This window comes from Homarus americanus, unplaced genomic scaffold (genome assembly GCF_018991925.1).
Source record: "Homarus americanus isolate GMGI-L3 unplaced genomic scaffold, GMGI_Hamer_2.0 scaffold24260, whole genome shotgun sequence".
In the NCBI taxonomy this organism is placed as follows: domain Eukaryota; kingdom Metazoa; phylum Arthropoda; class Malacostraca; order Decapoda; family Nephropidae; genus Homarus; species Homarus americanus.
Genome location: NW_024721079.1, coordinates 7460986 through 7521933, shown reverse-complemented (window position 1 = coordinate 7521933; position 60948 = coordinate 7460986). Strand labels below are relative to the sequence as shown.

At 38.9% G+C, this 60948-nt stretch overlaps 1 protein-coding gene across 1 annotated transcript; it reads left to right on the top strand.

Annotated features, from left to right (window-relative positions):
- The first annotated feature begins 732 nt into the window (after positions 1-732).
- Positions 733-45783, top strand: LOC121861514 (solute carrier family 25 member 36-like). The gene is made up of 8 exons (XM_042359324.1): positions 733-853; positions 2818-3105; positions 12031-12212; positions 36099-36223; positions 38351-38460; positions 38594-38694; positions 43048-43237; positions 43564-45783. Exons 1-8 carry the CDS (start codon positions 810-812, stop codon positions 43640-43642), a joined length of 1119 nt encoding a protein of 372 aa, XP_042215258.1. The 5' UTR covers positions 733-809; the 3' UTR covers positions 43643-45783.
- Positions 45784-60948: the final 15165 nt, after the last annotated feature.

Here is a 60948-nt window from a genome sequence, read left to right as displayed (position 1 = left end):
ACAAAAAAAATATATTTGGATTATCGTTTTGTACCATACTTACAGTATGTACAAGGAAAAGATGAATATCCTGCCGGCAAGGAGGACCTCTGCTGTTTATAGTAGCAGATGCTAGCTAACCCGATAATATAATCATGGTGGGTTAAGCGTTACGTAACTTGCAGTAACGTGTACCAAGTGCAGCAGAACTTGTCACTGCTCCCGAAATACATACAATATTGTTTTATTTACTGTATATACCAAGAATAGCTTTTAACCCTAGTCTTTCATTTATTCTCGTCAGACCAACCAACATTTAGCATCGAGCCCAGTAGAGATCGTACTGCACCTTCTGGACCACTAGCACCTTCTAAACACTCCCCGAGAATCGAGTTCTCCCACAGGCCACAACACAACGGGTCATGGGGTAAATAGCTCTTGTGTAGACATATAGCGGTTCTTGGCATCTATCAGGTGGACTTGTATTAATATGAGCTCCTGGCCTTCCGACAACTTCTGCGTGTTATTCATAAGTATTTCGATTTTCAGACTTACTATCATCTACATTCATTTTCTTCATCAAGATTAAGTTCAAGTTTGTTACGTCGAGGTTGCAAGGAAGATGTAAACAATATCACATGTACACTTGGACCGAACCCAGCACGGCGACCAATCACAACCTTCTGGCTGCTGCTGCTGGCCAATAAGCGCCAAGTGATCACGTGATGGAAACCAACTCAAAACATCGCTTGGTAGCAGACGATCAGTAATGTCTGAACCAGTGCACAGAAGAGGTGTTCGCTGCGTATTACGAATAATTTTATCTCAAAATGAGTCTTAATAAGGATACATTAATCCATCTATTTGCCGGCGGGTGAGTTATTTTTTCTGCATCCATGTACATAAAATTTGTTAATAGTGGACCTACATAAGAATTTCTCTTGGGGGACACAGACGGCCTTGGTTACTTTTTTTTTTCTCTGACCAGCATGTTTACGGCGTAAAACGTTTAAATGAATACTACTGACATTCATAAGCTTTTGAACCCTAAGACTTGTTGTATTTACCTCAGTTAGATACTCAATTACTGTCGAGATGGTATAATTATCGAATAGCAACCTATATGAACGTGCAGGTGAAAAACAGGTCTAGAAGCCAAGCTGTGAGTGTTACCCGGCCGGTAGTGTCTCCCAGCAAGTGTGTGTGGGGCCTGGGTGTTGTGTAATGCTACATACGAAAATCGACGTCTGGAATTTAGCTGATTCAGTAAAATATCACGACAAATTTAGAATTTAAATATTAGGATCATATTTGTGACGCAACTAAAATCTTATGTGGTGCCAACTGTACCAATGAAACCTGTGGATAGGAACATGTTACTTCATGTGTGTTATACATACTCCAAAATTAACACCGTACAAGATATGATACAAATATATATACAAACATATAAGGTGATTTATGTTTCTTAATGTACATAATTGTAACACATTTTCAAAAGTGTAGTTGTAGTATGTCTGTAATCACTTGCTTTAGAGGGTTTGAATATACAGTACGTATATGATATAAAACAAGGAGTGGGTCGCCACTGTAATGTATGTTAAGTTATGATGGGATCGTAGTAGCAATGTTTGTTTTAGTGTTGAATGAAAACCTGTGGATGAGAAAGGTTTGAACCATTGAAACTAATTAGGTAATACAGTAGTATAGGTACCATATTTAATGATTTTAATATTTTTTCACATGATCACAAATATCGCACATTGGTTTAAACTACGGTAGTGAATTAATTTACAAACACTGAAACAGAGCAAGGAAAAACTTTTTTAAATTCATGAAAATGTGGTGAAATTTTGTATAGAAAGTGTGGCAGTCTTGTTACTAAAGCTGAGTAGTTGTGGCTTTAGGCTAAAATCATCAATGATACATGAAAATAAATCAACCAATCCTGATTATCATTTTTAAATAGGTGTAGGTACCACTCTTAGCATTGTTTATATAACCACTGTGTTGTAAATAGAGTTTAACTTACATTAAATTACATATATGATTCTAATTGTTGCTCCCCCCTTTTTTTTTGCAATTTATTTGTTATTGTAAGTCATAGTGTACCTTGCCTTACAATATTACGGTCTTGTAAAGAATGCTTCTTTGGGGAGGCGCTGACCTACACCCAAAATGACAGCAGACAACATGAACTAACCAGTGTAACCTAAGATTCGTTAATTAGGCTTTGTTGATTCTTGTCGTCTGCTTTCATTTATGGTTGACCCTCACTGCCTTTGTCAAGATGCAATACTAGAAATATTACAGTAGTCTCATTGGTTCATACTAGTATTTTCCTTTCTCCTCCACTTGATTTTCATTTTGTGCATTAAGATGAGTGTAACAGTAAAACGTCCTTTCACAAAATAACAAGGAATAAAGTGGCGACACCCCTTATTCATCTTTGGCAAGAAGAGTAGTGAGAGAAGCTAAAAAATTTTTAACTCTGTAAGTGAAGGATATGTTTGGTGCAAAATCAATTTGTACATATATCCAATTTATTTAGAAATTTTTAATTGAAATGACCTAAATTGATGAATTTACCTGTACCTGATTGCACATTTTACCATAACAATACTAACTAACAGTAATGTGCATCAAGTGTCCAGAAGTAAACATGAAAAAAGGGTAATTGATATGAATGTAGTACTATAAATTGATCTACAGTTTATTATGTGAATGTTATGTTTACATTTCCCTCTAGTAGCTTAACTTCAAATCCACATCCGTGTTCAGTTATTCGTTGCTACAATTATACCACTAATGCAGTTTATCACACGTTTTTGGTGATAGGTGTGGTGGAACAATGGGTGCAGTGGTCACATGCCCTCTGGAGGTAGTCAAGACACGACTACAGTCCTCTACATATGGGTATATGAGTGGCTCTCTGCCCCCACCTGCAGCAAGACAAGGTGGCTCCACCACATGCCCCACTATGCCCCATCTCAAGCATCGTGGAGGTAGTGCTCGGAGACTTTGCACAAGTGCTCTGAGGTCTGGCACTCAAGTTGTGCATCTCTCACAGCAACTTCCAAACCCTCAAGGACAGCGTCACACTGTATCAATTTTGCATTGCCTCAAGTAAGTTTTTCCGTTGTTATTGCTTGGTGTTCATTAGTTTTAGAGCCCTTCTAACACTAACAGGGGCACAAGCTGACAGATCTTTCCATCAGGAGTCTCTGTCAAACAAGAAAATCAATTTTCTTTAGAAATCCATAGAGAGGTAGGGAGTGAAAAGTTTTGCTGATGAATTTTTAGGGTTAAGGTTTACGAAACTGTTATCACCCAAAGGAAATGTGCGATTTGGTTTAAATTTTTTTGTACACACTATTGGCATGGTATTAAACACAGAAATGGAAATGACAATGTGTAGAACCTGACCTAACAACCCAGGGTTTGTTAGGTCAGGATCTATTAGGTTCTATGCATTGTCATTTCCATTTCTGTGTTTAATATAATGCTAATAGAAAATCGTTAACAACTTACCTTAATACTGTATTGAGTTAATTAAACCATGGTCACAAATAAGAGCTAACAAACGAGAATCATCAAGAACTAGGCCTGATAATTCGCATTAAGAATAATCACAACAATGCAGGTCAAACATGATGTTAGCAAGATGCTCTAACACGTAATCGTCATGTGATGTACAGACTGTAGATGATGTAAAGAGAATAGAAAATGCTTTTAATAAATAAACAAAAGAAGAATAAAGTGGTGTATACATAATTCTAAACTTAATAAAGATGCGTAATTATTTTATTAAAAGGATCAGGAATAATGGAACAATTTATACAATTGGAGAGGAAGGAATGGCGGCGGTAGGGAATTAGGTGACTTAAGGTAAGAAAATGATTGTGGCATTTGAAATACACCTAGAGATGTAATTTTAATGCAATAACATCAGTGTTTGCCGTGTTTTTACCCCTTAATTTCCCTCATCTTTCATGCCCTGCCCACTAACAAGCATTTAAGATCTAGGATAGAATAATGGAAAGAAATTCTAAAAAATAAAGAAAAATATAATAGAAAGTTGTCATTTCTTTTAATATACTTAAAATCGTCAAAACAATAAGTACAGCAAAAATAAAGAAAATCAACAAACAACTTCTAATGATAACAGTTTTGTAAACATTTACCATAGTTAGTCTGTAGATTAATTATTACAAGGTTGAAAAACTATGGCATTACTCAGGTAACCTGAGGTCAAGAGAGTGAATGAGAGAGGTATAATGGATGCACTGCAGCTCACATACTTGCCTGGATGATGTGAAATGAGATGAATGGGTTTGTTGTTTATAAAGTTTGGTTTTCTGTTTTATTTCAGCATGCTGGTACTGGGAAATAGTTGATAAATAAGGTAGAACTGTGGATATGAATGAGTAATCACCAGTTGTTAATGAAAGCAAAGAAAAAGCTCCACATTAATGTCACTCATAATACAGTATCTGTGAATAAGGTACCGGTACAGTATGGTACTGTTCAAAGACTATTGTTTATATATACGGTATTTAGTATAAGTGACACTTCAGCAGCCTAAGGATTGGTTCATATCCTGTTATCAGCTTTTCTGAATGAAGTAGAGAACTGTGAAGTAATTTTTATTTAGGAACTACTGTATTGTAGTTACAGTATCAAATGTTTTTACCCAACTAGCCAGGTCCATGAGATGTTGGGGATACAGCCTGCTATTCCTTTATTATAATCATGTTGAGATGTGCAGGCAACACATCACTCTTCAGTGCCTTGTTATGCCTGATGTATAATACTGTATATGAAATAAATATGGTATACATTATAACTTTTATCTCATCAACCAAATCCTAAGGAAATTATGTTCAGTTATTCACTTATGTCCCTGACTTTATTAATGTTGAGCTAATGAAGTGTACGTACCATGAGTGAGTTTTTCATGTACAGTAGTTGAATACTCCTTACTCACTCAAAGGTATGTAGTCTTTGTGAGCTGAAAATGGCTTCATAGAATAAAGTTCTTACAGTTGTTTGACCCTTATGGAGAATTATATTGTCTTGTAACTGGGATGTGAAATATACACCGCTAATCAAATCCTTTAATTGGAAATTAGTATACAATATTGTAATAACTAGCGAATATATGTTGCTTTGTTATATTAAGCAGTAAATGTATAAGACTCGTCCCATTTAAATTATATACAGTACTGTACATTCTTTCCTTATGGGTATGTTTAGAGAAAGATAATAAATGTTGTTGTGATGAAGAAATACAGTTATGAACTGTATTATATAAAAGGTTTTCTATCAACTTGATTCATGGCATTATGTTCAGTGTATCTTTTTGTTGGATGCTGCATTTAACACTGATGCTGCATGAATTGTCTTCCTTCACCACTGCTTTAATTTCCATTGCAGTTAGCACCTCTCTCTTGGTTGTTTAAGTTGGCATCATGAAAAGATCACTGTGTGGCATAGCTTAATATGCACATTATAAAATACTTTACTTCATATCGAGTCACATTCTATTCCCAACTAACAGATAGAACAGAATCACCAAATGTCACAGAAATTGGAAAGACATGAACTTTGTACAGTATATCTTTTAGACACATTTTTGCCGTTCTAATTGAAGGATATGTGCTTGGGTTGAAGGACTGTTTTACAGCTCCAACTTTATGGGTTGGTTGGCCTGATCATGGGTTTAGTGAAGAAAAATACGTACCTGTATAGACCAATTGGTTTTGTCTTTTTTCAGCAAGAAAATAATTCTTCCTTGATTCATTTTATCTGCTATATGTCTTCTTGACTTAAGACCAATGTTTAACTAGTCTTCAGCAAAATCTGATCTTTCGAGATTGATGATAGATCAAGTGAGGCGCTCCGCTCCGCATTAGAAGGGGGTGAAGATCCAAATTTAAAAAGCAGAGAAAAGGCGTTTAAAGTTTTTCGAAGTTCAAACAACCATAACTTTGTTGTTTTTAAGCTACAGGGTTAATTTTATTTTATCGTGCAGCTCAATCCCTCCCCTAGCAAACTGTGAAAACTGGAGTTAGTACTATGAATATTTATTATTTTATCGTGAGTTGAATGAGAATAACTACCCGTCATGTACAGTTGTTTGATCTCCAAACCAACAATAATTGCGTTTTTTCTGCTAAATTTTCTTATTATTGTGGGCTAATACTGTAAAACAAGTTAATGATCACCAGAAAAGCACTTGTCCCACACCACTCCCCCATAAACCCCTGAAACCCCCCCAAAATGAAATAATAATAAAAAACTCATTTGCTTATCAGTATTTATATTTCCGTCCCTATTATTAGCCAAAGATTTATAATATTAAGTATAATAGTGTGTAATAATAAGGAAACCTCGCTACACTCATCCCCCCCTCCACCATTAACCTCTTCCCTCCCCAATGTAATTAACATACGAATACAAAAGCGGAGAAAGTTTGTATAATCTTTGGTAAAAACAGCATTATGATAATAGTACTGTATTACAATCTTACTTTGTTTAGTTCCTTCGTTTTATTATCCCTGAAGATCGTAGTAACTTGAAGTTATGTAAATCCTGAGGAGTGCGTATAACTTCAATGGCCTCACCATACTCAATCACGTACTGATCAAAGTTTTTTCTGCCCCCTCTAAAAATCGCCACACAGATTACTCATCAACTAAATCATTGAGTATTGATGCCAGTAACAGTTCAGGTTCATAATAAGACCTAGTTATGTGCTCACTTTCACTAGCATTCGCTGGGTCAGGCTCACTTTCATCACTATCAAAGTCAATGCATGTCTGGTCACTGTCCACTTCTACCTCCTCACAGTTTGTATGTTCTTGTTGTGATACATTAGTGTCACTGTTTGTGTTACCATTAGACTCACTTTCATCGTCATTATTGCCGTCAGTGCACGTCACGTAACTCTGTACCGGAACACAGTCTGCCAAAAGGTTTTGTGATGCATAGCAGTCACCCAGTATATACTAAATCACTATCGCCAAGCATTCCTGGGGTGTCCACGTGAGCACTGTCTTCACTAAACACACGCTCAGGAATAATGGGCTCCTGAACCCACACCACGAGGTCTGGCCTCACTCGAGTCTTGCTCTAATATCAGGCAGATACTGCACAGCACTTCTCACACCCGTGGGACACGAAAAACTTCAATGTTAAGCCGAAAAGTTATCAAAAATAGCAGTAGAAAGTACACTGAACCTCCTTATGCTATACAACATACCAAAACTACAAGGAGGCAGCAGATTGGCCAAGGAGCTGTGATTGGCTGCCTCAGGGGGTATGGTCCGAGGGAGGCGCGCTGTCATTGGCTCGTGCTCCTCTCACTCTGAACGGGATGTAGCCACCTTCATTGACTGAGCGCACAGCTTATTTTTGAAGGATATCATATTTTTATTCTAGCTAGAGGGTTACATCCAACGCCAACATGTAGAGGAAAGTTGAAAATAGTGATATCCATCAAAAAATGCATTTTGCCTGGGGTGGCACTTCACCCCCTTCTAATGCTGAGCGCCTCAAGTGAACTGACAGGAAGATCCTATCTACTTGCTGGTCTTCACCTTATCCATTCTCTGACTTGGTGTTTGACAAAATAATTGGACAAGGTAAAGATCGAAATCTTATATATGGGCATGACCCTTTTGGAGAATGATTCTGGTAGATTTACTTCTTGTATTGGCCTCAGGAAAGATAATACAGGCTGTCCCTGACTTAAAACAGTGTAAAGTTCTGGACCCTGATTGTAAGTCGATTTGTTAGTAAGTCTGAACAGTGTTAATTCCAACACTAATATCCCATACTGACTTACGACCTACTTGGCTTACTACCACCCGCACTTACGACCTGCCTCAGTCGTACCAAAATTTTGTCAAATTACATCTTTTCGAGTCCCAACGTCAGTACAGTACACAGATAAAATTTTCGTTTGTAATTCACTTTAAAATGGCTGGCAAGCTTAAAATTGAGAGTTGTGGCGCTGAGAAGAAAAAGAGACGCCCATCTTAGATTTTCTATGTATTATTTAAGCATTTTCAACTTGTACAATTTCGATTTCCTACCTGGATTTGGGTCCCTAACCCCGTCGTAAGTCGGGGAGGATCTGTACATAACAAATAATGTAAATATTGTAAATAAAGTGAAGTTAAACAATATGGAGTAATGAAACTGCTGTACTGTAATGTAAAAAATGTGATTTTAATTAAAAATTTTTGCGATGTATGTACTCTATTGGGATCTCATTCATAAATGCGAATGATCGTAAGTTTGACGGTCGTAACTCGGGACCGCCTGTATAGAGCTACACTTACAGAGGCATGGCTCTGGATTCATTTCCAGTCTATGTAATTAATGTTTAAATAGGGTTAATCGAACTGGATTAGTCCTAACCACTAATGCTTAGGGGTCCCCTGTGTTTTAGATATTGAGAGTAAAGGCAGTGGCACACTGGGCACATTCCTCCAAACATGTTTGGCAAATACGATCTGGCCAGCAAAACAAATATGTTTTTTTGGCCCGTCTATGCAACGAAAACAACAACACTGCATATAGACGAGGTTCGCCATGGATCCCGTTACTATACACCTAGACCCCGACTTACGACTACGTGGACTTACGACCGTCGGGACTTACGACCGCCTCAGATATAGATAAAAAAAAAATTTTTTTTTTTTAAATGACACGCATTTTCTATACCGAAACGTTTCCAGTTAATGTAGTTTCCATGTATAATTAGAAAATTATGGGGGCCCCATGTGCATTCAGCTGACTACATTAAAGGTTAAGTGCTCAGTCACACTGTATCCATTCCTTATTATTTATTACTTTCACTGTACTGTATCCATTCATCATTATTCATTACTTTTACTGTACTGTATTTCATTGTAGATTTTTTACTAAAAAAAAAAAAAAATTATTATTATTATTTTTTTTTATCTATGTCGGACTTACGACCATGTCGGACTTACGACCTGGATTTGGGTCCCTAACCCCGTCGTAAGTCGGGGTCTAGGTGTACTGGTAGTTGAGGCCCTGCAGGATTGTGTTATAGTTCTTCAATTGCTGAAGCAAGTGAGGTGTCTGCAAAAGCTAAAGTAAAGACAATGGGTGCGTCGTGAAGTTTCTTTTAAAAGTTGCGGTGGCTGGCTGTTCAAAGAATACCCTTAATACAATAATGATTTAATATATAAAGAAGTTTTAAAGTGATGAATAAATAGAAATATGTCGCTGTTTGTGTTATATTTTAAATTATTATTGTTTCATGATTTATTTCAATTTTTACTTGAAATTATGTAAAGCTAATGAGAACACTAATCCGACCAGCAAAGATCCCTGTCAAACCATTGTCCATTTCTAGCAACAGTTGAAATCCTTCTGCTTGCTGGCAGGGTTGGCAGATTTTTTTCCATAAAAAAATTAACAAAAAAGAAATTTGTATGTTTATAAAAGAAAATTCTTGTATAACTTTGTGCAGGGATGTAAAGTCATGTCATAATAATATCAGTTTATTATGACTTCTGTGTAATATATTAAGCTTTGGAATATGCTATCTTTAGGAACACTGGCAACTCATTCTGGAGTCTGGACCACCATTGGACAGAGAGGACATGAACAGGAATATATCTGGGCTGTGGTTCTTAGCCTGAACGAACAGTGGACAGACATGACATGAACAGTATTCAGTATATATTCAGTATACTGTACTAGAAAACTAATGACAAAAATATATAAATAAAACAATCGATTTAATAAAAAAATATATGATTTTTTTTTATTAAAAAAAAAGAGCACCAACCCTGCTTGCTGGGCTTTTAGGCCAACGGCCAGCAAAACGGCCAATGATGTTTGGAGGAAAGTGCCCATTGTGCCACCACCTTAACCCACAAGCTTAGTCAGGAACACTCGTGATACGTATGTAATTTTAAAATTAACCATTGTTTATTGTACAGGTAATTAAAATTTTGTTAAGGTAAATAGAGCAACATTACTGTACAGTACAGGGTATATAATTTTGCTGTATGTCCTGGCGATTTGTACTCATAAACAAAAAGAAAATAATTAACAAATGGTCAGAAAACATATTTTGATTATTGATCCGTATCCACCCAAAACATGCTGAAAAAAAGTCTTCATTCCTGCCAACTCTTTGTTTTTTATATCACACTGAACTCTCTGGTAATTGTCAGTTCTAAGTTGTTATACATAGATATTTATATTATCGAATAAAGAAACTAACACCGATGGCTATTCTATTATGAGGATCCTTCAAAATAGGTTATCAATCACCTGGGAAGAATGTGAACATGATATAACTTTTAATTAGTACTTCACAGGGAGACCATTATAGCTGTTTTTTGTACCAAGTGGTAGTATTGGCTCTTTTTATCAGTAGACCACAAAGATTGGCTCTTTGTATCAGCTGTCCACAAAAGTTATTTGATCTTTGGTCCCGGAGGCCAGTTATCATAGGATTGTTTACAGTTTATGTAGAGATATGGAAGATGTTATTTTACATTCATGATCCCTTACTGGATATTGGTAAAGCTGATATATTTATAGATATACAGTACAGTATATAACGTTGATACTCATTGACAACTTGTACTGTACTTTTATTGTTTTAATGCCAAGCTTCATTTAGTTTAGGTGTAGTAGGACCAGTACTTACATATAAAATAAAACAACTTTGTCTTGAGATATATTTTGAGACTGGTTTACTGACATGATTAAACAGTCAAGATTGTATGAAGAAAATATATCCAAAATTGGTTAGTTGAGAATTTATTCATGATTTTGAAAGGAAATTGTCTCATTGAGTATGAAGAAATTTATTCATTATGTTACTGTATATGACACCCTGAACATCATTTCACAATTGGCTGTACAAAGTGAGGAGGCTCTATCTTGGCTGTTTTCATTGGTTGTTGCCCAAATTCTTTGAGTGATGGGCATGTACTCATATTTTACATGCATATGTATGAAATGTTGATACCGGGTATACCATAAAATCTCACTAACTTGAACTACAGTATATGGCAATAAGGGCGAGTCTAATTATTGTACAATTTGAAGTACTACAGGTGTACAATTTACATGGGTTTGAGCAGTTAGATGAGTATAGTTCACACATTTTGAGGATAAGTAGCAGAAATTAAACTGTAGTATAGTATACAGAGCATTACCAAGACTCACAAATGCAGATTATCTTATTTAACACAGAACTCTTTGTACTGTACTGTTGCTTTCGTTAAGAACAACAGTAATAATACACCAGAGATTTTTTTTTCTCCCCACGGAGACTAGCCTACCCGGGCACAGGTTACTAACCCACATCGGGCCTGGGAGGCAAGAAAAAAAATTGAACCGTAAGTAAATACAGAAATTTAAAAAAAATCAATAGTTAGAAACGATATAACGTACAGTATATATGTGTTGTCAAAGTAAGAGAAACAATTTAATGAGACCCTGGACTTGTGTCACAATTTTTGTGATGCCACATAGCAGCAGGGACTGCCAATATTATTAGTCAACACATTGTGCTTCAATACAGTATCTTCCCAGGCAGTAGTACTTCCCTGTTTGATAGCTGCCTACTACCAAAAATATCTGTTTAGTATGGATTTGTGACCATACAGTACTGTACTGTATCATAATTTGCAAGTAATTTGCTTTTGGTGACGTTCTTCAGAGTGTTTTATATTCTTTCTTTTTTGTGTTCCCTTGAGGTGTGTTTGTGTTTAGATAAAAATGAAAGTTGTGTAGTTTGATTAATTGTGACTTTTGGATGTTCAATGTGGAAGGACTGTATTTCTGGGTGCTGTCGGAGAAACTCACAATTCAGAAAGAATGTTTATAAAAAAAAAATATATATATATATATATATATATATATATATATATATATATATATATATATATATAATTTTTTTTATTGCTTAAAAATAATAATGATAGTAGTGATGGGTTTTCATACTAGTACTGCTCAGTTACAGTATCTTCTTTTCTTCCCACGCAGATACATAATTGAGGTTGAAGGCCCACGGGCATTATTCCGGGGTCTTGGTCCTAACCTTGTTGGGGTTGCTCCCTCCCGAGCTATCTACTTCTGCTCCTACTCCCAGATGAAGAAAGTCCTCAACTCTAACCTCAGCTGTCCTGATTCTCCTGTTGTGCATATATTGTCGGCATCTTGGGCTGGTGAGTACCATTTGTTGATAAGGTTGCCAGGTTGCGCAACTAATTGGAGTGCACATGTTCCCTAGCTGTGATTGTAACACAGTTACAGCACTCCCCCCTCCCCCACCAATCCTTTGTGTATTCCGGGCAGTGACGTGTGGGCATGTTCGGTGATTCAGAGTAGTTAATTTTATTGTTATTTTTATGGACTAGTTCATCAGAAAGTTTGCCCCAACAAGGAATTAAAGTACTGTACTGTACTTGGTAAACCTTGTAACTGGGCAGCAAATTGTGTTTTATTTTGTTCGTAAAGTCAGTGTCATATAATGAAAACTTGACAGCTGTATTGCTTCAGTGTAATATTTGCCTACACATGTTGAATGGTCTGTAGGAACAAGCATTTGCAGATTGTGGCAAAACATATTCTTTGAAGAATAATCTCCACCCAGCATACTTCACCGAAAGATTAGACACCCTAACACTATTTGGGGGGGGGGGTGAGGTTACGTTATGCTTGGTTAGTCTCGGAATACAGTACATTCATTAAGCTGCTTCATTGTTCCTGGCCATAATCGCTTCATAGTATTTGTGTTGTTGGTAGAATAAGCCAGTGTTTTAGCATGGATTTTTTTATGTGAAATAACTACGAGATATTCATATTTTGTTTCATCAGTCAAAAAAAACTAGTACAGTAGTTTTGTGTGACTAGGAAACACCTGAAAGCTATTTTTTTTTATTAGCTGTGCAATAGTTGTTATTAGAGCCGACGGTGATTGTAACTTGGTTATACGTCAATTTCATGCAACTGGAATACATATAATATACACACAACACTTCATAACCAGTATGGTCTGTGCGTGTGAGAGCGAACTGACGTAGATCAAACACGAGTCTGCATGAAGTTTCGTGTCCTTGAAACTAGCAAACAATTTCAGCTATTACACTGTCAATTGACTGACGCTAACGGTGGTTAAAGCACAACAAATGTATTTGGACAAAATAAGATGTCACTAATGATTCTAGACTAATTAATTAATTCTCATCACGGAGAACAATAAACAATAAATGATGCACAACATTCCTTTTGTACAGTACTGTGCAATAATTTAAGAAGAATGAAATAAGTACTGAATTAATGTTAATGAGAAGTTTTCTGATTGACGATGTATTCGATGGTTACTAAAGACAAGCCTGCCTGGCTAATAATTGAAAACTTTTGAAGCTGGTCTTGGATGAAATTCGTAGCTGTAATGTGACGATTTGGCAACTACGCCACCCAAGAGATGTAACATGTATGGACCCGGCGACTCGATACTGTCCATAAACCACTTTCCATCTATTGACTTACGCAAAGTAAGTATCCCAAGAGTGTTAAGGCGGCACCAAATGAACACTTATTACGCTAATTTAAATGTGTAAAGGTAACTACAAACAAAATCGATGCAAAAAAATAGAGGTATGAACAGGCTTATAGTAACTTTTTTTTTTTAGTTGACACACCGGCGATATTGGACAATCACAAGTTTTGTGCCATCGCAGACGAGAAGTTTATCTTTACCATAGTAAAACAAACGTGTGTGTGTGTCGAGTAAAGCAATAATACTAGTAGATTACTTCCTGGAGATACATATTGCGTGGAGGCACCTGCAGTAAACAGGAATGTGGGAGCCGAACTCGAATAAACATTAGGGATCACCCAAAGATTCGCCCTCACCTTAATTATTCACCTCAAGATTATCCGTCGAGTTTGGCACCCCAACTCCCTTTTACTGCGCATGCCTCCAGGAAATATGTATCTCCCGGAAGTAAACCACCGGTATTACTGTTATTCTATACACACAAAATGAAACACGGCACCACGGGTGCTGAGGCTGAATAAAAAAAGATGCGTTTTCCGTTACTTGGCGGACTGATGTTACATACTTTGTGCCGCTAAGTGCAAGAAAAAGTACAAAGTTGGTATCTGATGGTCCAACAGCAGCTGATGTGGTTAACCATAAAAAAAACCAGTGTAACATTTTTAGAGTTTTTCTTTGATCTTGGCGTACCATGTGATCACCCTTAATTTTTTTGCCTCTTAAGTTAGCGACGGCAGAATCATGACTAAACAGGGCACGTTTCTAGTACTGTGCGTATCTACGAAATCGCCGTAATTAATCCATGCAATTTTGATGAGTGTAGATTTATGCCCGACCACAATCTGTTTCCAATACGGCTTGGAAATTTTTCTTTTATATTTTATAGATAACAGCGAAATATGTTCAGCTTTATCAGGTGGAACTGTGACCAAGTTATTTTTTAGGTTGTAATTCCCGTGTATGTCAGGTTAATCGGATTTTAAAAGAAGTTTCAACAGAAAATCAAGACGAAGATTGATTGGCTGATCTGTAATGGGTAGCGTGCAGCAACAACAACAGATGGGCCAGTAACATGGGTCTGGGTTCGCAGTTGGGGGACTTGCTTCTAAATGTGGAAGACGTAGTCAGGATTAGATGCAACAAAGGATAATTGTCAGTGTCATTACTTTAACCAATATAACCAATATTTATAGGGTTAGGATTCAGGGCCAAATGCAAGAACTGCCGTCGAGTACACGACGGAAGTTCATGCATTTGGCCCTCACGTTCTCAACTAGCAGCAAGGTTGATATTATGATTTTGTACTTGCATTTTGTTCTATACCAAGAATAAACTATAGCATTACCAGCGCGTGTGAAAATGTCTGAATTATATTTTAGATATGCTTACCGAACCTCTGACATGGTTTATCGCTTTGCACGTTAAACCGGGGAGTACAGTATATTCTTGAAGCTACTGATTTTTATAAATAAGAAAGTATTATATTGTACCTGTACTTAGATCATGGCTCTTGAATACGTTCATAACTGTAGCGTTCTTGCTTAATCCCTCATGTGGATCTACCAGTCATACTGCCTTTGCCTGAAGATGGCGAAGATGCAATGGAGGGGAACGACCAAAACAGTTTTTCCGTATGCTAATAGAGTGAAACCTCTATTTAGCGACTGTGGAGAGGAAACTCCGTTATTTCGAGGGTCTATTAGATGTGACACCACTCCACTCTAACTGTAGATATGGATGTCCGTTATATCGAGTATCCGTAAGATGTGAAACCCCACAGCTTACGAGATATATGGAGAGCATTCAGTTACTGTATATGGAGGTTTCACTGTATTTGACATTTGGAGCAAAGAAGTGAAAATTCCACCTCGATATTGGGAATATTCTCAGTTGATTTCCATTTACTCAATACTTTTATCTGGCGCAGTGGAGCAAGGTTGTTTCGACATGTGATCTTGCACCAATTAAATAAATTTATTTTGGATGGAAAGACGATTCATTGAGGATTTTGATTTCCTCCAGTACAATGAAGGTTCTGTGGGCGTGTGAAGATCTGTGTACGTCATGGTGGGTGGGTACTTGGCTAGTGCCAACTTAGACTGACCTTGAGGTTTGGCACAGCTCTCGCGGTGTGTGTGTGTGTGCCGCCACCACTGGGGGTGAGTCCGGGCAAAGCATCGGCTAAAACCTATTTCTATGGCCATTTTGCAAACACCTGTTGTACATCACGGTAAATAGTGAGCCAGAGTGTTGGTGGCTCCGCAACATATTATAGGGCTCATCGTATAAATGTTATGGAAGTCTTTTGTCGAGGAAGTTCTAATTAAGTTTAATACGATGCTGTTATGGAAAGGCTGGAATTTTGTTTGTTAGATATTGGTATTCCCGGTGGGGGTAGAAATAGGATCGCTCCTTGCCAGGTGAGAGTGGTTGTTGTTCACGTGTAGGTATCTTGGCAGCGGCTGTGCCCAACACGGTGTCCTCAAGAGTCTCGGCCAAACGGAGCGAATTATTGCTTCTTGGGCTAGATATCACCTCATTTGTAGATTCAGAGATCAAGATAAACACTGTAGTTACTTTGCGAGAAAGGATTTTTGCATGTCTTAGGCTCGTAAGCGTCGGGTTGTTATTGTTCTGGGAAATATGAGCAGCATTGACTTCTTTCTGACGTGTAGTTAGTTCAATGCTAACCAATAGGTAATTGTAATAATTGCAATAAGTCAACACGAGGAGTGGATTTCTGGTCAATGATGTTAGAATGATACAGAACAAAGGCCTTGTTAATGATAAACTTAAAATGGTTGAGCGTTTTCTTAACTTCCTGGACTTTTCAGGCGTCTTGTTTACATCTACCAAATATGCAGTTGGCAGATGTGAGCCAAGTGGAAATTTCCTTGGGGTGGCGCGTATTATGGTACCATTGTGGGCAAGTAGAGGTGGAGGGAGGTGAAGGGTGCCAAGAATGTGGTTGTTGGCACTTGGGTGACTGTTGACACTACGCACAGCTACCACACTCCTGACACATCGGGGAAGCTGAGCCTGCCACACATCAGGCTTAATGTATTACCCCTGTCTCTGAATATTGGTGTTTGGGAGGAAGGTTGAATGTATACATCGTAGTACAGTACGTAGATATATCATGATTATTTGTCTAATGATCACAGTCGCTCTTATGTTGTGTCGTTGGTTATTTCTTTTTGTTTCTAAAGGTGTCTGAGCTAATTGTGAAAGGTGAAAATGAGGCGTGTTTTGTTTTAGGTCCGTGTCTTGATATTTAGGCCGAGGCACGACCTTCCATGTTTATAAACAGGTAGAAGATATTAAGCATGTTGTTTTCTTGAGTAAATAATTTGAATGTGGGGAGGCGACTGAAAATCATAACACTAGTAAATGACAGCTAGAATACCTTCGGTTTCCTGCGGTATTAGTCCTCGAGGTGCAATAGAAAGGATACAGACCTGTAAAAGTTGTCTCCTACGTCGTTGATTTATAGGATGCGACAGTTAATGTATTATTTGTTTTTTATTTGTTTACCAAGGCTTGGGTTACTTTTTGACAAGAGGATCACGTGTTGAGAACGTGGGTCCTGGTGGGCGTCACCAAGCAAGAGAAACGTGTCCGCCAACGTGACCCCACACCGCTGCCAGACGACTGATTATGCTGCATCATTATTGCCGCCAGACTCCCTCCACTAGCGCGTCCTTGTCTCTCCCCCACACACTCTCCCAGCTGCTCCCCCACACACCCTCAGGCACAGTATCCCACCTCCCGCTTTTGCACCGAGGTTGTTTGTGTCTGTAGATAAACCTGGCCCTGACTTAATGTGTATTTTTGTTATGACCAGCCAAACTTTCCGATTCGTTTGTAAAGTTGATTTAGGCTGAAGATTTATCTGGTCAGTCTTTTAAAATGTTAAAGATGTATTTGTTGTTCCTTATATCGCTGTAATCTGATAACGGGGATATTTATTTTATATCTGCCCGTGATCCTAAATGGTTATTATTCTACATTCGTCCTCCATTTTGGATAGCCAGGTTCGTTCCAGGGAGTTTGTTCCCTGGCAAGCTGTGTTGGTTGTGGCTGCCTGTATGGTGATGTGCTTACAAGTGAAGAAATTAATAAGCGTGGGGTGGAAAGTCTAATGTTAATAAGGGGGAGAGGTAGTGCCAGAAACGGAAATCTTGTTAAAATTGATTGGCAAGATTTCCAGTAAATTAAAAATCTATAAAAACATTAAAAGCTGATGTAAAAATGTTACTTTTGTACATTTTACCATTTTTTTTTACAAATTAACAGAGCGGGATGTGTTTTGATAATTCGTTTAGATTATGGGAGAAGCATGTTACCCAGAGGTGGCAGGTGACTTAACGGGAGGGTTGCGAGCAGTTTTTCAATTGCCCAACTCTACCCATTTCTCCCTTTCCGGGGACAGCCACGGGTGTTTCTTAGCCGGTCACACACAAACTTGTCTATAGGCTATCCTTGTATGGCTGTAGATAAGCGGCAGCAACTGGCGCGCTCTTCATTTATCAATTATTGCCGTGCTGAAATAATTCTGGGGTAGAAAGTCTGTCGCGACGAATATATGTACAGTGCAGTATATGCTACATGTACAATACGTGCTTAGTTTTATATGAATTTTTTCCAGTAGTTCCAGACTGGGAAAGTCGAACAGTGTTAAAAGTGGATGAAACCTCAATTCCGTAAATGACTCCGGTCACGTGTGTGAGGGCGGGCAGGTCACGCGTGTAAAAAGGCTGGCAGGTCACGTAGGTATAAGACATGAATTTGTCTCAACCTCGTCGTGGTGCCATGGGGGTGAGGTGATGTCTAGGCTAGTTAGTTGTTGGTTAAGTGTAACCAGTTTAAATGTACCGTCCTCCACCTCATGCTTGGGTCACGTGATTAGTAGGCAGTTGTAACCACCGTCGTGTCCTCGGGTATAATAGTCATACTGCGACCAAAGCTGCAGCCAAGAAGAGCCTTTGATCAGAGTTCAGCCGGTGGGGGATTGACTAAACTGTAACGACCCGATAGTCTTAGATGTAGAATATGTATTATTTTATATTGAATACAGCATTGTTTAACATGAAGTACTTCTTAAAGCAATGTTTAATTTATTGAACAGAATTCCAGTATGACATTTTATATCACTTTACTGTATATTTAACGACTCGTGAAATGTTCTTCGTGTCGACATGAAACTTCATTTTACGATCAGACAACTATTCGTGTCTACACCGCGGATTGGATGCATTACTAAGTATCAGTCATGTTTAGATAGCCGAGTAGGGTAACAACCTCCAGTACCCCTCATACTTTACACTTCTACGGTAAATAAACAAAATCTTGAATGAATTAATTCTACAGCCCCCACTACCACTGTGGATAGTTTTTGTTAGGGTGGGTTGGATATGCTTATACTCTTATTGGAGAAAAGTGAATCTAGTGTTTGTTTTGGTTGTACAGTACAGAACGGTAAATAGTTTTAGGTTTCGATGTGTAATTTATCGTTTTATTACTTAGTGTCATCGATCATTTATATCTTTCTTCGTATTTTTATTATTAGTGGCTTGAAGTATAGTACAGGTTAATGTCTGTTTTTTTGTGGGTAAATCGGGAGTAGTGAGAGTGGATTGCTACTTGTGCCTGGTTTGAATAGGGGTATACTGTATGTCTATATTATATACTGGACTGTACCGTACTGTATTACGTAGCCATGTCAGTCACATCCAGGCGTGGCTCTAGAGGTAAACTTTAAGGGAGACTCATCATCACATACATTTAGGAGTTATCTGGATATGTGGTAGCGTTACAAGGTATTTTTCAAAACCACATTTCAATAAACAACCAGAGAAGATTCACCAGGTCAGTATTCACCTAAAGAGACCCCAAGTTCAAGGAAAATGAGACAAAATGTCGACTCTCAAGGTTGAGGTGAATACTGCTAAATTATGGGGAATAATAAAAATAGCAGTCGGGGTTTACGCCAAGGCAGGGAGGCAATAGTCGCCAGCTATATACGAGGTCACCGCTCACCATCTTACACGTTGGAAGGAATCAAGTGTATGATGGATCTTACTGAATTATAAAGCGTTGTAATTGTATATACGTGGACTATACATGACGTCTTACCAAAGCGACGGTTCTGGTAGGTAATCCGGACAAGAGCGTGATGGCGGGCGGTTGGTGGTAACAGTGTGCAATGGAGGCGGTGGTGTCGGATGTACTGTTTGTTTTGCGGTTAGTCTAGCAGAAAAGAAAATGTCAAGAAAAAATCCACAAACATGTATTATATTCTTCTTAGCAATTATTACGATATCTTATATATTTCTTACAAATTATCTGGAGCGGTGTTCATTTTAGTGTATATAGTGAGTATCCCTGTTTTCTTTTGTCGAGACCTCCAAGATGTGCCAAGGACACTCAGTCAGAGAGAGAGAGAGAGAGAGTTGCAGCTCGACTCCCCAAACTTAGGTTATTCTGTACCTCATGCTATGAAATCTTGGCTGATAACTTAACTGGGGTAGGGAGGGACTCGTGGACGAATAAATGCATGTCGTTGTAACTCATTAGCTTGGTGCTGCAATGGTTGTTGCTGAACCATCTGTTGCTCTCTCAACCCTGAAATAAAAAGAAAGACTGATATGGGATATAAACTAACACGGAATATTCATTTTACATATACTTGAATTACCAGGATACAAGATTACGGTGCCACTGACTTACTATATATTATTTATTTGTCAGCTAGAGAAAAACTGCTGCACAACATACAGCCATTGTTATTGTGGCAGGAAGACCTGGCTGGGCCTACTGGATCAATCCCTGAACCTGACACTCCCCTCTTGCAAACAACATAATTTGCATTAAAAAACAAAGGACACGTAATCTGAAGTAATTGTCCAGTGTATATTTAGCAGGACTACTATTTTTTCGTCATCCGCGCACGATTGTGTGTGCGCGCGCGCCCTCCCAGTTACGGCGATAATCCCGTATACATAAACAGGAATGGTTACTAGCTCAATACAATAGTTATGCATTGTACAGCAATAGTCGTATTAACCATGTAGAGCAACAACGTATTAACCGTGTACAGCAATAACGTATTAACCTTGTACAGCAATAACGTTAACCATGTAAAACAATACCTTATTAACCTTGTGCAGCAATAACGTGTTAACCGTGTATAGCAATAACATATTAACCATATACAAGAAAAACACGAAACCGTTTTTGTCGGGCCATATATGTACCCATTCACCTCCGTCGCTCGCCTATCAGCCCTCCATCCATCTGTGTGTGTTCTCGCGGTAAGTCCAGCCGTTTACGGAAGAATCTGTTGCAGTATTTTGTCTTATCTGAGGCCGCCGGAGGTGTGCTGTGTTGCAATCAAATCAGAAACTTGAATTAAAAGTGGCTGGAGAGAGGCGGAAGGGGTAGGGACGAGGGTGTGAACTGTGTGGTGTTGTGTTTGTACATGGGGAACACTTTCACCGGGTCATCGTACTGGACCAAGGACGTGTTTGTGCCGTACGTGATATTTGAGGATGTTCCCCAACCCAGTAACTTACCCTAACACCGTGTACATGTAACTTTACCGAGCCGTTATGCACAGTAAACTAGTAACTACAGCATTTTTTAAAAAGATTTGTAGGAATGTTACCTACGCGGACCTTAAGCTAAAATGTAACTACAGTAGTTAATTGTATCGCATTGAAACGAAACTCGATCAATCTCAACTCACCTAGATTATAGAACGCCCCCCACATCTGTTCTACATCTAGGTATTTACACCGTACTATGATTCCGTTCCTATGTTATGTTGAGTTTTGTGTCCAGTTATGCATTAAAACCATCATATTTTAATGTATGTTTCTGTTACCACTCGGTAAACACAGTCATGTGTGTGTTGTTATGGCAGGCGGTGCTGCTGCTGAGGAAACGCATCCTGAGGAAGCATTGCGTCATGTGTTTATCATTAGACACTGAAGTTGTTATTGAAGTGTTTTTGTGTTACTGTAAGTAAAGCTTCTAGGGATATATCTATGTCTCGACACGAAAGAAATGCAGTGATTTGCTTATGAAGTCTGGACATCACCTCAGTTCATCGTCCCTGACATTTTGATAAGTAGACTTAACGTTGTTGGAGTTAGGCTAGTGTTGCTCTTATAAAACTTACTCCGTGTTTGTAAAATCCGGAAGCAATTGATTATGACTTTAACATAAGATGGACAGACTCCGCTCTTATAAAATATAAAATTAATTAATAAATTGTATTGAGAGGATCACGTGGGGGTGTGGCGTGTGTACAGCCCGTGGTATCGTAGTAGCAGCCTAATGTGTCTGCGGTGTGGACTCGGGAGGTGTGTGAGGCCACGTGAGGGGTGGGTGCGAGATAAGGCTCGCTTCACAATCAGGGCAACCACTCTTGTGTCCGGCGAGACACCTCCAGGTCCGTGTTGGTAGATAACTTAGATTAAGTCTATATTTTCTGACAGTACTGCGACTGACAGCATTCTGTGAATATCAGTTATTTGAATAAACTCTACGAGAGAAATGTTAGTGCCAGATATATATTGGTTGGTGGAGTATTAATTAGGTCGTTATTTATTTCCAACATTTTGTTATCTAAAGAAAATATATCTTACGGTGAGGACATATCCAGCTGAAATCTGAAAGTGATTTGATTTTTCAAGTGGCGACGGAGACAATGTCACGTACTCCTAACACTTATCATTCCCGATTGATACCCATCAGATACCCACCACTGCGCAGCACGATTCACTTCCCACATCGGCTTTTTAATCCACGTTGAAGCAATAAAACAAAGTAAAATACCCATTGAACAAGTACATCAACAGTTTAATTACGGTATAGTTTTAGTTATAGGTTAGCTGAATATTAGCTGACCAGAAGTATTGGGTGTTAAACAGGAAGAATGTTTAAGGCGCCACGCGTGCACTTATGTTACCGAGCCCATTGTTAATACATCTCTCTGGGAACTTTAATAAAAAATAGAGTTGAAGCTTCTGTGTTCATAGTCTGCTCATTGTTATTTTTCTGGAGGATGAACTGGGTATGACGTTTTGGTGTCAGACGTGATTAAGTGCGTTTGCTGTATGGTGTGTTGTGGAGGTGGGTTTGTATACGTGTGGGTTTGTGTTTGTGAGAGAGTATACATGCGTTGGTGTTTCAGGTTTCCTAGCAGGTGTTCTGTGGGTGGAAAATGGGAGGTTGGTGTTTGCTTGTTCCCCCTGAGTGCTGTAGTTAAGAATAAATATATTGTATTAAAATTCTATATACCTGTATTTGAATAAACTCTACTTATTGGATGACATGGGACGTAGTGGATATTGCTGATAATGTTGCTAAAGTAGAATTTTGTTAAAGAAACATGTTGGCAAAACTATTATTGGGAATCCCTTGGTGATTGTAGACTCGCAACGTGATTTATAATTTTAGACAGCGATTGTTTCTGTGTGATATAGCAACAAATACTTAGGACACTTGCTTTGAAATGAAGGCTCTTGTTATAGCTTCATGTAGAGGTAGGGACACCAGTTTCATGCTGTGTGCTGGCCAGAGCTGAGGTAATGTTGGTCCTTGGTTGTTACTCTGGACTCTTATTTTCGTCTGTTGATAAATTATCTTCGTGTAAGGGATGATTTTCAGTGGACGAAATCTCGAAAACAATACTTGTTTAAGATGTGGGACGTGAGTCTTACTACGGGTAGATGTACTGTCGGGGTTAAAAGTTCTCTCCCTCCCAAAATGAAGCAGCATCGACCCCAAACGAGACACAACAGTAAGGGTAAGCCAGTTCGGAGACTCATTCCCGTGATTCTGTTTCACTGCGGGAAGCAGACTTTGTCCACGACTGTACACCCACTAAAAAAAAATATTCGACACCCGTGTCATTGTCTCACGCCGTAAGGGTGCCGAATAATTTTTTATTGGATGTGCAGTAATGTTTGGTGTACAACATTACTGTACATAATACTTCAAAATTAATGTACACCCAATAAAAAAATATTCGGCACCCTTACGGCGTGAGACAATGACACGGGTGTCGAATATTTTTTTAGTGGGTGTACATTCCAGGTATAGCAGTCGTTTGGTAAATATGAACGAGAGTACTTTTAATGGGGATAACCCTGCCTCTAGTGCTAGCAGAATATCTTCCCTGGTTTTGTTCACCCTAAGATGGTGCAGTACCTTTGCCTCAGACTTCATCTTCAGCATGAGTGTGCGATACCTGTGGTCTTTGTCATCGCTTCAGATTTCACAGTGGTGGGCACTCAGTTGAGAAATACACACACACACACACACACACACGCACAGTGCCAGGGGCGTGGGTAGCTGTATCAGGGCTTGAGGATAGTCATCATGGGGGAGGGTAGTTGTGTGGGCACTTCGATCTTACTAAGAGAACCAGTTTTAGACAAGTTTTTGTGTCCTTCGCCGGCCGGGAGTTTTTCGACTCATAGTTGTTGCCAGTTGTCTTGTGGCAACAGAACCTCGGGACAGTAGCCCAGACTACGCATTAAGTTACAAAACCGGGTCACCATTCACCCCTATCGAGGTCGACCCCCTGAAACATCTAGTTATACGTAGATATGATGAGTCCTGCTGGCTGTGTTGGTGAATAACAAGGAACAGCATTTACACCATGACTCTAGTGTGGCGAAGTATAATCTCCTCGGTAAACATTCAGCATTTTCATTTATTTCTGGTGCTCCAAGTTCACCTTTATCTTTTTTAATGACTCGGATTTTGTGAGATGTTACAGTAGATTCACCTTTTGTGTTGTGAGTAACGTGGAGGTAAAGTAATGATGTTCTGGAGGTGGGAGGCCGTGTAGCAGTGAGTGGTGGTGGGAGACCGTGTAGCAGTGAGTGGTGGTGGGAGACCGTATAGCAGTGAGTGGTGGTGGGAGGCCGTGTAGCAGTGAGTGGTGGTGGGAGACCGTGTAGCAGTGAGTGGTGGTGGGAGACCGTATAGCAGTGAGTGGTGGTGGGAGGCCGTGTAGCAGTGAGTGGTGGTGGGAGGCCGTGTAGCAGTGAGTGGTGGTGGGAGGCCAGTGAGCCGTGTAGCAGTGAGTGGTGGTGGGAGAGCAGTGAGTGAGGCCGTGTAGCAGTGAGTGGTGGTGGGAGGTAGCAGTGGTGGTGGGAGGTCAGCAGTGAGTGGTGGTGGGAGGCCGTGTAGCAGTGAGTGGCGGTGGGAGGCCGTGTAGCAGTGAGTGGTGGTGGGAGGCCGTGTAGCAGTGAGTGGTGGTGGAAGGTGGTGCGACAGTGAGTGGTGGTGGACAGTGTTAAGGTCTCACACCCACCCGGAAAGTTAGGTGTAAATTATTTTGTATTTCGCTGAAGATGCCACTATCGTAATACTTATAACTTGTTGGGGGCACTGTATGTATACCGTGGGATTGAAGCTCATATATTTAAACAATTTCTTAATATAAATTTCACTTTGGGTCGCATTTTTGTACTCTGCATCAAACTACTGTACTCTAGACATAGTAGTATACTGTACTTCTGTATACATATAATAAGTTTTATCGGCATGTGTATAATTGCATTATGTTGTGCTAGTTTCTTACTCATTTGATGCACAGTTCGCGGAGTAAGGTTATGCGGGTGTTGGTGAGGAGGGGGGCAGGGATTGTAGTCAATATCTTTGGGAAGTTGAGGAGAGAGACAGAAGAAACTCTTGAGACCTTCCGTGCGTCAATACCACCTGCTGAGATAGTACTGTACGTTTTTTCTCAGCTGAGAAAAAACGCACTATAGTACCGGCGCTGCCACGGCCCTTACACCACTTTACGGCTGGTTGTACTCTTTATCTCAACAGTAGCTTTAGTATTATGAAAATGGACATTAATTATCATATTCTGAAGGTGACTGTAAACCCCGACTTAGGCGAAAACAATTAAGAACATTAGAAAATAAGGAGTCTGCAATAGGCCGGTTAGCCTGTGCATGGCAGCTCCTGTCGAGAGTTCCAACCATTATCGTCCATGGATCTATCTAGCCTCCTTTTAAAATTTCCCAGTGTCCCAGCACTTACTACAAAGTTGCTAAGCTTGTTCCACTGGTCTACCACCCTACTTTTGAACCAGTTCCTTCCTATCTCCCTCTTAAACCTAAACTTACCCAACTTAAATCCGTTGCTGCGAGTCCTATCCTGCTCGGATATTATAAGAACTTTATCTATATCTCCTTTATTGATTCCTTTCACCCACTAATACTTCTATCATATCTCCCCGCACTCTTCGTCTTTCTAGGTAATGCAAGTTTAGCTTCTTTAATCTATCTTGACGTGGAGGGTTTCTAAGTCCCGGAATAATTTTCGTCATTTTTTGCTGCACCGACTCCAGTGAATTGCTATCCATTCTATAATAAGGGCACCAGAACTGAACAGCAAAATCGAGGTGCGGCCTGACAAGCGCAAGATATAATTGCAATATGACCTCCACACTCTTATTACTTACACTTCTAGATATAAAACCTAATACTCTGTTTGCTTTATTTCGAACACAAACGCACAGTTTTCTAGGCAGAAGGTCCGGGCTTACAAGTACCCCTAAGTCTCTCTCGCAAGTCAACTTCTCTAGGTTAATGTTGTTAAGGCTGTATACATTGACAGTATTTGTTCTTCCAATACTAAGTACGCTGCGCTTGCTGGTGTTGAATATCATTTGCCATTTTTCTGAACACTCCTGCAGTTTATTTAAATCCTTCTGTGGTGCACTTGCATCCTGCCCTGTATTAATCTGCCTCTCTATTTTGGTGTCATCCACAAACTTGCTCATGTCACTGCTGATCCCAGTATCTAGATTGTTTATGTACATTATGAACAAGAGTGGGCCCAGTACTGACTCTGGGGAACCCCACTAGTTACACAGCCCCACTCACATTTAAAACCATCTTTGCTGACCCTCTGTGTTCTATCGGTGAGCCATGATTTTATCCAATTTAAAACTTATCCCTCGATACTATGAGCCTAACTTTTCTCAGAAGCCTCTGATGCGGTACTCTGTCAAACGCTTTGCCAAAGTCTTAGTAAATAACATCGTAATTTTCGTCATTATCTACTACCTCATAAGAACATAGGAAAATAAGGAGTCTGCAATAGGCCGGTTGGCCTGTGCATGGCAGCTCCTGTCGAGAGTTACTACCACTCTCTATCATCCATGAATCTATCTAGCCTCCTTTTAAAACTTTCCAGAGTTCCCGCACTTACTACAAAGTTGCTAAGCTTGTTCCACTCGTCCACCACCCTATTTGTGAATCAGTTTCTTCCCATCTCCACTTTCCTAAAGAACGTCAGCAGATTTGTTAGACAAGATTTTCCCTTTGTACAGTAAATCCATGTTGAGAGTCGTAGATTATTTTTTTTCTCAAAATGCGATCGAATGCTACTTGCTATATTGTAATTGATTTAAGAAATTTCCCCACTACTGACGTCAAACTAATCGGCAGGTAATCCTCTTTTCTGATGTTGATATCTTTTAGTTTCTCTTCCTCGTATCCCCTAAATATCAGTTCCACCTCTGGCGTTGTTTTGTGGACGTTCTATTCCTTTCCTTCGGCCACGAGTCCAGACCATTCACCTGCAAGGATGTAACAGGCAAATGTTATGCAAACTTGTGTATTGGTTCCCAGGAACTATTTACAACTTCTGGGGGAGCTCCAGGGAGTGGCATTTGGTGCTTATATGAGGACTTGTTGTGTATGGGGTGTGTGTATAAGTGTAAAGTAGATAGTAAGTGTATTGAGGTGTATGATAGTATAGGGAGTTATATGGGAATGTTATGTGGAGAGAGCGTAGGGACTTGCGGAAGGTTGGTGGAGGGCGTGGCAGCGGGCAGCTCGGTCACCAGCCATGGAAATTTCCACCACCCGGTGGTACCGTGATTGCTACCACCGTTGCGACGAACCCTGCCTACAACCCTTCCTCCTCCCACTACGCTCAGGCTATCAACACGCACTTTGTCCCTTCACTTCAGTGTTGGGAGATTGGATAATATTGCACCCAATCACAAGTTCGTTCACATTTCTTCAGGGTGTTTGCATAATTATGTTAGTAGGTAACCCCGGGATATTGGTTAATACTCATTTTATTAGTGTTGCATAATTACCGTGCGTTAATTTTTTTTGTTTTATAACATTTGTAAGTTACACATTCTTGTTCGTCTACCCCACCTGGCTCTATGTGTTCAGGGTCACCGGTGTCCTTGCACACCTCATCTCGGATCTTGTTGACGTGTATGTAGTGGCTCACATTGTAGGAGACTTACTCTCACTTTTATGTTTGTTATGTTATATCCTGTACAGTCAGTTTTTTTTTTAAATTTCTACCGATCCATTAAAGTCGGGCACTTATGTATTGTATAGGGGTTGAAGGCGATGGTGTCTGAGTCAGTGTGTTTGTTTGGACGTACACACTACAGTAATTTACTTGCTCATTATTGCGGAAGTAGTTGCATTGTTAAATTTTTTTTAATCAACTTCATTACAGTTGCTTCCAGGAAGGTTGTAACCACTACCTCGCCCCCCCTGCTCGATCATCAGTACTCAGTTGTATTTACCCCCCTCATCTCCCACCCGCCCCTACCCCTGCGTGCCAAGCCGGCTTGGCTCAGGACGAGTTTGTTGCTGGTGTGGTTATGTCCAGTTACTTCTGGTTCTCTATAAGTGATTCTGAATTTTGTGCATCATAAGGTGAGAGCAGGAGTGTGGGTGTGTAGGGTAGGTAGCTTGTTTATATGCTGTATAATTATATATACTTACACGTACTGTACATATTGACCGGCTGGCCGGTTTGCTTCATAACGTGGCGGGAGGGTTGAGGTGAACGAGAAAGTATTGTAATAAATTTGATGGCAAGTGAAGATAATTAAGGTGTTTAACTTGAGATAAATATAGATTTAATTACAGTCATGGAACAGGTTGACCTGGGATGGGGGACAATGTTTTCTTTTGGCTTATCTTTTTTTCTTGCTGGAGTGGAGGATGTAGCGGTGTGTGTGATGAGTTTGTAGAAAGGGTGTTGTGCATAATTATACCATGATGATTCGACTCAATGTTTGTTATAAGGTGCGCCATGTCTGCAAAATAATGACGTAATAGTGTTTATTGCCTCAATACTTGACAGTACTGGTCAACTATATATATATATATATACTGAGAGAGGCTTTTGTACACACCAATCCACACACCACCACCACCGCAAACATAGTTGCCCCTGAAGATGTCTTGAAAAGAGACGAAAGCTAAGGTGCTCCATTGTTTCCCTTTTCCCTGTGTGATTTTATCGAGATTTATCTTATCCGATTTATCTTATCCACGTTTCCACGTAGGAAATATCAGATTAAAAATAACAAAACCGTGAATTTTGATTGGGTGCAAGAAAACTCTTTCAGTATTATATCATTTGGGGAAATTGGTCAGTTGTTTTCAGACTTCTGGCTTCACTTGACATCCCAGAGAACAGGGGTCTCTCTCTCTCTAACCGATAAAATCAACTTAGGCTAGTCGAGTCCAATGTGGAGGGAGAGTGGCGTTAATCCTCGGTGTTCAAGGTTTAGTTTAGACAGCCTATACGTCCACTTACTCAACTATGTGATGCACATGTCCTTGCCTCTCGATTTGGCCTTAAGGTCAAGAAAAAAGTTGGATGGAGTGAGTCTTTTTTTTCTATACATATTGAATTGAACAATAGACCAACCAGCTCGTTGGGTAGACCAGTAGTTAGATCAATGCAGGTAACCCCCACTTCAATAAAAAGGTACAGCATTAAGGTATGAACTGTACGGTCTAGGGAATTTTTGTTCTGCTTCAAGAAAGTCGTTAGGTGTCCAGCGCAGTTTGAGCCAGTAGACGAGAGATTGGACAAGCATTGGGCAGACTCAAATATAATTCTGTGTAAACAGTGAGGTAAACACAAATTAGTCTTTGATTTGTGTTGCTGGATGAAAATATAAATACTGAAGAAAAGTGTTTGGCAAGTGATTTTCCTCCCAGTAAATCTTTCTTGCATTAATTTTTAAAATAGTATGATGAGGTGAAGCCTCACACTTCAACTACAGTATATTTGGGTAAAAACAATGCGTTGTTAAGTTTTAAGATTTTGGGCAAGTTCGTGGACTCGATGTGCCAGTCACCATGACACGTCCCATTTATATATTGGGTTCTGAATTTTTTTCTTGCGATCGCATGCACGTGTTATGCCTCTTATTACTGGTGAATCATGCAGGTGGTGTTGTGGTGTGCAGTCAACCATGGATCAAATTATACCCAAGACTTTGGAGGACTAAGACAGACTGACTTCCTACTTCTAAGATGAGCTGATAAGGTTGAAGCAAAACAAAGGTACAGTTTCACTTCTTAAAATACATCATTTACCTTTGTATGCAAGGAAGCATAACATTGCATCAGAACCATTACATATTACAGTCAGTATACATTGCGCAGTCACGTGTACTTCATGTCTGCTCCTGTGACGCATAAGATGCTTGATCTCAACCACTGGTGTTGCTGTGTGAATCACTCAGTGCTAAATATAGCGACACGTGGAGCTGCTTTTGTTTGTACCGTGTTATGGTCTTCGGACCCACTTTTTCGTGTGATATTATTGTGTTGGTAAAATGTATTTTTTTTATAAATTGAAGAGAGTATTTGAGAAAAAACTATTGGAAGGCGTTTAAAAGGAAGAAATAACCAAAATGTGTACAAAGAGGGCATGGTAACGTCCCGTGTAGAGCCAGTGGGTGGAAGTTGTGTTCGTGCCCAAATTGTTTATTATTATTTATGTTTCATTTACTTGTCGTTCAAGGATTTGTTTTGTGTTTTTTGGTGTTATTGAGAGTACATGCCCAGAGTTTTAAAAGAGTGTAGTAGATGTCGTGTATAGGGAACGATAATTAGATCTTAAGATACGTGTTTCATTGATTGATCGATTAGTTGGTTGGTTAATTGATCGAGACAGTCTATTTTACCGTAAAAATAAAGACCTAAGGGGAAAAAGATCATCATCAGTAACGTAATTGGCCGTAGACGTTTTTCCCCATCACCAGAAGAGGAATTCTTAAAAAGGTTAGGACAGGCTTCGGTTTGCACAATTGATGGATTTTCAACATTCGAGTTATTAGTGAATTGTAAAGTAAGATAATCAAAAGATGATCGCTGGTAAGTTGAGTAGATGGCCAACACACTCAAGGTGGTTCTTGTGAACCAGGCAGTCAGGGACACCCACGCCATAACCATATCATTGACACTATTTGAGCAGTGCCATGTGTGAGGACGACGCTTGCCATCCCTAGTTCCTGTTGGGGAAGACAAGCTTGCCGTCCCTAGTTCCTGTTGGAGAAGACAAGCTTGCCATCCCTAGTTCCTGTTGGGGAAGACAAGCTTGCCGTCCCTAGTTCCTGTTGGGGAAGACAAGCTTGCCATCCCTAGTTCCTGTTGGAGAAGACACGCCAACATACTCTAGCTGTGCCTCTGCTCAAAGTTTGTTTACATTGTCAACCTTCCGAACCATTGAACCGGATTTTAACCTCACCACGTCCAAACAACTTGACCTACTGGGGAATACATTGGCCCATGCTGTCAACACTTGGATGCTGCCGTGTGTTTTCACGAACGGGCAACAAGCCAGGTGGTCATTAACCTCCCTTGTCAACATAAGACCTATTTGTCAGTGTTGATGTGACCTACTTCTGTGCGTCACTACCAGCTGTGAGCTCACTTGCAGTGGGAGAGTTAATATTTAGAATACCTTTTTCTTCTCAGCGGATGTAGAAGAGGTATTTTGACGACCCAGTGTTTAGGGGTAATTAATTTATTTGTTCCACCCAGACGTCATCATCTGATCTCATGTCATAAGGCCTTATACATAAATACTCCCTGTAGCAAAATGGAAACAATTTGTGTGTAGTACCAGGTAGAGGAGTCAGTCAAATTAAACCGTTGTTGCCGCACTGCGCTCTGAATCAAGTCCGTCGTCAGAAAGGGTGGCCAGCACTAAGGGCTATGGCGTTAGTAGGGGTGGTCAGCACTGAGGGCTATGACATATTAAGGCGGGTGATGGCAGGCAGTGCAGGGAGTAGAGCGAACTCTGCCCTTCTCACTGGGGTACCCTGCTTGTATTGATCGCTTTCTACTCTACGTCGTGGACGTAGCGCCGTCCCTTCACGTCCTCTATGACCCCGCTTCCTCCCTCCTGCATCCGCTGCTCACTCACTACACCGTGTCCACACAATTTACATTACTCTGAGATCCACCTGAAGATTGGTACACCTTCCCTCAGCTTATTTCAGCTTGAGATAACTATCACTAACCTAACCATCCAATTAGCGTTAGGATGGTTATCTTAAGACAAAGTTACGTAATAATTTTAGGGTTCGAAATTATTTACTGATATACTCTTTGTAAAATGTGCGTGGATAGAAAGAAATCTCCCCATTCTTCCTTGATTAAGCATACTTACCGATTGCCCTATATACTAGAAATATTGTTTATTTTGAAAATGGAATCGGGATAATGATTGGAGTGTTGAACGTTGCTCGTGAATCAGCAAGGAGAATTACTTAGAGGTAAATGTAGGAGTCGTATTTGAATAAAAATTTCTTAGTACCGTAGTGGGTCTCCGGTGTATGAGACGACGTGTGCGTCAAATCTTGTTGTTAGCGGCAAGACGCTGCCAGGCACCACTCTTTTCCAAGTTAATGTTATGTGAAGGTCACCCAGCTCCGCTTTGCCTGGAGTGTTGCGTCTGTTGGTAATGGAAATTTTCTTGAGTGTTTGATAATGTTTGTAGAGATACGAACTTCTGCTTGGGCAAAAACAAAATATGAGCTCGGCAACAGCTGGGAATTGTTATAATAATAAAAACAAACAAACACTGATCAGACTTAAACGCACAAAAGTTAATGTTTGTGAATGTAAGTAAAGCTCACGTGATGTACTTTGAGCTTAAGTTGAATGTTATTTTAAGTATGTGTAGAGATGACATAACCGCTCGAGGGAAGTCCGAATAGCGACTGGCTACAAAGCCTACAAGGGACCAGTGACCGGGCGCCCCCACCTCCTAACTTTCACCATGTACCGGTAGTGTAAATAGTAATTTGATATAATGAATTACGGGCAACCTGAACATATTGTACCCAGCGTTAAGCCATTTTCTTAGATGTTCTGTGACGTAAAGAATAAAAATAAAGGTGGTTAATAATGAATCTGTCAGTCGAAGCTTGTTTATATGCCATTTTCTGTTTGAGCCGGTACCTGATGGGACTGAACAAGCACTGGGCAGACAAAAATATAATGAAATCCACGCGCAGCAGTCCGTGACCCTTGCTTCGAAGGAGTAAAACAAATTAAATTGTTTTGCTGGGTTAATTCGTAGACCGGAATGTGATAATTGAGGTGTATTGTGGACTGTTTCAGTGGTTATTGGTAGTCTTTTTGTGTCATAATCTTGGTTTAGAAACAGTGCATAATCTGCTTCAAGGGTGGAAAGGTGAATTTACCTTTCTCGGGGGCTTCCGTTTACCTTCGCCCAGGCTGTGTAGAAGTGTCAGAGGTTTTTGAGTAGTAAACTCGTCTCTCCATAACTGTACCCATTCTACCCTTCAACCTGCCTCTATAGAGAACTTCACCTCTTATCGATGTTTGAAAATCCACTTGATCGACCTTGCTCTTCTTGCTTGTTGTTAGGACAGTACTACACACACTGAAACTAGCAAACATGTTATTTGAGATGTAAACAGATTCGTACTAACATGGAGCTTGAGACAACCCTGCCCCCCCCCCCCTCCCCATTTTACTGGAGATGAGACTACTTTTAACGAGCTCACCAAGGTGCGACGCAAAAGTTTACTGGCTAAATGAGTTTAAAATACACAGACTAGGTGTATTCTTGCATATTCAGGGGAAATGCTGTGACTGAACTAACACTGAAACCTGACTGTACCAGGTGCTTTTTTATATGCCTAGGTTGGGGAAATGCTATGAATGAACGAACCTTTCGAAGTTGGAATTTAAACTTGCTACGCACTTGCCTCCGAGGCTCCTCCCACATTATTGACATCCGTTGTTGCGTCACTACACGGTCGCTGGCACTGTGATCTCTGCGCGTGTCACTGTTCCGTACCAAGTTTATATTTCGCAAAATGTGCCCACAATGTTATAAGTCGGCTGTATCGGCTGTTGAATTTATGTTCAGGCCTTCGTCATTCTGGTTTCCGTGTGATAACTGCAGTTGTATCACGGAGTCGCACTTTAGAGAAAGTGTTATTGATGCCATAAGTTAGTTGACATTATGTGTTCAGTTTTAGGTTATATTTTGAAATGTCGGTAAATTTCAAGAGATGAAGCATCTTTTCCTCATGTGGGCTGTTGTGTGAAGACAAGAATTACATGTACTGCAAAGAGCGATACAGTAGTAGACATGGTCTGTATTTGTCTTGTTTTTTTTGTTGGGTACTGGTGTTGCCCAGGTAACCAAGTTTTTCTTCTCACACGTCATAGTTTTTTTTTTTTTTACGGTGCTTGGAATCCTGCCATATCTATTAGAGGTACGATGTCAAGCAGACCGCCCTTCTTATTTATTATGAGTTATTTATTATTTGTCTGAACCAGCGTGTATATATATATATATATATATATATATATATATATATATATATATATATATATATATATATATATATATATATATATCTTTTTCCTGTAATGTGCGGTAATATGAGAGTATTGGGAGCCTTACACTGATGAAAATATAAGGTGGATATAGGGACACTTCTTGTGGATGTAGTTCAAGGACAATCATGAGTAACTTATCACATCCCACTGTTGTCATGACCTAAGATATATACACTTATACAGTATATGACAGTGTAAATAATGCGTCCATCTCCACGACCCCCTGACGGAGACACGATGATCCTCCCCATACTGGCCAGATATTTTGTAAATAATATTGATTATGTGTTGAAGGAATATCCTTCCTTCCTTAGGCTTTAGTAAGCCCCTTTAAAATATTTATACTGTATATACTTGTCACACTTGCCAGATGCTTCTGGTGTCATTGTACAGGGGTACCTAGTGACAGCACTAGGATCCCTCTTCCTTTATCAAGGAATAAACAATTGAAATTGAATTGAATTGCGTCCATCTACTGCTGCCATATGTAATCACTCCTTGGTACTCCCATTAAAACAACATTTATAAGCTCGTAGCCGAATTCATACTTTTCCATTGTTTTTGGTTTATACAATAAATATATCCATATTCAGAGAATGGGAGAACGATCATGATGTCTTACACACTAGTACTGTAACGTGTAGTTTGGATCTGCATTCAATTATTTTTTCTTAGATATTATTATCAACTATTCACCCATTGGTCATAAGGTCCAATACTCCTTTTTCCTATTTCTGAGTTGCTCCGCGGCAAGCTAGGTGCACATGCACTTGGAGATTACAGTATGTTTGCACCATATTGTATTGGACAAGAAGTGTTCATACAGTCACTATTTTCTTCCTAAACTAGTGGAAAGATGACAGTAATGATAAAGTGTTTATGGTCTTGAGTGCTTGTGAAGGGGGTTGTTGGTGGTGGTGTATCACGTGCACAACAGCTGATCACCGTGAGCGAGCGGGGTCGAACGTCCTTGTCGCCTTTCAGGCTCTCCACCAGTTAAGTTGAGTCATTTCCTATCTAGATCCTCATTCTAACGTAACAGCCACTATTCTTGTGACCTATTTTCTAGAATTCATAATTTTTTAATGCTGATACGTGACAATAGTGTTTTGGAATAAATAAGGTTGATAATACTTGATTAGATAGTCGGTCGGCAGTTACTGCATCGATAAATTCTTATTTTCATAAAGCTCAAAATTCCAATGGTATTTTTTCCCTCCTATGACTAGCTAGGCAGGGGCTTGTGTGTGTGGTAGAAAAAAAACCCAGTCAGCCAGTACTCCGGTATGTACTGTATAATCAACTTGTCTGCCAATTTTCAACTTAACTCACTTTTTAATAAGTGTGTTTAGTACATGGATGAATAATGTGCTTGTGGCAGAATGATTCAGCTGTAGGTAATGAAGTTCCTCAGCACTATGATTTTGTATACCTTTCCACAATTTCACTTGCAAACCAATTTTTTTTTAATTATTGGTTTTCATTGATATATTAATTGAAATAGTGTACTCCTTTAAATACTGTAGATCTAAAAATTCCTATTACATGATACGTACTGTGTTAGACAGGATATTTGTTCAATCTGTCCTGTTTTACCATGCATATGTATTGTAATTATTTCTTCAATTGGGTTTTATGTATCCTAACTACTGTTCTATGACTTGTTGTGAGGTAAAAACTATGCAAATATAGTACAGTACTGTATATACTGTACTGTAGTTTGGGTTCTTTGAGGCATATTAGTTTTTCATCATTCTGTATTTTTGTATATCTATCTGTAAAGACTACATGAATTGTGGGTATCGTCAGCAATTTTTATTTAATCGTGTGTTTTCTTTGTTCAGGCTTCACTGCGTGCACAGCCACCAATCCAATCTGGTTCATCAAAACTCGCCTGCAGCTGGACAACAGTATTTATGGCAGTAGTACCTCAGCACTTCAGTGTATACGTCGTACTTACCGTCAACAGGTATGTTGTGCATCATGAATGGCACTCGACATAAGAAAAACCATATGCAGCTGTACAGCTTTTTTCCTGAGTGACTGAGTTTGGGTCTTGACCCTAAAGGTATGAGGTGTGACTACTTAAAATAGTTAGGAAGTAAGACTTTAAGAGAATAATTTTTCTCCTGAGCTGCCTTCAGGAAAAAAAACACAAGTGAGCCTCTTGATTTATAAATAAAATGTGGGAGGAAATCAAACAAGCATTTTCTATGACTCATTTTTTCCTTGGAAGGTCAGTAAGAGGTAAAGGTGTTACGGGGGAAGAGATTCATCTTGTGGGGTTTCAGTCTAACAATAGACAATTAGAGACTTAAGCTTCTGGGTCATGGTAGTGCCTACTTAAATTCTGATTTAAGAAGGCAGGTGTTCCTTTTAACCCACTGGTCCATAGTCGGTGGAGGTTATTGAAGACTAAGCTTTGTTTAGCTTCTTTACCCATGGAAAAATATTTAAGTAGACTTAAGTTACTTTGTGTTCCATCATGGATATGCACCAGTCAGTGTAAGTCTAGGTATTTTGTTGGTGTTTGTCGAATTTAAAAGGTAGACTGCAGGCACTTTCCTGAACAATAGTAAATTTCAGGATCCTGCAAGGGTTCAGGGAGACCTGAACACCTGGTAGGTGGTGAAAGAGATCCACACCTTTGAAGGAAGATGTACTGCAGTTTTGTGTCCTTTAGACCTTCTTTTGTTGGGTTAACTTTAAACTGAGTCTTAAAGTCTTATCCAAGAGTGAGACTGCCAGTTGGGTAATATTAGTGTTTTGACCCAAAGGATATTTGTTTGTTGTTTTGCATGGATACCATCATTCACACTATCTAGATTAAAAAAAATGCATCAAAGAATGTAAAACTAGCACCAATTCTCAATTAACACTCAAGCTTGAGCTGTGACTATCACCTATTAGACCCTTTCTGATGGCCTGGGTTGAGAGATAGAAGACTCATATTAATAGTTTGATCATTGCCTGCTTGTAGATTTGATGGATGCTGTGTGTCACACTGTCTTATAAGATAGGCTTTTCCTGGATCAGTCCTTTATGTTTTTATTTTTATATATGTAAAGTATATACTGTACTGTAATGCAAAAAAAAAATTACATTCGTCCAAATGACCTTTGTTATACTGTAAAGTACTGTACTAGAGCTTGCAGCTCTGTCTTCTACAGTATTTATTGCTCCCCCAGTATCTACCATCTCTTGCTTACTCACTATCCTTCTCCCAGTCTTCTCCCCTTCCTAACTCCTCAGCCTTCTCCCATATCTCCTGTCTACTCAAGATAAAGTTGAAAATATATTATATACCGTAAATCACTTTAAACATTGTTGTGTCTGGAGAAATGCTGCACTCTTCATTGTACAGTACGTTTATGACATTGTCTTTGTAAGCATTCAGCACTATCTGCCCACAGGCAAGAAATTGGCCTTCATTTGACTATGCAGTGTTCAGTATAAATAAAAGATGACATAGAAAGGAAATCTCCGCAGTCCACTGACACACACACACACACACACACACACACACACAAAAGTCAGTGGTGCCAATATAGTCAGAGAGTTTGGGTGCCTGCCAGTCTGCATGCCTCTGAGGAGTGAATGTAGTGCCAAGTCTTCATGTTGTTTTTAACAAGAAATTCACAAACAAGTTCATGATCTAAAATTAGAAAAGTAAGATATGTTTTCATATCTTGTAAGCAGGCTTGCAATTAGATGAGAAAGGATAAATATTGATTTTTTTTAATAGATAAAAATGATACTTTATGCAAAATCTCCAGTGAAGAAAATTTGGATGGTACAGTTGCAGAAATGTGTTTCTACACCCCATTGTAACCCATGTCTCTAAACAGCAACGTTGCAGTAGTAGTATCACTGTGAATGAATGGGTATTGGTTGTTTAATGATTGGTGGATAGGTTTGCTATAGGTCATATAGGCCATTTGGAGACACGGGTTACCACGGGGGATAGGAACACAATTCCACAATTGTACCAGTAAGCTCCCACACACTGAATATATTTGTTTGACATACATGAGGATTGAAAATTATGTAAGAATTAATTTTGTCCAATTTTAAGTTGAACTGGTTTGCTTTGCAGGGTATTGGTGGGTTCTACCGGGGGATCACAGCATCATACTATGGCATCTCGGAAACTGTCATCCACTTCGTAATATACGAAGCCATCAAGGCAAAGCTCATTGCTGATAGGCAAGTTCATTAATGGTTTTCCTTGTAAAGTTAGATTGAGTAATGATCATAAGGCTACTAAAAATATATACGGTATGAACTTGGGTGTAATGATGAGCTGACAGAGATATAGAATTGTATTTAACCTTTCCAGGCAAGGTAATCCCAATAATCGGTCAACTCGGGACTTCCTGGAGTTCATGCTTGCAGGTGCAACGTCAAAAACAATAGCATCCTCCATCTGCTACCCACATGGTAAGTGTAAACTGTTTTATTAATGGATAAGTTAAAGTGAAAAATTAAGGATCAACTCCATCCCCCCTCCCCTACACACATACGCGCACAGTACAGGTGTATTTATTACTATTTAATAAATAATATTGTACAGAACACCTGGATAATCTGCAGATTTTTATTTTATGGTCCTTTATTATTCGCGGATGACACCCTGGATGTACCCAAGAATGTCTGCGGTTAATTTTAAAGTTCCGGCATTTTCGCGGCCGGGACAGGGAGTCATTCGTTCTAGAGACAGTAATTTCCTTTACCATGATTGCACTGATGAGGCATGCAGAACACCACATACAGTAAGTCCTCGCTTAACGTCGGGGTTACGTTCCTAAAAACGCGATGTTATACGAAAGAACGTTAAGCGGATAAATTTTCCCCATAAGAAATGCGTAGATAAAATACGAGAGTTACGTTCCTATATATACAGAAAATCATAGCCATTTCTATAGAAATTAGTGCATACATATACAACTACTAAGTTTGTATTGGTACTCAGTGATGGGCGGAGGTGGTAGAGCGAGTTTGTGGTGGGTAGTGAAGTGGAGGAGGCGGATGGTGGGAGGGGAGGAGTATGGAGGGATTGGAGGAGGAGGGCGGTGATTCACTGAGACTCTGCTGAGCCGAAAGAGCGTAGCGCGGCCAGACGAGAGAGGGTGATGCGCCGTAAAAAGTAGTCCGCGACGACACAAAACGACATTGTACAGTCACCCAAAAAAGTCCTGTCGCGAACCATGAACCCCGAGATTCAGACTCGTGAACCCGAAGCAGTAGACACTGATACATTATTCTGTCCATAAATGCTTCGGATTCAAGAGTCTGAATCTCGGGGTTCATGGTTCGCGACAGGACTTTTTTGGGTGACTGTACCAAGTCATCGGGACGTTAAATTAATTTTTTTTATCTAAAGATTAGCGACGCAGTACCGAAACAATGTTAAGTGCGCCGACGTTATACCAGGACTTACTGTATATCAGTTATCAAATCAAATATCAAGTTGAATATAGCCTTTCTCGGAATAAGGGTTGTCAAGCTTTTATAAACACCTAATTTCTTAAATTATATCAGTGGCATCTGACAAAGTATCTATTATAAATCATTTAATAATGGGTGCAAAAATACTTAGGGCAAAATAATATTAAGCTTTCAGTGTGAGCGACAGTAATTTAGAAATAAAGTACAGGTGCTTCTCTACTTAGGAACGAATTATGTTCCTGAGGCTTGTTTGTAAGTCCAACTTTACTCTTGTAGATACCAAACATATTGTATAAAATGAAATGAGTATGGCCATTTAGTACAGCTATACCCTTTAATACAGCCTTAAAACCTGGCTCACTCTTCTCCTCTTAGATAATGTTTGTTCTATCTGGAATTTTCTTCAAAATAATCCAGTCTCATCCACATTAAACACCTGTTCTGGCAGGTAACCCCCCTCAGTGATGATGTCTGTATCTCTGAAAGTGTGTAAGTTGAACGTTCTTAAGTAGAGGAGCACCTGTAATTAAAAAAGTGACAAGGCATCATGCAGAATGCTGGCCCTCTGTAAAGTTGTCAATGATCTTATTGCTGAACATTTAAATAATTAATAAATATTTTTATTTACCCGTATATGATCCGATTATTATTTCAAGTAAAATAGAAAACAGAATAACTTTCCCAAGTGAAAAAACTATAACTGAAAGTGGACTGTTGGGTTATTTAGAAATATTAAAAATAATAATGTGGACCAGTTTTGTCCAGCTGACAGAGAGCCGCCGCTGGTCTACATAGCCTCTCGACAAGTGAATGCAGTTTTCGAATTGCATGCATTTGTTCCCATTACATTTACAGAAACCTTATTAAATAGCCACTCTTAGGGAACAACAACTCTTAGGTAATATAATATCACTACATAACATAAGACTTCATGCTTATTAAGGGAAAAAGTATTTAATTTGACTAAAATGGCTCAAATTCCTTATGACCCAACACATTGAAGTTCATTTTAGCCCGTTATTGAAAAGATGGTTACGTCTATATGTCCATTGAGGGCATGCGGCTTATCCTTCTGCATGCATTGAGGGACACTGAGTCTCCTCGCCTTTCCTGAGTAAAAACTGTGAAGACTCTAAAATTAAATCTGTATTATTGAAGATACTATTTAAAAATATATTTTGCTTTCTACTAGTCATGCAATGCATTCATTAAGAATACACCACTGGTGTAGACACACACACACACACACACACACACACACAATGCATGCAGATAAATAATTATGGGAAAATCCTCTCACAATCAAAAACAAATGTAGTATTGAAAATGTTGAGTCTACCCTAAAGTCTACTCCATGCTTTATCAATAACAAAGCACAGAGTAGATTTTTTTTTTTTTTTTACAGAATTAACCCACCCGAGCACAATTCACTGACCCACATCGGGGGGGGGGGGATGTAATAATAATTCTTAGTAAATAAAATTCATAATAACAAAAACAAAATTTAAAATAAAATAATAATGATAACAACACTGTAATGATAATAATAATAAAGAACCATAAAGAAATACAAAAAAAAGTGAGAAATTATATATGTATGTTGTGTTGTCAATGGTAAGAGAAACAATTGAGACCCTGCAATTTGATGTAAATGAGGCAGAAAGTCAGATCAGCAACCTGAGAATTGGTCACAATTTTTAATGCCCGATGGCATTAGGGTCTACCATTAGACAACACATTATGCTTTCAATATCTTCCCAGGCGGTAGTACCTCCCTGTTTGGTAGCTGCTTACTACCTACAGAGGGTAGACTCAACATTTTTAATACTACATTTGTTTCTGATTATTTGTGAGAGGATTTTCCTATTATTACTTATTTGTATGTGTTTTGTGTGTCTAGCCACGCACACACACATACTGTATACAATACAGGTAAAAGAAACAATTGTCGTAAGGGCAAACACATAAAGGGAATATACATTTCTTTGTACACAAGTAAAAATTGACCCCCTCCCCTCTCCTGGTCAGCAAATGTTATTTGCGTATTTGGCGATTCGCGGCCATTTAGAGAACCTAACCCCCGCAAATTTGAAGGGTCTACTGCAGTGTATTTTCCATCACTTAATAAGTAATACAGTGAACCCTCGAAGATCTGGACTAAAAGGGGGTACCACCTGGTCGGAAGAGCAGATTGTCTGAATCTTCCAGTCAGTGTACTAAATGTATAAAAAGAACAATAAATAATCATATAAAACACACCAAATATACAGTCCATATTATCCTGACCACTGAGGTTAGTTATACATACTTTTTCCTGTGAAAAAGCCATAATTTTGAGCAACATATTACTGTACAGTACTCACTTTGTACTCAATGTACTACACTAAAGGACTAAAATTTTTATCTCTTGTGCAAACTATGTGATGTTTATACTCAAATTATTCACGATCTTGCAAGGATTCCAGCAATGTAAGTTATATTCTGCTAAGTTTAGTTTGTGATATTTTATAAGATAAAAACTAAGCCTAAAACTACCTTTACCCTGTTTTGGGAATGCTTCTTAGGGAGGCTTCTTAGCCCAGAACCGCCAATTTTTTTTCAAAAATCTTCAGAAATCCGGATTTACAGGGTCCGAATCTTCGAGGGTTCACTGTATTGTAGTGTACAGTATTATGCATCTCCATATACCCTGGTTTATTCATTAATCATTTGTCAAAGTGTACAGGGAGCCAAATTGAGCCAACATATAATGCTCAAAGGTAGTAAATAACATTTTTAGGAAGGTATCTTTATATCAAATACTATACAGTGTGTTATAGTGACCCCTGTTGTAAGCTGTTCAGCTGAAAGCTCTCACAGGAATGAATCTTGAGTAAATAACCTTCTGATACAGCTTATCCTTTTTCTTTCAAGTCACATTACAAATTACATACAGTATTGTATTTTTTTCTCTTGCTGCTGATGTAATAATCATGATGAACCATAAAAGGCCACGCATATGAGAACATTATAATTAATCAATAAATAAATAAACTTGAATGCCGCAACACCTGATTAGCCCCAGCTTACATACTCGTGTCTTAGTTCTCAGTAGGCCTATAGCAAATCTAATTAGACCACTGTACAGTATTCAGTAAATGTTCTTTATTTCATTTTTAAAAGATTTTTTTTTAACTAATCTTCCCCATTTCATACATTTTTTATAAAGTATTCCTGGTGACCAGAGCATCTCGGAGTCCAAAAAACCGAATTCCGATACTGTACCTATACAGTATATATGATGCGATGTGTGGACTCAAGTAATCTAAAAATATTTCATATTTGTATTCAACTTTCTCTCTGCAGAAGTAGCAAGAACACGGATGAGAGAAGAGGGCCGCAAGTATCGAGGCTTTTGGCAGACTCTTGGTCTTGTACTCCGTGAGGAAGGATGGGGTGGGCTGTACCGTGGACTGGCAACACAACTTGTCCGACAAATTCCCAATACTGCGATTGTGATGGCCACATACGAGGGAGTTGTGTATGTCCTCACAAGGTACATTTTTCTTTCTTGTACAAAATGTTTTATTTTTAATTAATATATATATATATATATATATATATATATATATATATATATATATATATATATATATATATATATATATATATATATATATATATATATATATATAATATATATATATTATATATATATTATATATAGATAGATAGATAGATAGATAGATAGATAGATAGATATGCCCTATGATGATTAACACCTCAATCTGTTTTTCTAAACAAACTAATTTTCTTTAGCCACAGATATCTATTTATAATTATAGGTGGAATACTGTACTCATATTTCCTATTATTTTACAGGCACTTCTGCGAACGTGACAGTGAATTCTATGAAGACGATGGCTATGATGATGACATGGATGACAACACAACAGAGTAATTTTAAAAATTCTGTAAAGGTGATGTTAATCTCTAGTGAAGTGACAGAAAAGATGTTTAAATGCAATTGGTAAATAATTGACTATTATGTGACCCATTGAAATTTGCCAAAGTCGATAACATATTGGAAAGTCACTTTCTGTGGTACCTAAGCTGCAACTACACATACCTTGTTAATGATAGGTGTATTACAGATTTTACTTCAGATGTTTTGATATTGATATTCTGTAGATAGGATGAAATAATTTACCATATTGAAGCTCCTACTTTGCATTGTCCCCCACAAAAAAGGTGTGATCCTAATTCACAGTACAGTAGTTGAATTTTTTCTATCAGTGCTCAATACAGGTAATTATTTCACCATTCGTTCTACTTTGTGTTACAGTAAGTAAACTGTTTGCAGAGTAATCCTTGACAGAGATACCAATTATACACCATTTTGTTTTAATGTCTTCCAGTACTTTAGATGGATTCTTTCCCCCTTTGTTTTTAACTAAAGCCATGCCAACTAAGGTGCTTACAAATTGTTCCTAGTGATGATGTTGAAATTTAAGTTATATATAAACAGTATATAGTATATATATATATAAAATTTCTTGTGATGTGCTCCATGTTACTTGTACTGGTGGCTGAAGATAACCAACTCCAAAACTTTTTTTTTTGTCTTGTGGTCTCTCCTCAAGTGTTGGAATTTCTGTAATCAACATCAGTTATAAAGAACATAAATTTAGTAGCAGTCACTTTATGGTTTTTTCTTCCAAGTTCACAGTAGTGCATTTTCAAGCAGGCATTCAGAAAACAGAAATTATGAAGGAGTGATTCTTATTCATCGGCAGTCTAGTGTCGAGATATTTATATGCAGTACCGCTCCTGAAAATATTTTGTGAATATGAACATTTACACAAAATTTAGCCAAAATAAGTGTTTCTAATTTGAAGTGGAACACAAGTTAGGATGTTTGCTCTAAGGATGAATCTTATCAGAGCTCCGTTTAAAGTAATGTACAGATAATGATACAATTTAATGAAATAATCATCACTCATAACTTATGCTGTAAATTGATAAGTCAGTTTTGCTTGCTGTCAAATAGGAATGGTTAGCTTGGCAAATAGTAAGTCCTAGTACAATAATAGTAATAAATAGGAGAGTTGTGGTCATATTAGTCACTGGAAATGTGATCACAACCATTAGTACTATTATGAATACTGAAAGAGGTTTGTCTATTGTTACCAGCTTTAGAAAGAGTTGCTTGAAATCTTGTAACTTTGCGGTGCTAGCTTTATGAACTCGGTACTGTATGTAAGAAGCTACCACTTTAAACTGCTGTCAGGAGTGCACTTATTAGTTTCTGACGTGTACAAGCTATCCTGTATTGATGACAGTTAAGTAAGCTTATTCTGTTGTGTAGATGAGATACTGTAGATCTAGTTATGTGCCTTTGAAGAAGACAATACAATACTGCTACCTAATAGTGTAAAAATCCATCTTTTCATATCAGAGATTGATATCATTTGCATTCAGCTGGTGTTACAAAATGTAATTATAATTTTTATACTGAAATCAAAGGTGAGCGGCAATAATTTGCCTTACCAGATCTAGTGGCAGTGTTAGAGCCATGTCAATACCCAATTACACCATTCTAGCAGGTATCACAAAAACAAGTTTGTGCAATGAATAATAGGACATTCAGCTTGGAGTAATTAATATTGTTTGTTTATCAACTTTCTTGGTTCTGTAATGTCAAGTAATTCTACAAGATCTTGTTTAATTTTATTTGGAGGTACAATAGTGCTATTCAATATTTTGATTTCTGAGGAAATGCCGAGTTGCTGCGTTCCCATTATTTATGGGTTTTCTTGTTCTTGTCTAGTCGCACACATTCAGAGATGTGGCTGTGAGTGTTACATTAGGTTTGGTTCTCATTTGAAAACTGCAGGGTTATGGAGTAGTCAATCTGATTATGGTTTGCTGATCTATATTCAGTTTGAATGTTCCTTGTAAGTGTGTTTGAAGTATTTTTTTCTAACTTGTGTGAATGATATTGCCTGTTTAGCTTTGGAGCAGTTTTCATTACTAGGTTTCATCTTCATTACAGTAAAAATTGTATCATTTAGGTTGTGAGGTTTCATTTTTTTTTTTTTTGGAAACCTTGTCTCTGAAAAAGTTCCATTACACACACACACACACATATATATATATACAGTCTGCGCGGAATGTTAGCTCGTGTGCTGAAAAAATATTGATATTTACGATTATGTTATATAAATAAAGTCATGTAACACTTACCACTTCAATTAATACTTTTTAGTGTTTCCTCTGCGCTTCAGACAGTCTTTTAGTCTTCGAGGAACACTGTCAGCAAGGTTTTGCAAGAGGTCAGGTGGCAAGTTAGCCCAGGTATCCTTGATGGCTGCCTCTAGCTTTGGGATTGATGATGTGTCAGCGTCGCGCAGACGACGCTTAACAAATTTTCTATTGGGTTAAGATCTGGGCTACTGCCAGGCCAGTCATTAAAGAAAGGTACCTCACAGTCTTTGAGCCACTGTATGACACTTTTAGCAGTGTGGCATGGGGCAACGTCCTGCATGAAAAGGCTTGCCTTAGCTTTATCAAATGATTCAGGAAAGAAATCACTGAGCAGTTCAAGATAGTTGTACTGATTCATCATCTGGTTCTTAGGGAGGATTACGAGTTCACCTACACCATTATACGTAAAGGAAGCCCAAACCATAAGCGAGGCAGGGTGCTTAACAGTCTTTACAGTGTACTGTGGGAGGTGCGCATCTGAGGGGGCAGTACACCCTCCCTCCATAACTCCCAGTCACAGAAAACGTAGCCTCATCCGACCATAATACACTCCTCCATGTCTCTAAATCCCACACTTCATATTTCTTGCAAAATTTCACTCTATTTTCCTTCTGTCTCTTTGTCAACAGAGGTTTACGGCTGGGCACGAAAGCTCTTAAATCCCAGGTCATCGTGCAGGGCTTGTTGAACACAAATAACGAGACGTGACTCAAAAGACGGGGGTTTCTCTCTTTACTTCACGTGCTGTGAGTGAGGGATTGGACCGAACTTGTCGAGAAATAACCTTAAGTGTCCGTGGAGACAATAATTTAGGCCTACCAGACTTAGGTAATGGAGCTGGTAACTCGTCCTCTCCAAGGTCACGGAAACGTTTGACAAGATTTTGAACAACTCGTAATGCCACACCAATCTGAGCTGATATTTCTCTCAGTACATGGTTCGCTTTGTACAATGCAATCACTGCTGCAATATCGTCTCTTGTAGTAACCCTCCTGGACATCTCTGATGGCCACTATGTTGGGTTAATGCACTTTAAACTAGACAAAACATGGTCACATGGCACGGGAACCCGCACAATAAATATTCCCCTCACAGCTGCCAGAGGCTCACTGACTACAAGCCGTGACGTGTTCTCAGTTGCCAAATGTCAGCACTTGCCAACAAACCAAGCGTTTTGACATCTCGCATCCCAGGACAGGCTTCACAACATATGATCTTATGTTTGCGAGAACTTAGTTCGTCGGCCCTATCGCAACTTAACATTCCGCGCAGACTCTATATATATATATATATATACGTATATATATATATATATATATATATATATATATATATATATATATATATATATATATATATATATATATATATATATATATATATATATATATATATATATATATATATATATATATATATATAATTTTTTTTTTTTCTAATGATGAATATTTATTTGCAATACAATATTCTTAGAAAATAATAATTGTTTTAGAATGTTCTTGAATGTAAAATTAGCAGTAAATGGGTTGGATAATTGTCATAAAATGAAAGGATTATATATATATATATATATATATATATATATATATATATATATATATATATATATATATATATATATATATATATATATATATATATATATATATATATATATATATATATATATATATATATATATATATATATATATATTATATATATATATATATATATATATATATATATATATATATATATATATATATATATATATATTCCATCTTCTTTGTATTTAATACATTATGGTTTTGAGTGGCCGTAATTTAAGATATCCTAGTTGGTTGTCAACGTTAAGGAGATCAGTGTAGTACAGTTTTCTTTTAAAGTGTGTCAAGGTTCCTTGATTCATCACACTGTTTGCTCAACAATACATAGTTATGATTCCAGATTAGTTTAGGTATTATTTATTACCCTCACCTGCCAAGAGGGTGAGTAGGGCAATGGTATTGTAATAAATATGTGTCAGTTAGTCCACACAAACCACTGTGGATATAACAACCATTGTTCACATACTGTTGTGTCCTGTAGTGGGCTGAGTGGTTCTGTGATATGGTCAAATTTTGAAGATTATGTCAAGGGAGTGAGGGTTTACATATAGCAATATTTATTTTTTATTTTAATTTTTTTTTTTTTTTTTACAAGTAATCTCTGCAGGTCAACAATTATTTCGGCATGTTTAATCTCTTCATTGGGTTATTCAACTTTAAGGATCATCCTTTACATATCTTGACCATCTGGTATAGTCAGCTAACTCTAGTGAATTCTACATACAATGGCAAAGTTTGACAAACTCTTCTGGCTGCTTCTCTTTTATATTGACTGTGCTGCCACTTGTCTCCCTGTAACTAGATGGTTTCACTTTGTATGGTTAATGTAAATGGGATTTTTGGGAGAAGTGAGAGATTCCAAACATGTAGAATTTTCTCATAAGTGAAAGTGTCCAGAATCAGTTTGTATTACTGTACATTCAGAATATACACTTTACTGTAAGAAACTGGTACTGAATGGTGTAACAACCTTTGCAAATCCCTAATAACTTATCTTGTTCATGCAGTGGTTAATCTCCATATGGAAATCACTGGAAATGATCAGAAAGTTTTGTTTTGCCATATACAGTAAAGAGAAGTACTCAGATTCCTTATGGCATCAAGTATTTAGTCATGATATAAATACAAAACTTTATTTCAGTAATACAGTTACAGGGGTTTAGCTGGTATAATGTTGATGTTTTTCTCACAAGTAGGGAAACTTGGCTAATCATCTTAATATTTTTTTAAATAGGAGAATAATCCTTTCTCATATCAGGAATTTTTTGTGTTAATTGTATTATAGACTTACTATTTACATTTAAGGTCTGTAATACTCACTACTGCCATAAGTAAATATCTTTACATTACTCCTCATTGGATGTAGTACAGCTTTCACCTAAATTCAAGACAAGCAGACAAAAGTTTAAATGAATATAAGCTCCTCAGCTTAGACTACTAGCACAATAATCTTGAAATCTGCAGATGGAAATTGAAACTAATCAAGTTAAGAGTTGTACCTGAAATTGGGATGCATTTTCTTTTAATGAGCTCATGTTATGCATATAGCTGTGTATATAGATGTTTATATATTTGTTGACATTGTAGCTTTGTAAATCTATTGAAAAATAAATAGAAGAGTTCTATTTATGTTTATGTACCTGATTTGTTAAACAGTGTGGCTCGGGCACCTTAAACATCACTAAAAACTTACATGATATCAGTTGTCCTCTTTCAGTGAAAAAATAAATCAAGAAATCATATTACTTGTCAGCAAGTTTTCACCCTCACTGTGCACAGATGCCATTCTTCTGCCCAATTTTTAACACAGCAACTCGGGTAGTACCGTAGATAGGAAGTTAATGAGGTGTCTGAAATGTTATTTCAGTTCATTCCTGGTAAAGAAACAATAAATGCAGTACTCAGAGACAGCTGAAGAAATACTTGGTTATGAACAGAAAACTCAAATACATGTACAGTACAGTACAGTATACTGAAAAGGCACTCGCCAGATAATAGGCACAGTGTGTGACAAGATGCCAAACGCCAAAAAATCACAATCGAGAAAAATACTCAAAAGTTTGAAAAAATTTAAAATGACAACTTTTGAACTAATAAAGATATGATTTTATTCAAGTGGCAGTGTGTAGAGCTCTTTAAGCTGGTTTTGCAGATACTAAAGTCATATTAATTGAACAGATTGTTTATAGTAAAAATTACATTAATTTTTTATGGGTATTGTTAGCAGTTTCATTATTATGCATTGCTGAGGTATAATTTTCATTACATGGAAGCAATAATGTATAAGACCACACCAGAAAGTCAAAGGTCATTGTACTGCTTGCATAAAAGCAAACAATACCAGGTATTACCAATATTTCGACTGTGGGGCCAAGCGCCATAAAGTATAATAAAAAAAATGCAGGCACTTTAGTCTTGGTTATTATTAGAAAAATTACAGTAAACAATGACTTGTACAGTACTACCAATATTAAATATTGGTAATGCATGCATTAATATTTCATTGGCTGGAATCCCTCAAACCCGGAACTCTCTGATAGCCGGAATTGAAATTTGCTTGGAAAATCATTCCCAAAGTTGGAATGTTTAAAAAATTTCCAGCTTTGGAAAAAAAATTTCCCCATGTTAAAAATCTAGAGATTTTCTGAAAATGTTTCAAATAAAGACGAAAGCAAAAGTATTTTTTGGGGGGACCTGACCTGAAACTGACTAGATGTCAGGTGGGGGATTAGTGGTCTCATATTACTGACCTGATGGAGTGTCAGGTCACCCTTTCTTGGGTGGGGGATTAGTGGGTCTCATGACCTGAAGATGTTTTGTATAAACACGAAAGCTAAAGTATTTTTAGGGAGATTGTGATAAGTATAAATGAGCAAAGTTGTATCTCTTCAACAATACATTAAATAACAATTTAAAATATGGAGTGAGAATGCAGAAAGGTGTGGATGATTGGAGAGATGGAGTGGAAAGGAGTGTAACATGCACCAGTGTTGCCAAACAATGAACTACTCAATAGCTGATCTTTTAATTCGTCTCCATGCAGTCACAAACAAGACCCTCACTAAAAGCTTGTTGCCTTAATTCCAGTGTGTGTGTGCATGCCAAACATTCAAAGAAATATTGTTGAGCTAACCAAACACATTGTAGGATTTGAAGAAGTTGATGAAGAGAATGTTAAGGATTCAGGTGGTGAGGTGACATGCCAAGACATTTACACAGCACACACATTAACAGCAATACTAAGACATTTTCTTATAACCTTTTACTTAATAATTTCTATCTTAAAATTAATTGATACATGATGGCTCGACTTGGCTACTCTTGCACTTAGACAACTGATCAATGAATAAACCAGGGCATATGGAGAAGCATTATACACAAGTGATGTCATGAAGCTTTGCAACCACAACTGAGCAACTGCATAAATTATCACTACCTGTACTCAAATGTACTAAGTTAATTATACTAAATTTTTTATGTCTAGTGTAAACTATGGAAAGTTGATACTCAAATTAATTGCTATCTTGCAAGAATTCCAACACTGCAAGTTAAATTCTGCTGAATTAAGTCAGTGGCATTTTATAAACGAAAAAATTGAACTCCCTGCCTTTTATAATCCTTGAGTAAGCATTAATTTCACTTCCTGGCCATCAACACTCCACCTCCTACCAACCAGCAGGAGGGGCAGATGGTAGTGATAACTATTAATGGGATGAATTTTGTTTTAAGCTTAAATGTCACTTACTTGATTTAGTAGAATATATCTTGCATTTTTGGAATCCTTGCAAGATAGCAATTAATTTGAGTATAAACATTTCACAATTTGCAAGAGATAAAAATTTTAGTCCTTTAGCATAGTACATTTAGTACAAAATGAGTGCAGTACACCCACCTTCCGTTTTACCCGGGGGTTACGTTCTTGAAAACCACCGCTTAATTAAAAAATGCGTAAATTAAACATAATTTTTCCATAAGAATACATGTAAATGGTACAGGTTAGGGCAAGGGGTGGGCAATTATTTTTGATGGAGGGCCACTTCATGAATGGTGGCACACTTCGCGGGCCACACGCTTAATGTAGATGCAAATGTATTATATTAACACAAAGTAAAGCCTTGTATTTGTAAATACAGGAAATAAAATAAGATAAAAAGTACATAGTGAAAATGTGGGTAAATAAACACATATCTGAGCTAATATAATTTATTATAATATGTACTAATATCAATGCTACTATTAATACTAATATAGTTAAAATGCAATGCAATTAACTATGTCCACCCAACTTCCAAAATTGTCCTTTCTGTAATTAATAAGATTTTTTTTTTCTGATTGCCAAATGCAGTGACGGGCCACAGAACTAATTTGGCGGGCCAAATGTGGCCCGCGGGCCGTACTTTGCCCACCCCTGGGTTAGGGGGACCATCCGTACAGGGTATGAACAGTGCTCTCACTTAAACCAAGCACGAGGCCAACCTCCGACACACGCTCTCCTCTCTGAAGGCGGGTGATCATATTTAATTTCACGTTCATTGCGATTGTTTTTTGTGCCTTTTTAGCTTCAGGCGCCCCAGAGGAGGCAGATGGACGTTTTCCAGACATGCTCAATGGGGGAAATGGCGTTTATCACTAAAAAGGTACGTGATAAAAACACAATGCAAATGAGAGCACAGAAAAAGTAGTGCTGGTGTGAACTGAGAAAGCGATACCCGGGAAGCTTGCTGGACGTTGTCACAGTTGTTGTACAGAATACTTCATTATCATCATTATCTTCATCATTAGTAGTAATAATTTTTATTATTACATTATTATAATAATTATTATTAATAATAATAATATTAAAATCGTTGATGTTGATATGACTGCGACTTTATAGTAATAATTTACAAGCACCTCACTAGTCATTACACGCGACTCCACTGCCAGGCGACCAGGCGAATACACACTGCAAATTTAAACTGTCTTTAGCGCGTTATTTAGAAAATAGGTGCGCGTAAATTAGCTTTTGGTATTAATTGAACAATCGCATTATTCAAAAAATGCTAAAATCAAAAGAGCATAAAATGCGAGTTACCTGTATTAAGCTACTCAAAATTATGGCCTTTTCACCGGGAAAATTCTTTAACTAACCCCAGTGGTCAGGATATTATGGTATCGAAGGTTACGGAGAATTTAAAATAAATCCTTTGTTTAGTTCCTTACAAAGAGAATTAGGGATAAAAACTGTAATAATTTGAGCTTATTAATAATGTACCAGTACCCTTCATATAGTACAGTAAAATATTGATTTTTACTTTATTATTCGGCTTGTCATTTAAGGATATCATATTGGAAACATCTCAGAGAATTTATTCAGGATCATTATGGTATCAAATTCATATATCTAACACAAATACTGTAGAAGTTTATAACAAATGCTGTGAGGAAGGGAGAGGGGGGAAGGGCCCATTGGGATGTGACCTCGTCACTCCACCCAAAGGGTCACCTCATTGAATGTTTGTCAACTGTACTGCCTCATTCATGATACAATATTTTATATTTGTTTTTCATTAATTAGTAAAGATACATCACTGTGTTAATCTGTGCCTATTAATACCTGTACCCTCCATATACAATACAGTAATTCCTCGTTTAACGTTGCCCCGACAACGTTGTTTAGTTATAATGTCGCTACTCTCTAGATACCCATGATTCGGACAACGTCCCGCCGATTTGGTATAACATTGTCACGGACTACTTTGTACAGCGCATCACCCTCTCTCATGTTGGCGCACTACGCTCTCTCGCGGAGCACCACCAGTTTTTGTTAGGCTTCCACAACGACCGTGCGTGTTTAAGTGTTTTTGCTCTAAATACTGTATTGTAAACCATTCAAAATGGCTTCCAAGCACCCATCAAATGCTAGTGATTCTAGTGTTGTGAAGAAGCAATGTAAGACCACTAGCCTTACAATACAAAATGAATTACTTTATTTATCTTTTTGGATGTATAATATATACTATTCTCAATAAAAATTCCATTGAATTTATGTATATGTAATGTATTTTATGGGGCAAAGGGAGGCTGGGGAATGTAACTCCCATATTTTATCTATTTCTTATGGGGGAAAATTATTCTGTTAATGTCGCAGTTTTCAGGGCGGAACCACGACGTTAAGTGGGGATTTCCTGTACTGTATAGTACTTTGTATATACCTCATAGGTAAAAAATAATGTCATTCAAGACATCTTCAGGTCATAAGACCCACTAATCCTCCCACCCAACAATGGGTAACCTGACATTGCATCAGGTCAGGTCAGTACTCTAACATGACCCAATAATCTCCCACCCAACCTTCATCACAAGTGTTAAGACGTTATTACAGTTATGTATTACAGTCAATTGAGTGTAGTGTCTGTCTATTCTAGGCTAAAGATGACAGGATCTGTTGGTGAGTACAATATACTGTATACAGTAATATATATTATGTTTACAGCATGAATAATATTGTACAGTGGTGTTTGCATAAATAACACAGCTCTATTCACATCCGTATCATATAGAGCTTTTGTTTTTTTAAATATATTTATTTAACCAAACTTTTAGATAAAGTATACAGGATTATTTTGAGAAAATAATGGTGTATCTCACTAAATTAGAACCGATTATACTGACTCCGGTATTGATATTTCTTACTTGTTTTATAAAAGAATGTAATTCCCATCAATATATAATATAGAAATATTTCATTTAAGGATATTTTGCTGGAAAGGTCTCATAGAGAATATATTAAGGATCATTATGGTATAAAATTTATCCTTATCACAATTATCCACACTTGAGTGAGAAAGGGGGAAGGAAAAAAGTGACTGCACAACCGTCACCCCCCCAAAAAAGGTTGACTTCCTTACTCTCAGCCCAATTATCCACACACTGCTACACACACCAACATTACACCCCTACATCACACACACACACACACACACACCCTCCAACAACCACCCACACACACCCTCCAACACCATCCACTCACCCCCTCCAAAACCACCCATATACCTCTATGTTACCCACACACACCCTAAACACCATCCTCACCCCACATCACCCACACCATCACCACCCCTACACACACTCCAACAACCACACATACACACCCCCAACACCACTGACACACCCCTAACAAAGGAATTAAGACAGCAAGCATGAGGAGTGAGGGTCTTATTGTATGACATATCTGTGTGTGTGTGTGTGACTTCATGGTAGTGAGTTAAATATCACCTGTTGAGGAGTGCTTGGGAACACTCCTTTCCACCCCGTCTCTCTAATTACCCACACCTTTCTGCTTTCTTACTCCATATTTTCATATTTTAAATGTTACGTAATGTAATGTTGAAGGGATACAACTTTGCTCATTTATACTTATACGGGTACAGTACTTATCACAATCTCCCTAAAAATACTTTAGGTTCGTGTTTGTTCAAGACATCTTCAGGTCATGAGACCCACTAATCCCCCACCTAAGAAAGGGTGACCTGACATTCCATCAGGTCAGTAATATGAGACCACTAATCCCCCACCCTACCTCCACCTGACATTGCATCAGTTTCAGGTCAGTTACATGACTCACTAATCCCCCACAGCTCCAAGGGAGTGGAAAATAACAGTCTTTGCTGTAATACACAGCTTCTTTCACGCTCATAGCCTATAGATTTTTTATTTTTAAATTTATTTATTTAACCAAACTTTTAGATAAACTATTCTAGATTATTATAGGAAAGGAATGGAATTTCTTTAATTAGAACTGTATTTACGGACTCCAGTAGTTTAGACTCGAGGAAAACATCCCCAGCACCCAGAAACATTTTGGGGAAGTGGGCTAGTGTCCATCTGTGCAAGATGTCTAGCTTAGACACTTGGAAACTTTTCCCAGTAATCGGAAAAGATTCTGAGGTTTGAGAAAGTCGTCTGGTTAGCTGGAAATCTCTCATCCCTGGAAGTGCTCTGCACCAATTGTTCTGGCTAATGGGGAATATCACTACAAGTCATTGTTTGTCATCAGAAGATGGTTGGAAGGTTGGAATTTTCAGCCATCTTCTGATGACAAACACATGTAAACAGTCAGTCTTGATCCTTATCATACAGTAATACCTGTACTATAATATGTTGTGGCTAATCCACATGTTGATTGTAAAACCTTAATAGTAAAAAGGAAAGAGTAAACATGTCATAAATTACAAACACTGTTTTATTACAGTGGAAACACATTATTGGAATATGAAGGAATAATGCATGAAGAACAGAATGGCACTTCCCTCACCTAGTGCTATAAGCCTCCCACACACCACCCACCCTCACTCCCAACCACCTCCTCCTACCTCTGTTTCCCCCCTATTGGTGCGATAAGACTTCTCACTCGTACAGGAACATACGCCAGTGCCACCAGCCCTCACTCCCACCCTCCTCTGTTTTATTTATTTTTCTATCAATGGCCCTCACTCCCTCCTTATTGCCAGTTGCAAAAAAAAAAAGGTTCAAGTGTCATTACATAGCATTCTTATGACATTTTTATAGAAACAGACTCCCATTAGAGAAGAAACCGGAAAATAATAAGTCACTTTGAGTGAGAGGGGCTACGATTGAGGGCCGCGGGCGCTTGTCCCCTTCTCCCACTTGGTCTGCCTCGAGGTGCACATCACTTGCTGTAGACACTTTTACCTACCTTCACTGTCGTGGTCACAATGGCGGCTGGTCTGTTTGAAACCTGATGATTCATATTATACTTCACGCCCGCAAAACATGTGGATATCTGGTGAGTTATCCCTAGGAAGAAACGCGTTTTCCCTCTCTTTAAGTCCCGCCCATATATTCCACTCTTTCCTGGCAAGCTCAATCTCGAATTAGTTTATGTAAATCAACTCAAGAAATTCGCCAGACCCGTGTCAACTGAAGGTCATCTTTGAATGTGTAGCAGTTGATTTGGATGTGATTTCTGTCATTGCGTGAGTAGCCACCTCTGGCAACTCACGGCATATATAAACCTGTGCGTGAAGGAGAAATCCCTTCCTTGACGTCTACAAATTATCCCAGATCCAGTGTGTGGGTTATTTGAACACCCCACCGGCTGCCCGGGGTCGGTGGATACCTAACAGTTTGCTGTATTGGACGATGTCGCTGATTCGGCAGGATTTAACTGCTCCAGTCTGCCTTTTGGGAACTAGACCCCAGACTCTCGCCACGTGTCAGACTACAACCGACCATAACAGCGATCTTCATTTGCAGAGACGCCAGTGTTATGCCCTGGGACACTATGTACAGTTATTTGGTCCACGGTATTTGTTATATATGATTGGGGATAATTAACCTGAATATAATTAACCCATGTTGGGTAGTGAACCCATAAAATTGTTAGTATCAGTCTTTACATGTTATGTGTTGTGAGTGCATCCTCCATATGTACTACTAACAGTTCTAGTGAAGGTACCATATGTAAGTTTGTCATGTGGTGTAGTCTATGTAATGTACCACCAGTAATGTTGTAGAAGCAAGAGTATCTAAGTGGAATTGCAGATGAGTAAGGCCAAGGAGTTGAACCTTGTAGTTGTATGTTAATGACATCTTTTACCTAATTAATTTCATGTTAATAAACCATTTCTTAGAGTATTAGGGGAATCATTTTCTCTCAGTATTCACCTTTATTTTTGTCCAATGACTTGATACCAGAATTACAGTACCCATGTGCCCTAACCCTCGCCATGCTACCAAAGGTCCGAGGTTATGAAGTACGTAACCATGAAATGAAATATTTAGAGAGAACAAATGAAGGAGCTAAAACAAAGAAAGAAGTATGAAATAAGAATATAAGGGAGAAGAAAATCCCTGCCCTTATATCACTAATATGGCTCTCAGCCTTACAAATATTGCACTACCGGGACTGTTGTTTTTCTGGGAAAGGTTGGAAGTACAGATAATACTAACTCCACATTATATAAGTTTAGATGCATCCCTATAGAAAATGTTTGCTGCCCAAAAACGTAACCCAAGCACATAAATAAATGACAATAGACTCATACAATGATTGATTTATGATATAACATGAAAATAAATGCACACACTTGAATTTAACTCACCAGAAAAAATGTTGAGTGCTGTAGAGGTGGTGAGATGTGAGTTACTGGAAGTTACCTACTTAATACATCATGTTTATAGTCCAACATAATTCCTTTAAGGAATCTTTTATCACCACTGCTTTCACATAAGGGCCTGAGGGGCGAAAATATAATTATAATAATAATAATAATAATAATAATAATAATAATAATAATATCTATTATTATTATTATTACAACAATTAATAAAAGTAATAGCAAACTAATAAAAATAAAATAATAATAATAATAATATTAATAATAATAAAAATAATAATAATAATAATAATAATAATAATAATAATAATAATAATAATAAATAAATACAAAAATGAAAAAATAAATCAAGAGTGAGAAACGATATACAGGTACACTCGGAAACCATATTCTCTAGCCCACCTGGGTTGGTGCTGGAGGTTTGTACAGTGTCCTTTCTGGACGGGGACCCAGTTTAACTATCACTAGGCAACACACGCATGAACACACACAGTCATAGTACAGCTGTATAGATGATATTATGTATAAATATTGTATATGGCACTTTATACTCTGCATTATCTTCATTATATATGAACACGAAGAAAAATTACCATAGGTAGTAGTTACGAAAGTAAGCATGGAAATAAACACTTCCCAACCACCCAGTGAATCCACACAACGTTTACAGCGCTTACACCACACCCCATCTATATATTTTATTTCCCATCATTCACGTAACTATATGAAAAATCGTGTTTAATTTAACTACATATTTCAAAACCTTAAATTACATGTGGATCAGTTACTCCTCATTTGACACACCTATAGTGTAACACTTTGACCATCCCACCTGGGCACATGGAGGCCCATGGTAACTCTCACGGGGCAACATACGCACAAACACACAAGTTATGATAGTGAACCCTTCCAGGCTTCACTATCATTATCATGTTATGTTCATCGTGCTCTGTATCTTGATAACTAGTCATAGAAGATCACACAGCTGGTGGCCAAAAAGCCTTCTCCATAACCCTCACTAAATAGTACACAAAAGATGAGAGTATTCTACTAGTTACACAAGGACCTAGTAGACCTCTCCAACTAACACAATAACAAACACCCCCTTGCTAGCGAGCTTAGCCTCCTCCCCCCCCCCTGATCCCGTGAACTCAGGCGACCTCTTAGTGCGGCCTTCACCACAGCCAATCAAATCGTCTCTGCTAGGTGGATAGCCCACCTGCTCTTATTCTCTACTACTTTACTTCCCATTTCATAACTTTCCTTCTACCTTACCTCTTCTCTCCCTTCCCATGGCAAGCCATTGCCATTTTATCTCCATTATCATCATCATTGGAAAGAGGTTCAGGGGAAGGATAAAGGGAGGATAGAAGTGAATTTTAGAAGGAGAGAATAGGTGCAGTGGCTATGTAGTGGATTTCTCTCCTACAAACGCTGTTTGTCGCTGAGTAGCCGACCCCACCAATTCCCCAGCGTATGCCTCGTGGTCTAGGTCAACCAGCGCCGCCATACATCACGGAGCGGGGGTCAACTACTAAGCCACGCCTACCCCCCGCTATTTAAGACCTGACCTCGTGGTGACCTGTCTCTTTCTACCAACACCAACCAGCCAGCAACACCGCCTCCTCCTCCGCCTGCCTGGCGGTCCTCGCTCCCGCCGGCGAGCATGGCGACCCACAAGCTGGTCCTCCTCTGAGCATCCTCACCAACCAGCTCTCTCTACATCACGCTTGTAACCATGCTGCCTTCCCAGCACCAAGCTGCATTGTACATCCAATACAACATGTAAACATGAGAGCACATTGTGAGTTTCCTTTCTTCATCCCATCCTGAGTGAGAACACCAAACATCCCATCCCCACAAATGGTGACTCCCGGAGATTCGCACTCACACAGGATGGAGGAGAAACTGATCACGCTCCCAGTCTTCAAGCAACATGGAAGACTGGCTTATCCACACAGAAGCAGCTCTCATCGGCTCTACAACTACTGTCTCTACACCGCAGGTTAGACACCCTAGAGCAGCACTGCTTCTCTTCCTGCCCCAAGCACCACGTCCTACCGACCCCAGCACACCCGTCCTGCCTCAGACGCCGCCCCCGGCCCAGCAGTAACCCCTGCCGCCCCTGCTCCTGACACGGACCAACACACCAGTCCTGCTTCAGACGCCGACCCCGGCCCAGCAGTACCCCCTGCCGCTTCTCCTGACGCGGCCCCTGTTCCTGAGTGCGGACCCACACACCCCTCTTTTCTCCCTCAGGTACTCCCTGTTAATGTCCTGCACCCTGCTGTTGTCGTGGACCCAGCTGCTGTCACGAGCCCTCATCCTCTTCTGCTGACGCAGCCCCTGCTCCTGACCCAGGCCCACACACCCCAGCAGGCGCATCTGACGACTCTGTACCTGCCGTGAGAGAAGAACAAAATTCATCGCCTCCACACACCCTTTTTCTCCCTCTTTACTCCTCTTTACTCCCACAGATATTGTGTATCTAGACAGTTGTGTCCAGCGACCGGCTCATCCACGCCATCGCCGTTGTCTCACATGAGGCATGCACCGTCCGTTCTGCCTCACATGTGCTAAGCAACCCTGCAGACAAGTCTCCTACACCGCTTGGAGGGAAGAGGGAGTATTGTAGTGGATTTCTCCCCTACAAACGCTGTTTGTCTCTGAGTAGCCGACCCCACCAATTCCCCAGTGTATGCCTCGTGGTCTAAGTCAACCAGCGCCGCCATACATCACAGAGCGGGGGTCAACTACTAAGCCACGCCTACCCCCCGCTATTTAAGACGTGACCTCGTGGTGACCTGTCTCTTTCTACCTACACCAACCAGCCAGCAACACCTCCTCCTCCTCCGCCTGCCTGGCGGTCCTCGCTCCTGCCGGCGAGCATGGCGACCCACAAGCTGGTCCTCCTCTGAGCATCCTCACCAACCAGCTCTCTCTACATCACGCTTGTAACCATGCTGCCTTCCCAGCACCAAGCTGCATTGTACATCCAATACAACATGTATACATGGGAGCACATTGTGAGTTCCTTTCTCCATCCCATCCTGAGTGTGAACACCAAACATCCCATCCCCACAGCTAAACACCGCTTGCGTGAGGGGGTAGGCAATGTGCCCGGCAGGTGTAACAATCACAATCAGGACGAGGCAGAGGGAGGGCGGGAGCAGGACCGGGCAAGCAAAGGGCCAACGCGGGTGCTCTGGTTGTCGTCTTAGCCTAGGCAGTGTTGGCAAAGCGGAGGAAGAACCGCCCCACCACGGCGGCAGCGCAAGCCGAGAAGCGCA

Excerpts from the sequence above, each read along its gene's own strand:
- LOC121861514 (XM_042359324.1), top strand. The coding sequence starts at position 810 with ATGAGTCTTAATAAGGATACATTAATCCATCTATTTGCCGGCGG. Across the intron at positions 38,695-43,047 it reads CTCCATCTGCTACCCACATG|AAGTAGCAAGAACACGGATG; the intron begins GTAAGTGTAAAC and ends TTCTCTCTGCAG. Across the intron at positions 43,238-43,563 it reads GTTGTGTATGTCCTCACAAG|GCACTTCTGCGAACGTGACA; the intron begins GTACATTTTTCT and ends ATTATTTTACAG.